Source organism: Notolepis coatsorum (genome assembly GCF_963971535.1).
Source record: "Notolepis coatsorum genome assembly, chromosome: 5".
NCBI lineage: Eukaryota > Metazoa > Chordata > Actinopteri > Aulopiformes > Paralepididae > Notolepis > Notolepis coatsorum.
In genome coordinates, this window is record NC_140169.1 from 99,071,445 (window position 1) to 99,143,533 (window position 72,089).

Consider the following 72,089-nt stretch of genomic DNA (forward strand, 5'->3'; position numbering starts at 1 on the left):
CTTGGTGACTAGCTGTCAACCTTTTATTATTTTCCTCTTGCAATGCTGATAGTTTCTGAGCTCCTGAAACATGAGCTGTAGAGGACATTTTCCTGTCACTCTGACTCTGAAGGCTGCGCTGTGCGCTGCTGTGTATGTGGACTGAACCATGCAATGAAAGAAGAGAGGGGTGCTCATATTGTCAAACAAAGTAACAAGCACCTGTTTGTTTCTTTTGTGACGTTTTTCTTTAATACAGGCAATTATACTTTTGAGTCAACTACATTAACTTACTTTAGGATAATAATAAAACCATATTAATAAAAAGATAATAATAGTGTTCTCTGGGCCCCCCAGTGCTGGGCCCTTGGAATCATCCTAAGCTACCCCCCCCCCCCCCAGCTACGCCCCTGGGTGGTGTACTCTACTAATGGAGCGCTTCCAAACTGAGGGGTACATTACAGTATCTTGGAGTATAATTAGTCAACATGTGTTGAAGCAATAATAAATTATAATTGTTTTTCATAATTTGAAAGGCACGGCAAGAGGTTTGCCCACAGGACCAGGGAGTCGAGGTGTCTGCTCCAAGGACTGCTACAACCTGTTTACAGGGTGCCTCGGACTTCAAGGATTACTACCAGTATCCCACAACACCTCCAGGTTGCCATGGACCGCAGTGCTGAACAAAAAAAGCTGGTGGACTTCATCATCACAGCACATCGGACTAAAGAACACCTAAAGGCAGCGTTGCGTTGTTATTATGGGCTGAGCCGCCACGCAGGATAATGACGCCGCGCGCACGCGCGCACGCACACGCACGCGCGGCCCCGCGCGCATGCGCATATGTTCCCTCGCGCACAATAATACACTTTGTTTGTATAGCCTTTCATACAGAAACTGCAGCTCAAAGTGCTTCACAACAGAATTAAGACAGGCATAAAATGAGCACATAAAGTGCAGACATATAAAATCAGTTTTTCACATTAGGATCTAACATCCCAACAGGCAACCTTGTTTATGGTTTGATTCAGTTTTAATATAAATAATAAAAATAAAGAGAAGATTAATTAATTATCTACTCAGTCCCGAAGTTTGTGATGTAGATATGGAATGTCCCGGGTTGCTGCTGTTTGCAGAGTGTGTTGTTGTCCGGGGGTGAGTGGTGGTGGGTGGGGGGTTGAATCAAAACAGTTGTCAATTCGGAATTGACGGCTGTTTTGATTTGGCCCTTCGTTCGCCGTCGTTCACCTTTGGACGGCGGTGCACTCTGTGGGCAGCGGCAACTTGGGACGTTCCACATTTACATCACAAAGAGTCCCAGACTGGTTGAAGACACCAGCCTATAGCGGCTATTGTTATGATAATGCGAGGTAGCGCCGCAGGTAAACACAACGATCCGAGCCGAGCGCAGCGCGTTCTCGCGAGCGTGTGCATGTGCGTGCACGCGCTTCTGCTCAAATCTTTAATACTCAGTGAGGTACCACTGAGTGGTACCCCGTGCCATGAACAACGCATGCCTGCCTAAAGGTACAGTATGTTGGCACCTGTTGCCAAATCTGTGTTTACCAAGCCTATCTGACTGTCTACAATGATTTGATCTTGGACGATTCTCTCACCTTGCTTTTCTGTACTCTCAGGCCGTCGTAAGTGGCAGAGAACCGTCAAACTGGTTGCAGAAGTACATCCAGAGGTCACCAAGCAAGAAGCGGTCATGGTCAACGTGAAAGGAAGAAGCAGCGCTGAACTCGGCTGCAAGGGTCCTCACGCACACCAAACCCTGGCAGCACATCACCCCCACCCTGCAAAAACTCCACTGGCTCCCCATCAACTACCGAATCCCCTACAGGAGCCTCCTCCTCCGCAATCATTCGTTTTTTTTTTTGTTTTTTTATTCGCCCTCAAGGGACTAAACACGTTTCGCAATTATGCCACAAAAATGTGGAACGCCCTACCCAAAGCTGTAAAGGAATGTGAATCCCTACCCACATTCAAAACCGCTCTTAAAGAGCACCTACGGGGAGGCTGCAATTCGAAACTGGCCACTGTAAATGTCCAAACCCCCCACCCCCTCCTAATAGACAGTCTCCTCCCCACCGCATTATTCTCTCCCCACTGTATGTGTATTTCTCTCCCACCCACCCCCTCCAAATCTACAGTCTCCTCACCACCGTATGTATATTTCTCTCCCACCCACCCCCTCCTAATGTACAGTCCCCTCCCCATCATATGTGTATATACTCTGTCAGGATCTATGGGTAACAGTACTGTATATTTGAATACCGTATATGTCACATGTATCGGTACTAAATACCTGTATGTCCCTATGTCGATATTAATTGAAAATGGGGGACCCTGATGTAAACAAGACAAACGTCTTTCTCTGGTCTGCATCCCCTTAACAATTGTGTGTATTGAGCCGTACTCTATTGTACCCATTCTGCAATCTGTTAAAATAAAGTTTTCATTCACACTCAAATCTGTGTTCATTTTTTATTTTGCATACTAATGTTCTGTGTCTTGAGTCGTACTTGTATTGAAAAACTGATTTTATATGTCTGAGGAGAAGACTGGTACTCATCATCTTCGTCTCCACAAAGTACTGGGGGGTCTACTGTATGTGAGACATATTTCCTTTAGAGTGAAAGAAAAATTACATGTGAACAAGTATGTTGTGTGCCAGGTTAATGTACTCTACTATTTTTGTATCACAAACAGTGCTGTATATGTACAGTTTATTCCCCCTCAAATGTATATACTCTATTATTACTATATATACTCTACTATTTTTGTATCACAAACAGTGCTGTATATTTGTAGACCTCTTCCAATGTACAGTTTATTCCCCCTCAAATGTATATACTCTATTGTTACGTGTGGGGCGGCGTGGCTCAGGGGTAGAGCGGAGCATCCAATGATCGAAGGGTTGGTGGTTCGAATCCCGCTCAAGCCCATGTCCATCCCATTGCCGTTGTGTCCTTGGGCAAGACACTTAACCTACTTGCCTCGTATGAATGTGTATGCATGTGAATGAATGTTGGTGGTGGGGAGGGGCCGTAGGCGATGATTATTCGCCACGCTTCCGTGAGTCTGCCTCAGGGCAGCTCTGGCTGCAATTGTAGCTTACCACCACCGGTATGAGTGTGTATGAACGAATAATGGACTCTGTGAAGCGCTCTGAGTCAGAGAAGAGCGCTATATAAATCCAATCCATTATTATTATTATTATTATTACTATATATATATACTCTACTATTTTTGTATCTCAAACAGTGCTGTATATTTGTAGATCTGGTATGTCATAAATGTCTAGATGTAACATTACTGTCTATCTGTATGTCATGTTATGATGAATTGAAAATGGGGGACCCTGATGTAAACAAGACGAAAGTTGTGTATGTCGTAAACGAGAGAGAGAGAGAGAGCGAGCGAGAGAGCCCCCCCCCCCCCCCCCCCCCCTCATCCGCATGCGCAGTAGTGCAAAGACTTGTCCATGCCACGAAGCCCCGCCTCAAACCCGTCCACGCCACGAAGCCCCGCCCAGACGTTGGGCTCTGTGGCTCTGCAGATATACCCTACTCGACTCTGGACTGATGGACTAAGAACCCCCCCCCCACCCCCTCTCTCTTACTCTGCCCCCACAGACTCTGGACTAAGAACCCCCCCCCCCCCACTGACACACACACCATCACACAGACTTTACTTTACTAACTCACTGCCACTTTACTGCCATTATTTTATTTTACTGCCATTATTTATATTTACTATGTACCACTGCTGCTAGAAGATTTGCACTAAGTTCTCGTTTACCTCTATATTTATTTCACATTTTTAGCTACTGTTTATATTGTATACAGTCCTGTATATTGTGTGTGTACATTGTGTCCTATATGTTACTTTATGTTTATAGTGTCCTATATGTTACTTTATGTTTATATTAGATATTTTTATATAAACCGTGGGAAGGGGGAACATAAATCTGTATGTCTTGCACATTATGGGAAATGACAATAAAGTTGACTTTTTTTTTTAACTTTTTGACTTTGATATACACACACATTTGTATGTATACACTGCATAATCCTTTGTACACATCTGTGGATACTACTATTTGTACATATCCCTTACCTATTCTTACTAGTTACGCTGCTGGCCAGTATGACTTACTACCATAACTGTACATATTATACACTACAACTCTGTACTAATTATATATATTAATCACCTATGGATCGTATATTACTATTGCACAGAACGCCGTTTGACCGCGGTTGCCCAGCACTGCACCACTGGTCCCAACCGTAAAGGACATAACTGATCCAGAGAGAGAGAGAGAGATTACCCCTTCAAAAAGAGCAGTTCAAATGTCCTGGATCGTTCGCGAACCCAACCCATCCTGTGCTGCAGACCCGGAAGCACAATCAGTGGCTTTGTTTTGTTTCAGCAGCGGCTCGGAGGAGTTGTTGTTGTCGTCGGGACCCGGAGAGGAGGAGGACACGGTACATGGGTAGCTCTGATGAACCGGGGATGGAAGATGACCGGACGACAGGTTCTGTTCTAGGTGTTTCGGAGAACGACGCGACCGGACCGTTTGTCCTCAAGCCGCAGGTTGACACTCGTGAAGTTGAGACGCAGATTGTCTCTGATTTAAGATCCGATGACGTCAGAAGAGACACTGAACTACAGAGAGGAGACGAGTTGTCCGCGGAGGAGGAGGAGGAGACAGATGCCGAGTGGAGGAGAACCAGTGCTGTGGAGATTTTGAGGAGAAATTTCGGGACAATTCCGAGAAAGTCTCCCTCTCATAATAATAATAATATTTATATAGTGCAGTACGACACAGAGGACAGGGAGGAGGATGAGGAGGACAGGAGTGAAGACAGTTGGACGGACTGTAGTGACTGTGAAAAGGACAACCGAGACACCCCGGCGAGCAGAGGAGGAACGTGGCTGGAAAAGTGCCGCTTTTTAAATCGGAGACTAGCGACGAGGGCGGCTTCTTGTCTACATGAAGTTGACATCGACGCGGAGCCCAGTGGGTTCCGTTCTGACAGAAGGACTTCAGACGAACAACAACGCATGTATTGCACGGTGTACTGCACCGCCGACGACAAGTACACGGTGGTACAAGTACACGATGCGGAAATCACTGCGGACCACTGTGAGACACCATCTCATTCTGACGATGCAAATCTGGTATGTTATAGATGTAGCAGTACTGTCTATCTGTATGTCATGTTATGATGAATTGAAAATGGGGGACCCTGATGTAAACAAGACGAAAGTCTTTCTCTGGTCTGCATCCCCTTAACAATTGTATGTATTGAGCTGTACTGTACTGTACCCATTCTGCAATCTGTTAATAAAGCTTTCAATCAATCAATCAATCAATCAATCAATCAATCAATCAATCAATCAATGCACAGAAAGAGGCGGATGTGGACACGACGGGGGACCACCGGGACACGGGTTCGAGTCACGAACAGCCGTACACCCTGGAGGACTTGGTGGACCCCTGGGGTCTGCTCGGGCTGTCCGGGAGGAGGGGGGGTGGAGACCGGGCGGTGCTGCTGGGCTGTCGGGTCTGCCTGGAGGACAAAGCCATCGCACCGCTCAGCTGCTGCTGGAAGGCCGTGTGCGACGAGTGCCTGAAACATTATGTCAGCTCTCAGGTAGGTGCGTGTGGGTGAGAGCAGGGACAATCCTCGGAGGAACACGATCAGACATATTGCTGCTGGGCTTTGACGCCAAATAAAGATCTTTATTTTCAGGTTCAGTTGATTATTAAGAGGGTGACTGACTTCCAATATGTTATTCATTAGACTGTCCCTAACTGACTGACCGACTGACTGACTGACTGACTCACCATTGTTAACACACACACACATACACACACACACACACACACACACACACACACACACACACACACACACACACACACACACACACACACACAATAAGGCCATTACAGGCTGTGTGTCAGTGTGTGTGTGTCTGGGTGTAACACCAGTACACCACATGACCTTGCTATTATTCTCTTCTTTCTCACCTGTTGTCATCTACACACACCAATGTTATCATGTGTCAGGGTGAAACACAAGTAAAACAACTTCCTCTGGTTCTGTGAGGGGGAGGCAGTGTTTCCCACAGGATTTTCAGAGACTATGGAGGGTGAACCTCCGACCCTCTAGGGGGGTCCGGTGGCATGCCCCCCCCGGAACATTTTTTTTTTGTACATTTTAAAGTTAAATGCATCAATCTGGTGCACTTTGAGAGCAAAAACCCTGGGAGGGGAAGAGAGACCCTGTTCAGCCATGATAACAGGCTAAAATAACATGCACAGATAGATAAATTAGATATTGCTGTAGTCTCTTATTAACACAATAGATAGGGTAAACGTCCCTTTTAAGCCCACCAAAATCAGTTTGCATAAATATTTTATATATACTGCCACAATTGAATTAAGAAAATTATAGATGAAATGAAACATTATTCTCTAATTTGAAGTTTTGATAATTAATTAATACCACTTTTTAAAGTTTTTATTATTCAATTCAAGGAAATATGTCCAAAGTCTGGCATGGGCTTAATGGGTACCGAATGTACCCTTTAACACTTTGACTGCCCAAGTGTAATTTCTTATTAGTCCCTTGAATGCCCACATCCACTCCAATGTTAACGTTAATATCGCCTAATCTATGTTTTAAATTATGGCTATGTGTCTAATCTGCCCGTCGCTTATCAAAGACTCATTTTCCAGTCAACATTGTCGTGGCAGATTGTTTTTTTATCGCTTCATTTCGCTAGCATTTTGAAAATCACTCGATTTCACGGAGAAAACAACTCATTCCATGATAATCGCCTTTTACTGGAATATTCTAGAACGTTGTCATTGTTCGGCCATGTCATGAATCGTTTTCAAATAAACGCTAGATTATCGATAGTATATGTTTACACACGTACGCTCTTGCGGCGAGCCGAAAATCGAGTCTCCTATTTCCTGACGGCGCGCACAGTCAAACAGCGATAACACACAATCACATAAAAGCTTATATCTCTGTGAAAACGAGTCTGATTATCCTAATACTGATAACATAGATTCCTTACCTGAGATCAGATGGTATCCAAATGGTTTATTCCAATTCCCGATCGCCATTCAAAAAAATCGCTCATTTGATTGATCCATCGTGTATACAGTAAAACACATATTCCCCGCGGCTCCGAGGCTCCAGAGTGAAGCTGGTAGACCCTGGTTACATGAGTGAGAAGTAAAATGTGGAGTGCAGGTTTTTTTCCCCCATTCATTGTGTCCCATAGAATGTTCGGATCTACCGCCCCGTTGTCATTTTCTTCCTTATATCTGGCTATCTCCTCCTTGATCTGACTCACCACCCCCTTGTTATTTAATATTCCTACATTTAGTCTCCAGATCGTGTTCCTCCGTCTCCCTTCTAGATCTACTGTCAGATATATGGCACTGTGATCCGATATGTCCGCTACTCCTATTCTGCTCTCCCGTACCCTGTAACTGTCCCCCGTCGTCATCAAAAAGTAGTCTATTCTCGCATATGTCACGTGCGGGTGTGAGTAATGTGTGTATTCCCTGTCCATGGCGTGCATCCCCCTCCAAACATCTGTAATTCCCATTTCCGTCATCTGAATATTCATATATCTACTGATTGGTGCCCGTCCTTTTCTAGTACTCGTGGTGTCTAGGTCGTGATTCAGTACTACATTAAAATCTCCCGCGCATATCAATATCCCTTCTAGTTCCATCACTATCATATCAAAAATGGTCTCATATAAATCCCTCTCACTCTCTGGGGGTGCATAAACATTCACTAACGTAACCATTTGGCCCTCCATTTTCCCCTTCACCAGAACAAACCTTCCCTCCTTGTCTCTTACTTCCTTGATCAATTCAAATTTGACTGTTTTTGATTAACGTGATTACTCCTCTCCTCAGGTTCCGTTTAAAGGAACTATAGTATGCATTTTCATATCCAAATCTCTTCAGTTTCTCATGATCCTGTGCTACCAAATGTGTCTCCTGCAGAAAAATCACTTCCATCTCACTTTTTTTACATTTCAACTAGGGCTGGGCGATATGGAAAAAAATCATATCGCGATAACGATATGATAATTTTATTTTATTTCTCGATATCGATAATTATCGAATTGTTATAAGTATACTTTTTTTTTTTAACAACAGATATATGTTTATTTTGCAGCAATTCTTTGTCATTGCCGCCATCTTTAGTGTTACATCCCCTCACACTCCAGTTCTCAGGCTGCAGCTGGTTTAAAAGCTAAAGTAAACCGGCTCTGAAGTCCTCTTGTTCCTTCCTCAATTCCTCCCGTAACTTCCCAATATCATTTCTTATCGTGTCCGAGTTCAGTTTCATGTTCGCCTGCATCGTGTCCGAGTTCAATTTCATGGTCGCCAATATCCCGGCCTGCATGAGCACGGCCCATCCTGGCATTTCCTTGTCTGTCTCAGCCGAGACTCCCCCTTCCTCCGCCTGCTCCTTCTCGGTCTCGCCTCGGGGGTTCTGCTCCATCGAACTCTCCTCTTCCTGTGAGTTCTCCATTTCTCTTTCTTTCATATTTGTTTTCTCCTCCTTCCTTCTCGTTTGCATCTTCATACCGGAAGCCTATACATATATTTTTTAAATGTAACAATACAAACGTTATCTATTCAAATCTGTAATCTCTTGCCTCTCAATAGCTATTTTCATTTAGTCTCCACTCTTATCCTATAGCCTGTAAATGGTATTTGAAATAGGCGTGACCAGCCTATTTGCTGTGTTGTCAACACAGAAAAAGCTAAACTTACAACATGTCTTCATTGGAGTGTAGCCAAAAAAATCAAAACTATGGTGGAAATTACTCTTCAATACTTAATCTATCAATATGCGTTGTCATTCTGTCTGTATATATATCCTATGGCGTACTTCTGGCATTTGAAATCGTCCAAAATCTCTGGTCCAGCCAAGATTTCTGAAGACTGACAATTTGCTGGTTCAGTACTAATGTTCCATGGATAGTAAATTACTCAATTTCATGATGTACAATTAAACAATAACATTTATTAGATTGTTAGGCTAAATGAAATGTGATTGGCCTAATTCATTTCACTTTCATTTATTTTTCAACTGTTCTGATTTCCGGACGCTTAACTCCTGATGGTCCCACATGAAGCGTTTGTACCACTTCCGGCCGGGTCTTCCATCCTTGAATGGTGTTTCAAGCCTCTTGTATTTACAAATTCTTGAATGAGATCAAGCAAGTCAGTACGTGTGAAGCCCCAGCCCCACTGGCAAAGGATATGACGGGATGAGGAATGACAAAGCATATAGTCATCTGCTCTGAAAAGTAAAGATTAACACATTAGGCTATTGCTAATGTTAGGATAGGATATATGGGCCTATCCAGAATGAATGGGCCGATGCACCATCACTGAATATGGGTATGAATTATTTTAATTCTGGATCTGAATTTATCAGGTGAAGACAAAATTAGAAGGGAAAAGGGTTCAAATGTCACAAGGGAGAACATCCCCATTGAGACACAGTCAACTGGGCTTAAAGGGAACAGGTGGGCTTAAAACGAACACCAGTGATTTAATGGACAAAAGACTGAATATTTCATTTTATATACATGACATGTAAAAAAACAATTATATGAGATAAACTTATATACCGGTGCACTAACATAACATGGAAATTAAAATGTATCATGCAGATAAGTAATTAACACTTTGGGTGCCATGGGTTAAATTCATTATCAACCGTAGGTTGCCGGCTCTATTTGTCTATAGAGAAAGTCCCCTTCTTTGCAGGGCTATAACTTTTTAAATTCTATTGCTACATTGCCATTATTAGGGCCCATTCAAAGTCCTATATGTATTGTTCATTGTGTAGCAACGTTAAACTTTTTCATTCACATATTCATAGTAAAGTATGGTCTAATGTATAAGTATGTTTTCATCTCTTTCTGCAGCTTTCTCCAGAACGTGATCTATAGCCCCAAATACATTATATTGATGATGCAATACAGTTTTATGGCAATCAGCGCGATATAAATAATTCCAACTAGACGTACTTCTAGAAGTTACTACACGTCATCTGATGTTGACCGGATGGGCTAGGGGGCGTTTATAATTCCGTGGGCAGCGTTATACCAATCATCTAATGTGGGTCAAATGTTGATAATAGCAGTTAGTATCGAAGACGGTAATTTTACATGCTAAAACTCACCCCAGTCTCCGCGCGGCGTTGGGCGATCATCGTAGAGTAGAAATGTTACCATTATGGGATGTCGATTTACCCGGTCCATCTCCAGCTTGTATAATGGTATATACGTCCAAATCATGTTGTTTATCGAGTTATTGGCAATCGATCGCTATGTAGTGTGTCGAGATCGAGTCCCGGGACCTATAGCGAGTGCCCGGAAGTAATATGGCAGACCAGCACAACCTCTACGGCACTTCCTGTTAAGCGATTGCGCCGATCGGCCACCAGATGGCGCTCCTGAACCGCCAGAGAGCTCAGTGGGTCCTCCTGGTGGATCTCAGGCCAGCGGAGGGGAAATATGAATCCGATCCCAGATTTTTGAAATATTGATATTAAAGACGCTCGGCAACTTGAGCATGGCCGGGAATGACGCTTTTAAGCGTTTTCCGGCAGTCAAAGTGTTAATTAACTATGCCCAATTACATCCACCAACATATTTTTTGCTAGTGTCCCATTTAAGCCCACCTGATCAAAATGTTAATTTACAAAAAGATTAAGATAAATATGCACATTTATTGACTATTGAACTGTATAATAATATAAACTACATACAACAATTAAAACTATGCATGCGTATCATGCTTTATGCCATTGCAATTAACCATACTATGCAGCTACTGTATGCTAGTACCATGTGGTCAGTTAGATAGCATGCTAAAACTAATATTTTGATTAAAAAATAAACAATATTAATACTTCAACTTCAAGTAATATTCTAACATATGTCTTGTTCAAAACATCAATCTCTTAATTTTTTATTACAGATGAGTACTTACCAAAAACAGGAGTCGAAATATGTAGAAAAAGGGTTCTCTTGAGGATCATCCCAGGACCCAGATTTTTATGCAACTTCTTCACAGCTCAGCTGGTACATAACTTCAATAACTCAAGGTCAGTTAATCTGATTGGTTTACAAAAAAAACTGGCATGTAGGTAAGAAGCAGCTTCATTGGAAGGAATATTACACCGCACAAAATTATGATGCAGTTTCTTTCAATTTGACGCAGAAGTTGCAAGTGGGCTTATATGGTACTGTACGTGGGCTTAATAGGGACATTTACCCTAATGTTAGCTAGGTGACACATTGACACGTAGCCAACCAACTACCTTAAGTTAATATTCACTGGGCTACATGTATACATCCCTGTAATGTTGGCATTAGCTAGTAGTAGTTTAGGTTATATCAACGCTTAGGGCTGCACGATTTTGGGAAATAATCAAATTGCGATTTTTCGGACAGATATTGCGATTGCGATTAAATTAGCGATTATAATAAAAAAAAAAAATAAGCAGCCCCACAGAGGTTTATTGTAAAATGTGGCTTGCATCTGGCCTACGCGGTGGGTCTTTTCGGGACACCGAGCCTGAAAATGTTTCTTTTTACCTGGGAATCGATACCGGTACCCAACGGTACCTTTTTTTCTGTACTTTACTCTCCCTCTCTGAAGTCTAAACTTCACAACACACAATCTAAACCCCCTTACCTCCCTCTCCCAAACCGATCTTGTATCTCAATGGGACTTCCTGGTTAAACAAATGAAAAAAAAAAAAAAAGCGTTTTTCTTTTTTTGCGATTTGATAATTGCATCATTCCAAATCGCGATTTCGATTAAAAATCTATTAATCGTGCAGCCCTACCAGTGCCGGCAACGTTCACTAGGCTACATAATGTAATACATAAGATCACAACGATTGTACAATATTAGTTTGTACTTCACCTCTTGTCCTGGGCCCTATTCCCCATACCTGGTTCAACTAAGTCGATCAAAAGTCCCATTATCCAGATTCAATTAACCTGATGTTTGAATCCGCGCTTTTCCTGTTCCTCGAAGGTGGATTCAGTCTCGTTCATTTGAACCAGACTTGAGACTCAGGATAATTGCGCGCGGCCGCCTCAGCTGAAAAGACAGCAGGTGTCGATCGCAGAAATCCTGATTTTCTAACGGCATTGATTGATTGATTGATTTAAAACTTTATTAACAGATTACAGAATGGGTACAATACAGTACGGCTCAATAGCCTCGCCGACAAGTTAAATGCATATCTATAGGTTCATTTTAAGTCCCTCATTACCCCAATAAATCAGATTATATTTCTTTAAATGTGCCTGCTGGCACTAGGCTTAATGGAATGAATAATCAAATGAGATCTTGCTAGCGAAAATAATTTGTTCAACTATTTCAGAATAAGGATAAAAACAAGCCCAAATAGTATATCTAATTGATATGAATTATATTATGAGGATATCTGTAGGCCTACTGTATGTGCTTATGTATTATGTACTATATAAATATTATACATGGTTCCCAAAGAGAGGCTTGGAGGGAGGCTTGCAGTTACACTATTAATCAGGTTTTAATCTGTTCATCCATACATGCATTGAATTGATTAACCTTCAGTTTATACCAGTAACACCTCATGTTCATCATCAGATAACAGTGCTTGAAATGCATTTTCTCAAATTCATTCATCAAAACGTCAAAGGCTCATTCAATTTATCAAGTCAGTCACGTCATCAAATCCATCAAACAGCGCATCTCCTCGTATATTTTAAACCCAGTTACAATATCACAATAACGTGTGACACTGTCACAGTGACAGTGATATAATTAAACACTCCACAGATTCAGATTCCTCATAATTCATATCCACAATCCGCGCATAGACGCTTCAGCTTGAATGAAACACAATCCGGGCGCTCCGTTAAGCAAATACACAGCAAAGAATATGAAACTAATCAGAGCCAAATGCCCGATAGGTTTCATTCATTAAAAATATCCCTGCAGGATTCACATTTGCAATGATCTGTTTAGTCCGTTATTAAAATAACTGTGTGTCACGAGCACCGTATCCGTATAAATATGACGTGCATAATAGGACAACGTAAATTCATAGGCTGAATATGATTTATTATAAGCGTTACTGCAGACCTATTATTTTACATTTCAAACGAAGCACAAAAACATAATTCAGAATGGTATAATGGGATCTAGACTGTGAGAAATATTTCAGGAAGGGAGCTGGCATTTCTTTGCGAGGGTGTGGCCATGCAGGTTATCCAGCTAACTGAACTAAACCCTGCCCTCGACCAGGTTCAAACTTTCTGATCTGTTACCATGGCGATTTAGAAAATCCGACGTCGGGGAACGGAAATGTCTGGCTTAAGTCAAGCTATGCTGAAAATTATCCGGCTAACTCAGTTAGCCAGGTACGGGGAACGGGGCCCTGGATTTGCTGACAAAGATCAACCTTTCCTGTTTAAGAAAAGGATACAAATTGAATTGGCTTACATGCCTGTCCGTCATCCTCCCCAGGTGCGAGTGGGCAGGGCCGATATCATGTGTCCAATCCCGGAGTGCCGTGGCTTCCTGGAGGAGGGAGTTGTAGTGTCCCACCTGGCCAATGAGGAGGTGGGAAAGTACCACTACTTCTTGGAACTCAGCCAGTTGGATGCCAGCATCAAGCCCTGCCCTCACTGCAGCCTGTTCACTTCTCTGAAGACAAACAACAACCAGCGCACAGAACACAAGTACAAGGTAATAACAGCCTGATATGAGGAATATTAAATACCTGGTATGGTACAATAAAATGTAATGTAAAATGGAGGGAGTTACAGTAATCTAGGTGGGATGTGACCAGGGAGTGAACAAGAGTAGTGGTGCTGGTAGGTGTAAGTGAGGGGCGGAGATGATTGATGTTGCGTAGGTGGAAGTAAGCAGACAGTGTGATGTTATTAATGTGAAATTTGAATGACCGGGCATAACAGAAAATATTGTTTGGTTCCTGTTGGTTGTCAGTTAAGGCCATGGGTAGGTAGGGAATTTATTTTATTTTATATTTTATTAAATTTTTTCCCACAGCGACTAGGGATAGGGAATTTCTTTATTTAACACATCCACCGCCATCAACGTTGTACGACGGGTTTCAAGGTCATGCGAATTCCGCCAAATCACGGCGTATGACGTTATTGACATCATATTTAATTTTTTCGCCATTGCATTCATAACTCCGCCACCCATCCTCTGCTGATATAGTGGGAGCCTGCACAACAGTGCAACGCTTCAATATCGCCGCCTGGTGGATGATCGGGCGAGTTACAACCAGAAATCAGAAATGGATCTTGTGATCTCTGTGCATCTGGAAAATGCGTCCGGCACTCGCATAATGTTGCGGGACTACAGACCAGCGTTTCCGTTAGCCGGTAATTACCGGTATTTGACCGGCAAAATATGTTGAAGTCCGAATATTTAAATCTCTCCGGTCATAATGTCTGGTGAAAATAATTTCTCTAAGCACAATTTTATTATTTGAATTGTATTAAAATAGGCTAAAATTAAATAGCCTATGCGATGAACGAAACAATCATTACATTTTGTTTCATTGTTGCTTCACTCTGATAAAGCGTGGATGGCGCCGCTCGGATGTGAATCTTTTTTTCTTTCTTTTTTTGAGCCCGTCTGGCCACCATAACGACAAACGGGTATACGAGCGAGAGAGAGAGATGGCCAAACAAGCTAAGCTTAACAAATATTTCATGAAACCAAGCACAAGCAGGTCTAATAATAATGACAACGAAGATGAGTCTTCTGAACTTGAAGTCACAGAGACCGCTGATGCTGTGGTGAAAGAAAACGGAAACAGAAATGTCGAGCGTTCAGGCCCGAGTGGAAAGTTTAATTCTCCTGGCTGAGGTGCGACATTTTCCAGTTCACTGATCCAGCCGGGGTTACCACAGTTCATTCTGGAACCTCAGATCCCCGCTGATCATGGAGTTCTACAGTATCGCGTTGGATCCATACACGTATCGATTTTTTCGAATGGTGATCAGGAATTGGAATATACCAGTTGGATATCATCTGATGTCAGGTAAGGACTCTATGTTATCAGTGTTAGGATAATCAGAGTAAGTTTGATGAAGTTATAAACTGTTTTGTGAAATGTCTTCTTTCGGTTTCACTGTAAAAGTCCGAGAGGAAATGAACGGAGCGATTATCCGTGCGCGGCCCGAATGTGCTTGCGTGCATGTATAATATTGATCATCTAGCGTTTATTTGAAAACGATTCATAAAAAGGCCGACGAATATCAACGTTGTGGAATATTCCACTAAAAGACGATTTTCATAGAATGCTCCAGAATGAGCTGTTTTTTATCTGAAAACGGGGGCTTTTCTAACTGCTCTGAAACGGAAACGACGCGATAAACAGCCTTGACAGCACTGACTGGAAATAGTCTTTGATAATGCGATGGGCAGATTAGACACATAGCCATAATTTAAAACATAGATTAGGCGATATTAACATTAACATTGGCGCCGATGGTGGCATTCAGCCGGTAAAAAGGAAAACCAGGCTGACCGGAATTTCTCGAATATGTCCGGGGATAGAAATCTTGCAGGACACCCAGACCGGCACGAATATGTTCTAACGGAAACGCTGCTACAGACACACACTGGCGTGCATGGATCGCTGCCATAACTCAATAATCGATATGATTTGGGCGTTTATTGCACCATACAAACCGGAAATGGATCTAGTCGATCTGCGTCAAATAAGTGGGATCTTTTTCCTCCAGTCTCATCGACGAACGGTAAGAGGACAGTAACGTTATTTTCAAGGTGATTGTACATTTCTTTATTTACAAACCATCTGATCAATAAATCAACCCATACTACATAAAGCATTTACTGACGATCACGGAATTATAAACGACCCCCCCCGTTCATCTGTGCATGATGAGTCATAACGTTTAGGATCGTGTACAGTTGAAATTTTTTATATATCGTGTATCGCCAATAAACGGCAGTTGATCATCTATATATGCCTATTACTCATGTTCTAGGAATTACTGCAGAAAACGATAAAAACATACTTATATTCTAGACGGTATTTTTGGAAGAATATATGAATGAAAAAGTATAACGTTCCCACATCCTGAACGATAGATAATCGATGTTGAATGGGCCATAGTAATGTCAATTTAGCAATACAATTTAAAAAGTTATAGCCTTGCAAAGAAGGGGAACTTCTCCATAGACAAATAGAGCTGGCAGAGGATGGTATAAGGATGTACATAAGCGTGGCAGAGAAAGGGTTAATATCCATAATACTAAAAGTTTGACTAGGATTTTTATAAAACGTTATTGAAAAAAACCTTTTTAAATTTTTTTTCTTTTTTTTTACTCATAAAATAAATTGGGTCGCACCTAAATCGGCAGGGTCGGTCGGCAACCGGAACCAAACCATTATTTTTTTTAGGCCCAGTGTGCTATCGAGGATGACACCCAGACTCTTAACCTGAGGGGAAGGGGAGACTGTAGAGTTGTCAATGGTAAGGGGGAAACTGTCGGATTTGGCTATAGTAGATTTGAAACCAATGGAGTACCTTGGTTTTATCACTGTTTAGTTTTAGCTAGTTGACTGAACCATAAATTGATTTCATGTAAACATTCAGTAAGGGAAGTGGGGGGAGGGCAGAGTCAGGTTTAGTGGGAAAATAGAGCTGGGTGTCATCCACGTAGCAGTGAAACTGCAGACCAAAAATGAATGAAAAGTAAACATTAAAAAAAGGTACTAGTGTATACACTATCGGTCATAATACACATTGCGCCAGAATTCGTGCAGGTTTAGTAGTTAAGAGACAGACAGTCGAGTTCTGCCACTGTTAGTTCTCCAGCTGCTGGCAGCAGTCCATGCCCCTGGTAGTGGAGCCTGATACTAGCACGAAGGACTGGCCGGTAGGGATGGGTACCTTTCACATTTGAACCGATACGGTTCCGGTACCTGTGAATCGATACCGGTACCCAACGGTACCTTTTTTCTGTACTTTAGTCTAAAAAAATGTATTTACCTACCTCAGTCGTAAAAAAAAATCCAAACTTCAAATAACTACAATTTTGACCGTTTTCGGCTTGCCATTGCCCCGACTGCTTTGTTGTTGAATCAAGTCAAATCCTAGGTAAGCATATATTGTGCGTGTGAACGTTGACATGAAAAGAAAAAAGATTAAAAAAAATAAAAATAATAAAAATAAGAAATTCGGTATCTCACTTGAATCGATACTCGGTAGTACCGACGTGTTTCGGTTCGGTACCTCAAAAGTACAGAATTCGGTACCCATCCCTACTGGCCGGCTTGTGGTGTTTAGTAGAAAAAGGATTGTGGAAGCAGTTTTCCTATCAGTGTCCTATCAGGATTATGGGGATATCATTTATAGAAATGCTGCTCCTTCCACTCTTAAGCCCCTGGACACGGTCTATCATTCTGCCCACAGATGTATTACTGGTGATAGCTATGACACTTACCATTGTATCCTGTATGATAAGGTGGGTTGGTCTTCTCTATCAGAGAGGTGTAGTGTTGTCAAAAATATCGAAATATCGATACTGAATATTTAAAACGGGTTCGATACTCATTTCCCGAAATACCGATACTTTCTGCAGTATCGATACCAGCTGGCTTGCTCCCGCAAGTTGTTGACAGACAGACACGCTGCTGTCCTCCTCCTCCTCAGAGACCAACAGACACAAGCTGCTGCAGCCTCCTCCCCCTCACAGACGCGTCAGACCTGTCTTCAGTTTGTAAACAAAGCTATTAGCTAACGTTAGCTAGTCCGTTAGCTCCGTCCGTTAGCTCCGTTAGCTTATGCTAGCTAGCTGGCCACCTTTATAATTATTTCATGGAAACGGAGTAACGTTAAGTCGAGATCATACTAACTACACTAGTACACGTATGAACTCGACATAACGTTACCCCGTTTCGGGAAAAGCTAAAGATGCCACGATGCCCATTTGCAAGCGTTGTTACAGAGCAGTGCCAACGATACAGCCATTAGCTAACGTTAGCTTATGCTAGCTAGCTGACCACCTTTATAATTACTTCATGGAAACCGAGTAACGTTAAGTCGAGTTCATACTAACTACACTAGTACACGTATGAACTCGACATAACGTTACCCCGTTTCCATGAAGTGTTTAAGTAGCAGCAATCTTGTTGAAAATGTTAAGTTAATAAATGCTCTGAGTCCGAGCATAGCTCCCGGAGAAATCTCTCTCTCTCTCTCTCTCTCTCTCTCTCTCTCTCTCTCTCTCTCTCTCTCTCTCTCTCTCTCCGTCATGAAAATTGTTGTTGTTGTAACCAAATAAAAAGCAGCAGCACTATTGCATAACTGAGTCATGTTTGCTATGTATTTCTTTCTTTAGGGGTTTGGTTCACAGTTTTAGCATGATGTTTTATAGATGGCTAGGTTAAACAGGTTTTTGTTTTTAAGAGGGGTTTGATTTAGATTAGATAATTTAGTTATTTTTAAATGTGTGATCTAAAGATAAACAAAGGGTTTTAAAAGTGTTATATTTATCTTCTCTTATAGTACCAGAGAGAAGCTGAGGAGAATCAACCAGCAACAAAAGCAAAATTTGTTTAAAAAAATATATATTATTATTCTTTTTTCTTTTCTTTTTAGTATCGAAATGGTATCGAAGTATCGATACTTTTCAAGGTATCGTATCGAAGTCGAAATTCCAGTATTGTGACAACACGAGAGAGGTGTAATGATCACTGGTATTTGTTTATCTATAAGGTCACTCATCGGAAATACAATACCTTAACACATTCGGCGCCAGACCCGAGATATCCCGGGTTAACTCGCCATGCGTTGGGCGCCTAGACCAGAGATTTCTCGGGTTTAGGTTGTTTATTCCTTTATTCTATATTTGTATTCATTATTCAACCACGGACCTCTGTGTTACAAAGGGAATGAGTCTGAGGTCGCCAAACGGCAATACCGGCCGCATCCCGCTAGACGGTGGTATCGAGCACCCTTTGTACCCTTGTATCTTCCCCTGTGGGATGGCCAAACGTCTCCGGTTTCATGTTTCCTTGTCGGGCGAGGGCAGCCGTTCTGCCGGTTCCATCGAAGCGTGTCAAAAAACCCTGATCCATATGTTGTGGTGGATTATGCCGTGGGCCAAATGGACATTGGATGTACCAGATGGAGATCAAACAATTGGAATATTATATTTGGAATACTCCCGATCTCACAGGTAAGAATGATCTAACGTCAATTTTAGCTTGATCCTGCAATGCTTTTACACCGATCGGGCTGATAAGTGTTTTTAGTGTTCAATGCGAATGCCGTTACTGACAATCAAATAATCAGAAACGACCCCCCCCCCCTCTTTGATGCATTCATGATGGGACATAATACCTATGATATAGATTTGATTTCGGGATAATAGCGTATACAGGCAAGAAATGGCAATGTCTATAGTGGAATTGACGTATACGGCTTTAACTCAGCATTTCATGAATTACCCTAGACCGCTCTAAAACCATACTTATATTCACCACGGTATAACACAGGAACGTATGGGTGGAAAAATCTATTCTTTTTTACATATTGAACGATAGATAGGTGATGTCAAATGGGCCATAGTATTTTATCCATAGCTATAATATAGAATATAGTTATTGTAGCTAAGGGGCTACACAACCCGGACTGTATTAAAAGATTGTTTAGATTAAACCACTACTAAAGAATATTACTTGCCAGACAGTACAGTTAGATAAATATGGCAGACACTCAATTGACGGCACGGGGACAAGGATACCAAGTTTACAGTATTTTAATCGTCATATCAATATACAACTGAATTATCACGTTTCTCTTTTAATAGTAGAATGTCAGAGTATCAAAGTCAGTGGTAACGAATATTTCCTAGGTTAAGAATACTCGACCGGAGCTCTGCAGGGAGTGAGAAGAGGTGATACGGGGCAAAGCAAGGGGGTAGCTGGAGACGATGATTTCCCTCTGGAGTTGTAAGCTCCGGAGGAATTGAAGAATGGTCGGATAATCCTGTCGTCACTGAAGAAAAGGGGTCTCGTACGGAACCGGTCCTTGTAATCCTAGTGCCCGATGGCAGGGTTAATAGCTCTTAATCCAAAAGCCCGATGGCATAGATGGTAGCTAGCTAGCTTCGTTTGTACTGGAAGCTAGCCCGAGGACGGTCTTCAGGGAGTAGTTAGATCCAAACGCAGATGGTTTTAACTATACGTTTCTCCACGTTACTTCGCTTACACAAGTCACTATACTGCGCCAATAATGGCTCTACAATATTATAGTCGTATCTAAGTAGCTACTAGCTATCCGTAACGATACACCGCTGGTAGGTCTGTGTACAACTGTACCGAACGTATTACGATCTCGCTCTGCTGCTTCTCCTGTTCTGATACTGCCGACTCGTTACTTCCACTGCTGTTAGGTTACTGCTCCACTGTTCACTCTCTCTGCCGACTGCTTGCGCCATCTACAATATATATACTCAGACTGATTTCTAGGGCGCAGCCGATTTACCTGTCCAGAATCAATGCGCCTGCTATGGGCAAGTCTGAACTTGCCCGGACATGTCTTGAACTCTGTCTGGGGGGCTCGTCTAGTGGCGCCTCCAATGTCAAGGGCGGGACCCAATGAGGCGAGCGAAGAATACTATGGTGCAAACGGATGGCGTTGGATATATATCTTATATATATAAACAATATACAAGTTATACAAAATAATAAACGCAGACTTTCAGTATTAATCTGGACCTTCAGAACAGTTATAGCTCTACAAACAAGGTGACTCAGTCCTAACGTTTAAAGCGCGGCCTAGCTACAGCGGGCTCTAACTAATAGCTGGCACCAAATGAGTTAATGAAGATACAATTATTTCATTCAACAGATTTCTGAAATGGTAATAGATAAATTAGAGATAATCAACATGTAACACAAACTGCATTCCCTAGAAATAATAACCATGTTTTGCACCAGTTATTTTTTAAACACATTTGTTTATTAAATGTTTTTAGAGTTCAAATGTATTAGAGTTAGATTACAAAATTATATTTGTATATATACAATAACCCCCCCCCCCCCATTTCCCTTCACATCTCATCTCTTCTCTCTGGTAGATCCAGTGTATTAAATGCCAGTTTGTGTGGTGTTTTAAATGCCATGCGCCCTGGCACGACGGACTCCGGTGTCGGGAGTACAGGAGAGGAGACCAGCTGCTCAGACACTGGGCTAGTGCTGTAGAACACGGGCAGAGGAATGCACAGAAGTGTCCTCGATGCAAGGTACAGTCTGATATAGATAGATAGATAGATAGATAGATAGTAAGTAGGGAAGGGGAAAAATATATACAGAAATAAATTCACAATATCGGATATCGTATCGAATTTTATATATCGATACGGTGACGGCAAATATATTTTTATAAATATATAAAATATAATGATAATTTATTGCAATAAAAATGATTGGAATAAGGTGACTGATAACAGACTGAAAATGTTATCTTATTAGAAACGGATGATTTCCGTAAATCCTATTTAAAATAAGAAATCAGGGATTTTATTTTTAGGCCATATCGCCCAGCCCTAATTGCAATATATCACAATATTACAATATTGTGACTCTAGTATAGTGATAATTACGTATCGTGGGGCCTCTGGTGATTCCCACCCCTAGCAGATAGATAGACAGACAGACAGACAGACAGACAGACAGACAGACAGACAGACAGACAGACAGACAGACAGACAGACAACAAGAGAAATACGGGAAAGAGGGATGGGTGGATGGATGGATGGATGGGGGAATAGATTAATAGAAGGTTTCTCTCTCCTCTAGATCCATATCCAGCGTACTGAGGGATGTGACCACATGACTTGTACTCAGTGTAACACCAACTTCTGTTACCGCTGTGGAGAACGCTACCACCACCTGAGGTTACATTCATTCATCTCTCTTTCGTTCTTTCTTTCTTTCTCTCTTTTGTTCTTTCTTTCTTTCTCTCTTTCTTTCTTTCTTTCTTTCTTTCTTTCTTTCTTTCTTTCTTTCTTTCTTTCTTTCTTTCTTTCTTTCTTTCTCTCGTTCTTTCTTTCTCTCGTTCTTTCTTTCTTTCTTTCTTTAAATACAATGCGTTTCACACAAGAGCTGTAAACAAATACTGTTGCTCAGTTGCGTCACACAAAATCAGTTATATTATCATACTGGCCAATCGCATCTCGCTCTTCGCCATAATGAGATATCTCTTATCTCCTAGCACCTACTGTGCTCACGAACAAACAATTGCACTCACATGCACGTGACCAGGCCACGCCCCCGCGTCCTACTATATGACGCCGGACATGGTCACACTCTACTATCCTCTTTTTTTGTTCCCAACATGGACGCTGCAGTGCACTCCATGAACTAGTTGTTATGAAATGCAGAGAGAAATTACACAATGTTGGGGTTTCGCCGGAGATTCGCCAGCCCCTGGAATCTTCTCGGCACATCCTAACATCGCATCGGGCCTGGCCTGGGGTTTCCTCGTCTCGTGACAGCGGATCGAGGGACGTCGCGCGGCGGCTAGCTGTCGGGCTAGGTCGCGCACAGGTAGGGCCTGCGCTGCCAGGCATCAATGCTAGCGTTTGTGATACTGCCTGTTTTCCCGTGAGACAACTGAGTTGTGTATTGGCGCAAGGGGCAGGATATCTGGGGAAACGTTGTCGTCATGACTCTGAGTTGGATGTTTTCCCAGCTATCCTGGAGCGAGCGGCTAATGCTAATGCTACGATGCTGGGTCACTGTTCCTTTGTTCCCCGCCGTGGGCTGTCACCTCTTTTCCCTCCTCTTAACCGGTTCATTGCTGAAGGTCAATCGGTATCTAATGTGGGGGGTTTTGCTGAGGCTTATTTACCCCTTGTATGGGTGAATGGGCTGACAACAGGGCGCAAGGCAGGTGTGCCCTGGTTTGAGAGCCAGGTAGCATCGATCCTTTGCCCTGGCATGGTTGAACGGTGTCCCACCCAGAAGCTGACGACTGAGGGCGAGTCGGCCCGGCAGGTGGCGGTATGGGCTGATGAAGTTTATACCGCCACAGGATTGAATTTAGCAGCGACCAGTGTCATTGCTCAGTTGACTGTTTTTCTGTCCACAAGGTTATCCTATAACCTAGTTATATGAATACTGGCTGAGCGTCTCGCTCTTAGCGCCCTGATGTCCCTTGGTTGGGTTTTCAGTGTTGGAAACTTTTTCTGAGTAAGGTAGAGTGTGACCATGTCCGGCGTCATATAGTAGGACGCGGGGGCGTGGCCTGGTCACGTGCATGTGAGTGCAATTGTTTGTTCGTGAGCACAGTAGGTGCTAGGAGATAAGAGATATCTCATTATGGCGAAGAGCGAGACGCTCAGCCAGTATTCATATAACTAGGTTATAGGATAAACTTTCGTTATATCACCTGTGGTAGCAAGCTAGCTAGCTGACGCTACGTTAGCTATCCAACCAGGGAGAGAGAAACGGAATAAATGGAAACGTGTTTGACACCGCCAGGAGCTAAGACAAAAGCTGACGCATCCATGACATGCGTTCCAGGTAACGTTAACATCACTCACGTTACAAAGCCAAAAGAAAGACTGTATGATGAGGCTACACCTCTCCTTTGGCTTCACGTCTACTGAGGTCGGTGCAATTCTGCCTTCAAAATAAAAGTGTGAGCGTTATAATATATTTTCTTTTTGGTTATCTTACTATAAAACCCAAGTGCAAATCAGAACACTGTTCGAATTAAAAGAGACCAGTAGAGAAAATACAAAATAGATGGTGTGGTATTTTTTTAAACACTTTCCTGAATACACTAATACATTTTGGCATTTTGAAAGTTCTCTAAATGTGTGTGTGTGCAATGTGCATGTTCACGTTAGATAAATCGGTGACCAGTGACCTGGAAGGACTCGAATGGGATTATTTATTTATTTATTTATTTATTTATTTATTTATTTATTTATTTATTTATTTATTTATTTATTTTATTTATTTATTCAATTACTGTTCCTTCCTTTCTTCCCTCACAGGTTTTTTGGGGACCACACGTCCAACCTCAGTATATTTGGGTGCAGGTATCGCTATCTGCCAGACAGACCGCATCTACGTCGGCTGGTTCGAGGGTCTGTCTGTGGTAAGTGTGTCTGTATGTCTGTGTTGAGTGTCTGTCTGTCTATGTTGAGTCTCTGAATAACAATAGACAATTAGAATTAGGGCTGAGCCCAAACATTCGAACGTTCGGATCATTGACAGCAGATACAGCGAATGGAATGGCAGATGGCACTTCTGCAGAATGACAGGGAGAGACAGAGCGAAAGACAAAAATGTCAAGCATAACCTGAACTTGAAGATGGACAGTGGAAAAAGAGGAAGGGATGGAGCAGAGAGGGAGAGAGAGAACAATACATACTGCTGACTGCTTGTATTTCACAGAACAGTCAGATGGAAATTACTGGAAATGAAATGTTTCAACAGTGGAAAAAAGAGGAAGGGTGGAGCAGAGAGAGAAAAAAAGAAAGGCCCTTGCAGGAGATACATACTCCTGACTGCTTGTATTTCACAGAACAGTCAGATGGAAATTACTTGAAATTAAATGTTTCAACAGTTCAACAGTGGAAACAAATTTGATTTCACAACATGTCATTATGTAGAATTAGCATCTATTTATTGAATTAATGATTAAATTTGCATTCTCTTTCACTGTCTCTGTCTTTCTGTCATGTCTGTCTCGCTTGTCTTTCTGTCTGTCTATCTGTCTCTCTGTCTCTAGTCAGTAAGGTCCTGATAGCTCCGGTGGTCATAGTGTTGGTGGTGGTATTTGGAGCACTATCACTGGTCATAGGTAAACACACACACACACACACACATACACACACACACACACACGCACACACACACGCACACATATATACACAATAGATGGCAAAACAGAAGTAGGCTCAGACAACTCAAGATTCAAGATTATTTATTGTCATGTGCATAGTTAACCCCTTAACACTTTGATTGCCCAACCCGAGTTTTCTCGGGTTTACCCCCCGCGGGTTGAATGCCCAACCAGAGAATATTCGTTTTTCTCTCTTTTTTTTCTTTTTTATTAGCAATCTGAAATCATATTGCATCAAGCGAGCCTACCGTTGGATATCCAGTCACCCCAGGCTCTCGGATGTGAAAAAAGCGCCCCCTATCGTCTCCCAGATGGTAAATCACCCTTTTGGATTGGACTCAATGAAAGTGAATGGGAGAAAGGATTTCTGACTCCACATTTTACTTCTCACTGATGTAACCGGGGTCTACCAGAGTTCATTCTGGAGCCGCTGAGCCACGGGATTATGTGTTCTCCTTCCGTTATACACGGTTGATCAATACAATTATCGATTTTTTCTAATGGTGATCAGGAATTGGAATATACCATTTGGATCTGATGTCAGGTAAGGAATCCATGTTATCAGTCTTAGGATAATCAGACTCGTTTTCACGGAGATATAAGCTTTTATGTGATTATGTGATATGGCTAGGGCTGGGCGATATGGCCTAAATATGATATCACGATATTTTCTGACCTTTCGGCGATACACGATACACATCACGATGTTTTTCTTTTTTACCCCAAACAATTCATTATGAGGCTTACCAAGACAGTATTTGAGTTTGCAAGCTAACATTAAAGACAAAATAAAATACCCATGCATTTAGCATTTTTATATTAGATTTAGATTATTAGATTATATATTGCATATGAGATATTATATGATTTAGATATGAAATATGATGAATTGAAAATGGGGGACCCTGATGTAAACAAGACTAAAGTCTTTCTCTGGTCTGCATCCCCTTAACAATTGTATGTATTGAGCTGTACTGTACCCATTCTGCAATATGTTAAAGTTTTAAATCAATCAATCAATAAATAGCATTTTAGCATTTTTATGAAACTACTGTATATATGTATGTCTCTAAATGTTTTGATGAATTGAAAATGGAGGACCCTTATGTAAAAAAGCCGAAAGTCTTTTTCTGGTCTTCATCCTCCTGTACTGTATTGTACCCATTCTGCAACCTTTTAATACAGTTTTCATTCATTCATTCTGACGGAAACATAATCATTTTGATTGACAGTCGAGTCTGCCAATGACGTCACACCGCTTGCACCCGCCCTGCTGTTCTTAGCACCAATCGGCAAGCGTTATTAGTTTTTGACTTCCTGAATGTCCCGTGTGCTGAACATCAACAAAGCTACTAACGTTAGCTCCCCGCGGCCGTCGAGTAGGAGACCAGTGCTTCACAGGATGACTAAATGAGGCATAATGATTTTACTACAACGAATGTTATAATAAAAGCCTTTCCATACATCTGTCTGATTGAAAACTTTATTAACAGACCGCGGAATGGGCATATCTCAGCACAGGCTGAGATATGAACGAGTAACGTGTGGACAGATTGACGCGACACAATCCTCTTGGGCAAAACATCACGATATCCACGATACGTTGAAAAAGTGTATCGTTAATGAACTGTACCCGATATTTATATAATATCGTCATATCGCCCAGCCCTAGATATGGCTGATTGACTGTAAAAGCCATCAGGAAATAAGAGCAGCGATTATCAGCGCGCGGCACGAGCGTGCGTGCACACACATATACTATCGATCATCTAGCATTTATTTGAAAACGATTCATAAATAGGCCGACAAATGACAACGTTCTGGAATATTCCAGTAAAAGACGATTATCATAGAATGGGTTGCTTTTTCCGCGAAACCGAGTGATTTTCAAAATGCTATCAAAAGGAAATGAAGCGATAAAAAAACAATCTGCCTTGACAATGTTGACTGGAAAATTAGTCTTTGATAAGCGACGGGCAGATTAGACACATTAGGTTAGATTAGGCCATAATTTAAAACATAGATTAGGCGATATTAAGTTAACATTGGAGCGGATTTGGGCATTCAAGGGACTAATACGGAATTAACCTCTGGCGCTCAAAGTGTTAAGCCTGATCGGTCCAGTACCGAAAGCAAGCATAATTTCAAGCACAAAAAATATAGATTTTCAACAAATGGCCGTTGTTCCCCTTTATACCCACTGAGTATGAAGATTAACGGTTCTCAAGATATGTGACAGACACGCATGCAGACAGAAATTCCTTCCTTTATAGTTAGATTAACTGAATTGTCCAATACACAATGTAAATTCTGTCATTGGATGGATTAACTCTGCCCATATCTCTCTCTCTCTCTCTCTCTCTCTCTCTCTCTCTCTCTCTCTCTCTCTCTCTCTCTCTCTCTCTCTCTCTCTCTCTCTCTCTCTCTCTCTCTCTCTCTCTCTCTATCTATAGGAGTGCTTGTGTTTCCAGTCTACTATGTATGCAGGACCAGGAGGAAACAGCGAACTCAGGGAACTGGACGATGGATCTGACAGACCACACCCACATGGTTCTGAAGACCACGGCCACCTTCCACCTAGACCACACCCACATGGTTCTGAAGACCACGGCCACCTTCCACCTAGACCACACCCACATGGTTCTGAAGACCACGCCTATCGACGCCTAGACTTGGCTATAGGCTGAGATAGTTGGAATACATCCAATGAGATTAGGACGACACAGTGACTTCATGTAGTGGAATTAAAGTTTTCAAAATGAAAACGAATGAAAAATGTACATGAGTTGAACCGTTCACCTCAAGGTAACCGGGTCTCATGTAACTAGCCGTGGTCCCATGTAACTATGGTTATAAATCATACTGGCTTTTGCGTCTCGCTCCAGCCTTATTGGGATATATCATCTTTCGTGCACATATTGTGCGCGTGTTGAAAACTTTCACATGCACCCGCATCTGCTCGTGGCCACGCCTGCTCCCATGTTTCCATAAAACACAGGGTGTGGTCTGTGACAGTGGACGGGTGAACTTCGCACGACAGTCAGTTGTCGCACTGAGTCGTGCTAAGGTAGGGTCGGCGACGGCATTCTCTAGTGTTAATACTGTCACTGCCGCCCGCTGTCCCGTGAGATGGACGGGCGGTGTGTGTGCAGCGCGGGGGGCTGTATACTCAGGTAAATGTGCACAACGTGTAACGTTATTGAGTGCTTTTCCCAGTATCATGGCGCGCGCCACTAATGCTAATGCTGTTGCTTTTGGGGCTCCACTCCCGTGTGTCGGGGAAATGTCGAGGCTGTGCTCGGGGTTTCCTCCACTTAACCATTACGTTGCTGAGGGACAGTCGGTGTCTAACGTTAAGGGTTTAGCCGAGGCTTATTTACCTTTTACACAGGTAGACGGCCTAATGGCGGGGCTTAGGACCGGTGTGCCACGCTTAGAGAAGCAGTTGGTGTCTGTCCTCTGCCCAAACATGGTAGAGTGGCGCCCCGCCCGGAAGCCGACGCCAAGGGGTGAGTCGGCCCGGCAGGTGGCTGAATGGGCTGATGAAGCTTATATCGCAGCAGTACGGAATTTAACAGCAACTAATAACATTGCTCAGTTGGCTGCTTTTCTGTCGAAAATCGTGTTGGGTGATGGGGTCTTGGAGATGGCCGACGTCAAGACCCTCGCTCTGGGTTTTGAGTTTATACAGCTTTTGACTCAGCCGCAAGCTATAACCGCAGGGAGAGTGAAGACGCTGTCGACCCTCGTTCACAGACGCCTGTGGTTAAGAGCAGTCTCCCCTCTCCGTAGATGGGCTTTTTGGTTTGTCAGCGGAGGCGCGGGTGGCCTATAGCCAGGGCCCCACGCCGCCCCACACCTCACAGCCAGGGGTGAGAGCATGGTCTCGTCAGCGGCTGCTGCGAGACCCCCGACCGGTGGCCATGTGTCCCCCACCCGAGACAACCTGTACACAGGATGACAGGCTCTCACGGTGCCGACAGACCCCGGCGGCCGAGGGATCGGCTGAATTAGATGGACGTGCCTCTTTTCAAGGAGTAACCGTCGCCATCTCGCTGTGTTTAGCACGCTCTCCGTTCACTCCCCCCCCGTTACGTTTACGGGACACAGGGCTCTGTTCTGTCCCCTCTGGCGTCGCGTCAGGCCCCGTTTTTGCAGTGAAGCGTAGGCGGCCCGACATATCGCTTCTCATGAAGACAGGGGCTGATACCCAGCAGCTAGCTAGGCCTGGGTCTGTCTATGAGAATGTTGTACTGTCAGGAAAGGTAGAGAGGCTCCCTCACCACACGCTCGGCGTGTGCGCTTGGTGAGCCTGGTGTTGTATGCAACGACGGAGCAGGTTCCCTGTCTCAAAAAAATATATATAATAATAATGTCGTCAGAGTGGGAACCCTTGGCCCGTGGGGTCACAGCGCGGGTTCCCCCAGCCCCGCCCTCGCCAGGCCGGGTATTACGCTTGTGCCTCCCCCCGTTCGGACTACCAGTCCTAGCAGCGGCAGTGTGTCAGGCACGTGTAATTTGGGTGATAGTAATATCACTATAGGGCTACGGTGTGTGGGGGGTTTTCACCCTAGACAGAGTGAGGGCCATGCATCATGCATGTCCAGCCGTAGAGCAGGCCGTCCCCAGCAAGCTAATCGCTTAGCTAAAACGGGTCAATGCTCAGCGGGGGAGCCAACTGTCGTTGCCCCTGTTTCAGACCGCCCTTTTCTGTCGGGGTCCCCCCCTTGGGTGCAATTGCCTCGTTGGTGGAGTCAGGGTGCGGAATCCCAACCCCACGAGATACCTTGCTTGCGCTATCGGCGAAGCCAGGGTTTGCAATGCGCAGCGGGAGGGACCGGGCCACCTATCTACGATTCTTGTGTGGCTACAGAAGTGCCGGTCGGTGTGGATGGAGAGAACGTTGAGAGTGGGGCTTGAGTTTGCACCTTGTGTTTTCTGGTAGGGATGCACGATAATTATCGAATCGGGCCGATATCAGCAATTATGACGTCATCCCGATAAACTCGATAACGTTATTGATAGCTCCGATAACATATAATACATTTTTTGGTTAAAAGAAATCCGGTGTGGGTGGATTTGGATGAAGGGCGCTTGTTTTTATTATAGCCTCCTCCCGTTTTGCCAGTACTGTGGTAAAACTGATAGCGTGTGGTTTAGGAACAGGGAGTTTTTCACAAATCGAGTGCTCCCTTTCTTGGCTGTGACGTAGTCACGTTACATTCGGAGACAGACAGTCGATCTGCCAATTACGTCCCACGGCTTGCACCCACCTCTTCTTCTTACCACCAATCAGAAGCCCTCGTTCGTTTATTTACCTCCGGATTGTCAGCCATTACTCTACTCGGAGCTAACGTTATCTCCCCGCCAGCCACATTGACAAGTACCAGCGCTTATACATTACTGGCAAATGTCTTGTTGCACTTGTGGCAACGAGCATTGTCAGCATCGACTTTAGTAAAATAGACCCAGACTTTTGAACATTTCGTTCTCTCCGCCATTATGAGAGCAGAGCTGTCTGTACTGAGTCGGCAGCGCTGTGTGTGTGTGAGTGTGTGTGTGTGTGTGTGTGTGTGTGTGTGTGTGTGTGAGTGAGTGTGTGTGTGTGGGAGGGAGCCCGCTCGCAGGCAGAGACAGAGGCAGGAGAGATAATAGACAACGGCCAACAAGATTAGTTTGCGACGTTTAAATTCCTCAAAAAAAACCTCCATAATTTCTCGAGTACCGATAGCAGTACCGATGACGTCGGAGCTTATAAATACTAAAAAAAAAAAAAAAAATTGATAAAAAATATATATATATATATATACAGTTAAAAAAAATATTATAATACAATAAATATCGGTTATCGGTATCGGCTAGAGGAGCATACAGATATTGGTATCGGTGTCAAAAAATCAATATCGTGCATCCCTATTTTCTGGTTTGATACAGACTCTATTGTCAGAGTCCACGGCAGGGACAGCCCTGGCCGACGAGATTCAATCTCTGTTGGGGAAGCAGGCCGTTGAAGACGTCGCAGGCTTCGCGTCTTCTTATTGGCCGAGAGATGTATCCGTGAGTTACGGGACCTGCACTGCAGGCCACTGACATTATAAATGGGAGGTAACGCGGTGCAGTCGAGGCTGTTGTCCTTTTGCTCTGCTTTCTTTTAACAGTTGTGTATATTGGGCTGTTATGCCCATTCTCCAATCTGTTAAATAAACCTTTTTCAATTGTTTCACTCACCTTGAGGTCTCTCTGGGATAAGCTTGACGTCTTCCCCTCTCACATAAAGAGCGGAATTGACGCAGTTTATTCCCAGGCTCGTTATGTAGAAACCCATGTTTCTGTCTTTCGGGACCAGCTCCCTGCTGGTCATCCCAGACAGCGGGGAGAGACGTTGTGGGGCTTTTTCTTGTTAGAAACTCGCCGTCACCATTCTCTGGTTTTTCATGAGCATACGCGCTGTTCATAAGTCAGCGTTTGGTCTTACGAGGCCGGTATCAGCGCTGGCCCAGGGTGCTTTTCAATGATTGAATCCACCTTCGGGACCGGCGCGCCCTGGTTTGTCCAAAAACATAGAGGGGGAGAGGGGCGGCGACGTGACAAGGGTGCGGGACTCGTCCTGGGCGCGCCGGACCGGATCAGTTTAACCCGTTGCTCCCCGGGTCGCAGATACATTCTGATTACCCCGAAGGGTCCTGAGCTTTTCCGGGGGGAAAATGCCAGGGCGGGCCGAACGTCACAGGGTTGATATTGTGAATGTTGTGTGTCATATAAATGCCACTATGGGTTGTAGACTCCATTCTTTTCACCCCTCCCTCCCTGCTCGACCGGGGGGATGGGAGGGTGCTGTCGAGGGGCTGCTTGTTGTCAGTCAGCTCCTCTATGCATCCCTGTGTAGTTCTCGGTCCTCCAGGCCCAGATCGGGCCTTGCCCTCGTTACCTGTTGGCCTGGGTTAACCCTTTTTTGAGCCTGAAACACCTTGAACTGCATTGTATATCCTGTGTATACGCGCAGTTGTGTTTTAGGGTTCTTTAATGGGTTAAGGGAGCAACCCCTTTCTGTTGGGATGGTTGTCTCCCCGGTGTGCCGATAGCAGAGTCAACTCTGGTAGAGCCCGGGTTTGACCCCGGCTCCCCGAGAGTATGCCCCCGCATGTTTATGACGTCTGCCAATTGTGTCAAACTCTTTCTCTGAAACCCCGACCCCGCAGGATTAATAAATTGGCAGGGTCAGGGTTTGTGGCGGAGTCAGTTCACTGGCGGAGTGTGCTATACAGAGGGAGCATATTAAAAACTATAAGCAGCACTAAAAATAGATAAAAAAAAAAAAAAGAAGAAAAAAGGGTAAACATAGGCAGCAATACAAATTAAAATAGATCAGAGTACTTAAAAAATATTTAAAAGCAAAGGACACAGTAACAAAACGATACAACAATAACACAGTGAGACAATAAGATCATAAAATCAACAAGCTACATGGTGTCGAAAGCCAGAGAGGAAAGGTGGGTTTTAAGGAGGCCTTTGAAACGGGGCAGTGATGAGGCCTGCCTAATCTGCTGTGGCAGCTCGTTCCACATTTTGGGGGCGACAACGGAGAAGGCACGGTTCCCCCTGAGCTTACGCCTAGTTGTAGGCACTACTAGGAGCAGCTGGTCAGCTGACCTGAGAGAGCGAGAAGGTGTATAGACCTGCAACAGCTCAGAGAGGTAGGGTGGGGCAAGGTCATGAAGAGCTTTAAAAGCAAATAAAATAATTTTAAAATGAATCCTAAAGTGCACGGGGAGCCAGTGGAGTGAGGATAAAATCGGTGAGATGTGGTCATATTTACGGGTGCCAGTTAAAAGCTGTGCAGCGGCGTTCTGCACCATTTGAAGGCAGGATCCACTCACCCCTATATAAAGTGCATTACAGTAATCCAGCCTAGTCGTCACAAATGCATGGATTACTGCTTCAAAATGCTGCGCCTGTAGGATGGGCTTAATTTTGGCCAGCTGCCTCAACTGGAAAAAGCTCGATTTGACCACGGCCTTGATCTGGCTGTCAAATTTAAGGTCTGGGTCGATTTTTACACCTAAGTTCTTTACTATTGGTTTGACATGTTGTGCCAGCGAACCCAGATCTAGCAGTGAGGTCACAGAGGGGCCACCAAAAACCACCACCAGGACCTCCTTACAGAGCCTCCTCCGGGAGTTTTCAGAGCCTCTTCCTCAGGGGTTCTTTGCGGCGGTGTAGAGGGTGGTGTCACCAGTGAACACCTGGAGAGGTCTCAATGCCGCTGCCTCGTTGACCTCGCCAGGCCCCTTTTCTGAGGGTCCTGGCCCCCGGACTCTGCGGTAAGTCCGCCTTGTGTGGCCTGGGGCTTGGACCTCCTCTGCGCCCCGCTGCTACGACAACTGGTTAGCAGCGCGACTCTCAGGCCTACTCCGGCCTTTGTGCCGAGGGATGTCCGGGGCACTTGCCGCTCCAGGGATATTGTGCTGCAGGCGTTTCACCCTCCCCCTCACGCAGGTGAGTTGGAGGCGAGCCTTCACCTGTTGTGTCCTGTCTGTGCGCTGATGGTGTGCCTTAGGTGCACGCAGGACGTCAGGGCTCTCACGCAGGTAAGGCGCTGTCCAAGCAACGCCTGTCACATTGGTTATACGAGGGCATTGCCCTCTGCTACACTTTGGCCAGATGGGTTCCCCCTGCAGGCGTCGGGGCACACTCCACTTGTGGAGTGGCAGCCTCTGCTGCCCTGCTGGGGGGGGGGGGGCCTCAGTGGAGGACATCTGCGCTGCGGCCTCCTGTGTTTTAATGACGCCACATGCATGCGCGCTCCCGGGCACGTGCGCGCGCTGCCGCGCATGCACATAAATGTTCCCTCGCATACACACAGACTATGCCTAATTGCCTCTACGAAACGGAATGTAACACATTTCATTCACAAGTTTTGTGTGAATGTATCTGAGAACGTATTTGAACACACCTGACGACCTGCACTATTGTTATGCAAAGTAGCCAGGTGGGTACTTAGCGAGTTGGCGCATCAGTCGAGTGCAGCACATTCCTGTGTGCACGCCCTGCATGCAACTATGGTAACCGTTGGTCCCATGTAGCCTAGCTGCCAGTGTTGGGAAAGTTCACTTTCTACATGAACTAGTTCAGTTCACAGTTCAAAATGTTTGGTCAAAATGATTGCCACAACCCATATAGAACCACAGACAGCAATCAGAATACTGGCATTTCCATCACACTGAATATTTATCAGTGTTTCCCCTACCATTGCCTTCAAGGGGCGGCCTGCGTCCCTCTCCATATAAGTCTCTCTCTCCACACGTGCACGCGTGTGTGTGTGTTGCGCGCGCCCGTCCCAAATCTGCCACTTTTGAACGAAGTTATACTGTGATAGAGCACCGAGAATGAACGTGTTCACAATTACGTTAATCTAACGGAAATACAGTACGTTCAGTTCACGTTCGCCCAAAATATGAACGAGTTCAGGTACATCCCCGTCGCTGACAGGAAGTTGACCTCAGGGACACACTGCCAAAAAGCCACCAGGTCACATGTACTGCCGACAGGGAGGAGCTTCTCAGCGTGGGTGTGGCCTGAGCTGGTAAAATCATTGGTACTACTTGATCCTCCCCTCTCACAAGAGCAAAGGCCAATCAGAGAGCAGATGTCTTGTGATGTCAAATGAGTGTTTCAGTTGAGTCTCAGGATGCGGCTACATTGATCTGTTGTGTCTGTCTGTCTATGTTGGTTTTTAATAAATTTTCAATGTGGACAATCGGTTTGTTGGACAGGTTTGACACTGTGTCCGTCTCTGCCAGATTTGTTTGGGAGAGGGTGAACACTTGGAACTGACGGATAAGTTACCTTCCCCAAAAGCTGTTGTTTCTGCAAAGGCAAGGTTATGTAAGGTTCTAATATATATTTTTTAATAATAATCGAAATTAGAAAAAATAAATACAACAAACACACACAACAAAAAGAGGGGGGGAGGGTGCAAGGGCAACACTCAAAACCTGCAACAACAATCAACCTCAATCACAGGGAAATACAATCATACCATTTACATCTCAACGTGACATCATGGTTTCCATAAGGAACTTGCAGTGACCATCCAGGCCCTTATCTAGTCTTTTATTAGGCAGGACAGTGGTCATCCAGGCCCTTATCTAGTCTTTTATTAGGCAGGACAGTGACCATCCAGGCCCTTATCTAGTCTTTTATTAGGCAGGACAGTGGTCATCTAGGCCCTTATCTAGGCTTTTATTAGGCAGGCTGCCCGTTCCATGTTCAACAAGTCCAGGGCCCTCATTCATCAACGTGGACTTTGACCTTGACCTACTTCCACACGTAAGCACGGAATTTAGAACTAGCGCACGCACAGGGAAGTCGGCATTCATCACACGTGCGTAAGCAGGCTCTACGCACACCTGTCATGATGAATCCCACCTTGGCCCTGCGCCGCAGCTCGTGCACGCTTTCACGTATTTGCATACCAAAACCGCCCCGACCAACCAAATATGGTCAGGCCCTCCCCTTCAAATACCATGAGGGAATCCCTGTGCGTGGAATGTTGGAGGATGGCAAAGCGAACGAAAAAGAGAAACTACACAGACACCGAGGTGGAGGTCCTCGTAACGGAGGTGGATAAATAAAAGGCGGATTTGTAAACGGTGATGTCAGATATCAACGGCTCCCTAAGACCATTGCTGCAATTCTGCCTGGACAGCTCAAAATACTAATAAAGACCGTTCGTTGACCACTGTTTGGCGTTGGTTGTGTTGTGTGTCATTATAACCGTGCTGTACAATATGAATGCCTTTATTAGTTGTGTTCGATTGGCTATATGATTTTTAGAGGCATCTATTTTGTTGTCGGCTAATAAAGACCGCGCTGGAATATGACTGCCTTTTCCCGTGTTGTTTGATTAATACCCACGGATTAAAGTTCTCCTCAATTCTATTCCAAATCGCGATGGATCTCCCGTCAATTTTCTACCTGCTGCATGATTTCTAGAGGCATACTACTACAATCTATTTTGATGTCAGTATTGGGTAGCCTATATAAACAATATAATACGAGAGCATATACAAGAACAATGAATCTCACTGCATGTATGATGTATCCTGCCTTTCAATACATGAACTTGAATTCCATCATATAGTCTGTCCACTATCTGCATGGTGTCATTGCAATGCGTTTTCTATTCTTTCTTGTACAGTAAAAAGGGGGAAGAACACTATATTCATATGACTTATTCTGCTTACAGCTTCGAAATTCCACTTGTTTCGTTTAACGTAAAGCCTTTTAAATATAATCAAAACGTTCCCGTGTTTCGGCGGTCTGTGCGCAAAATAATAACGAGTTGAGCTTTATGATTTATGATGAATTGAAAATGGGGGACCCTGATGTAAACGGGACGAAAGTTGGTCTGCATCCCCAATTAACAATTGTATGTACTGAGCTGTACTGTACTGTACCCATTCTGCAATCTGTTAATAAACTTTTCAATCAATCAATCAAGCTACGCGGAGCGCAGTCAGTCAGTAGCCTACACCCCGTATATTCCGATAACGCTATATAAACCATGAATGAATGAGAACTTTATTAACAGATTGCAGAATGGGTACAGTACAGTACAGCTCAATACATACAATTGTTAAGGGGATGCAGACCAGAGAAAGACTTTCGTCTTGTTTACATCAGGGTCCCCCATTTTCAATTCATCGTAACATATATGACATGCTGCATTCATTCTGAGAGAAATATCTATTATTCCAAATGCTATTTATAGGGTTTTGACCATAATTACACTACTGTTGCTATTTTACAATGAACTATAATGAACTACGGTTCATAGAACATCCAGTGTTATTATGCACAGAAGCTCATTTCCTTGTTGTAATAATATATTCTACCACTGGGCGCGAGGTACGCCAGGTCCGAAATGTGCGTAGATGTAAGCACGAAGTCAAGTTCAAGTTGAAGTTGATGAATCCCACTCTTTGCTTAGAAATGATCGTACGCACGGGTTACGCACAGATCTGTGCGTAGAACACGTTGATGCATGAGGGCCCTGGTATTCCTCCAGCCAAGAATCCCCAGAGAAGCAGGCTGGTTTACACTCCTTCCATTTTATAATAATTCATATTTTAGTAGATAAACAAACCAATGGCCAGAGTCGGTTAACAGTGACTCCAAATAGGGTGCATGTTTAAAAATACTGAAAGAGCTGATCCCACTCTGAGCATGAGGCGGGTACAGCCCCCTCATTACATCTTTTATTTATAACAGACAATAGTTGTGCATATGTTAAAAAGGAGGAGTCCAAAAAGCCCAACACATTTCTAAGTTGCTGGAATGGTAAGATGTCATCGCTAAAGATCTGTCTGACTCACTGTTGTAATACCATGCCTTTTATTACTGAACGTGTTTCCTCCAGCTGAAAGGATGGCGCTACACCAGATGGGACACGATGGAAGAGAAAGACCCTTTATATTACATCTCCTGTGCAGCTGCTTCACAATAGAGCATGAAAACTTAATAATGTTATCTAGTAGAGGTGGTGGCTTTGGACAATACCACAATGGTGCCAAGGATATGTTCTTATTTAGATATATGATCTTCTCCAGCCACTCCCAGCTGCCTACCAGAGAGTCAGGTGTACAGGTCCAAGTCAATGGATACTTTGCATTGTACAAGAGTATGGAGAAAGCAGCACATTAACCCGTTCACTACCAACGGTTTAATCCTTTCACTGCCACATGACAAAGGGTTAACCCTTTCACTACCACACTACAGACGGTTAACCCTTTCACTACCACACTACAGACCGTAGTATGCTTAACATGATTAATGTATGGTACGAGGTAAAGAAATGTATGAAAATAACCAACTCCATGTCGCAATTCAGCCCAATTTGGGGAAAACATCTCATTCAAACCAGGCAAACTGGATGCTGGATTCAAACTATGGACAAAAGAAGGAATAAGTAAAATATCTGACCTTTACAAAGAGGGAGTCTTGATGTCTTTTGAGGAACTATCAATAAAATACAGCATCCCAAGGAAGCACTTTTTTTTTAAATACTTGCAATTGAGAAGTTTTATTTCCTCTATGCAAAACCACTCACTGGTAGTTCCTACACTTTCATCTTTAGAAAAGATTATCATCAAGAACTGCAATAGCAAAGGCTTGATATCAATGTTCTATAACTGGCTTGTATCTGGTTCAGAGGAGACGTCAATACCTAGACTGGAGGCGGGACTTGGGAGGAGATCTCAAATGAGGACTGGAACAGAGCGTGCGAGGAGGCTCGGACACAAACAGCCAACACTAGCTTAAAACTACTTCAATACAAATGGCTGATGCGGACTTATATAACCCCTGTCAAACTGAATAAATACAACAGCAATACACCAGACAGTTGCTTTAAATGTACAGAGGCTCGGCGGGCGGCTACGTGGTGTAGTGGGCAAGGCGCTCGCCACGAATGACGGAGACGCTGGGCTTGCCTGTTCGAGCCCAGCGCTCCACATTGCTTTCAGTTTAGCTGGTCGTTCATACTAATACACATTGGCCGTATTAGGGGGTGGGAAACTGATGGGTGGGGATCGGGCGTTGTGGACAGCGACTCCTACAGGTCGGTTGGTGCGCCTGCGCAGTAGAATCAGGAAGTGTCGGGGGCAGCGTGAGCCTCCCACGCGTTACTCCTCGCCACAGAGAGATCGAGCTGCGCAGGTGAAAAGATGCGACTGCTGTTACCTCAAGTACCGGAGGGGACTTGTGCTATGTATGACTTAGTCCACATTGCAGCCGGCTTGTGGGAGGCAAGAAACAGCGTTCGTGACAGGGGAGGGTTGAATTGGATGATACGAAATTGGGATGGGAGTAAATATGGAAAAATGGGAGAAAAAGTGGATAAAAAAAATGTACAGAGGCTCGGGGAACTTTTATACACTATTTGGGAATGTGACAAAATCCAGAAGTTCTGGGGGGAGGTGGTGAATAAAATCAAAGATGTCTTGTCAGTGAATATCCCATTAGACTCCAAAATTATATTTCTACACCTATATCCAGTAAATCTCAACCTGAGAACCAAACAATACAAATGTATTGACTTTGCTATACTGCAGGCAAAAAGAACAATAGCTTTCAATTTAAAGAAATTTGACACACCCATAATTGGTGCTTGGATTAAGAACATGGCACAATGCATGTCAATGGAGAGAATAACATATCCTCAGGAACAAAATAGGATGAGTCTCCCCACTCTCTCCCGTGGTCAGTTGACCCCGGGGAAGAGCGGAGGCACGTCATTGAAGGTGTTGTAAAGATGTCATTTTTTTCTTTTTTCTATTTTCTTTTCTTTTTTACTTATTTTGATCTATGTACAAGTTATCTTACTGGAGGTACCATTGTATGTATTATTTCTATATGATAACAGTAAAAGTGGACTTAAAGATTCTAAGAGAGAGATAAGGGGAGGGGGGTATGTGGGTATACTTGTGGAGAAAAGGAACTAAAAATAATTGATGGCAATGAAAACCTGACATGTGTACTGTAAAACCAATACACATTGTAAAAAAGTGCATGATCCATGAGAAACGATCTTAAAGAATTAATAAAATATTGTGCATTTTTATATGGAGAAGTGATGAGAGAAAATGTATTGGGGAAATAAAAATGCAACAAAACCGGAGGGGAGGGGGGAGAAAAGTGCACTGACCGTTGCCATGACAACCTGCGTAACTAGGTTCTTTGTTTTCATTAGCAACAAGACCAGCTGGAGTGTGTTTCAATTTCGTGAGCGTTAGCTGGCTAAAAACGAACATTTGAATATATTATTACACGTAACCGTTTCTTTATTCACACAATGGACTCTAATTCGTTATACTATTCTTTGGATCTTGTTTCTGGTAACGGCCATACTTTGAACGATGAGCAAAGAGTGGCTCTGGACGCTTCCTTGATACTTCTGAAGAAAAACTTCAAATTCAACCGGGTCATGTTTTGGGGCAAAATTCTGGGCTTGACGGGAGATTATTTCATTGCACAGGGGAGGGGAGAGGATGAGCTAACCGGCAAAGGTTACCTGTATAGGTAAGCTATCATTATTGTGTTCTCGCTATAGCTAACGTTAGCTGTCTCCCCGTCAAATCATGTGCATGTTGATTGATTGAAAACTTTATTAACAGATTGCAGAATGGGTACAATAAAGTACAGCTCAATACACACAATTGTTAAGGGGATGCAGACCAGAGAAATACTTTCGTCTTGTTTACATCAGGGTCCCCCATTTTCAATTCATCATAACATAATAAATATGACATACACTACAGATAGACAGTAGGCCTACTGCTACAGCTACATTTATGACATACCAGATCTACAAATTGTGATACAAAAAGAGTATATACAATGTATATATAATGCTGGGTGTATGTTTGTGTAGGTGCGTTCCTCATATCAACTCTGATTGCACGCGCGCTCCCGGCGCGTGCGCATAAATGTTCCCTCGCTTAAGCACAGACCAGGGCACAGACTAAAGACGATGCCTAATTGCCTCTACGAATGGAATGTAACACATTTCATTCACAAGTTCTGTGCAGTGGTGCAGTCGTAATATGGGAACTGCCGAACTGGTAACACGCCACGCACGCCGGTACGTGCATGCGCACAGAACATTTTTTTTTTTTTTTTTTTTGAAATAGCGAAGCTGAAAAAGGTAGCAGGAACATTAGAACAGAGAACATTAGAACATATACAATTAGTCAACTGAATGCTTTGTATCTTGTTTGCTAATTCAGGTTAAAAACAGCCGATTTAACCAGCATATTAAGAGAGCAAGACTGTCTATCTGGTGTATGTTATGATGAATTGAAAATGGGGGACCCTGATGTAAACAAGACGAAAGTCTTGGTCTGCATCCCCTTAACAATTGTATGCATGTATTGAGCTGTACTGTACTGTACCCGGGCGTTGGAGGTCGTGCAGGTATAGCGAAACTAAGTTTGCTTTGGATAAGCTGATTCTGAAGCTGCAACTTTCTTCTCTTGGGGAGCGGCGGTGGCATCGTTGGTTCAGGTTGCGTTGCAGGTAGGAACATGATACTGTTGTCAAATGATCTGTTTATATCGGTTTGTATTTGCGGGCGGGGGCGTGGTTGAAGACGCGCTTTTGTTATGGGTGGCCGGGTGTACTCAAATGATCTGTTTATATCTGTTTGTATTTGCGGGCGGGGGCGTGGTTGAAGACGCGCTTTTGTTATGGGTGGCCACTGGCCGGGTACTTAGCGCACAACGAATGGATAGAGCGCATCTTTGTGCGCGTGTACTTGATCATCTAGTAACACGGCGTGTAACCGCGTGTGACCACGACTGCACCACTGGTTCTGTGTGAATGTATCTGAGAACGTATTTAACACACCTGACCGTGACGACCGGCGCTATTGATATGCAAAGTAGCCCAGGTGCAGTGGTGGTCCCACGGGGTACCACGGCGTCCTAGCAGTTTTCTGAGCAGAAGTACGCGCAGTCGCGCACTGATGTGTACACGCAGTCGCGCACGGATGTGGAGGAAACTGTCCTTCTATAAACTGTAAGTTACATTGTTAATTTAGTTACTTGTCTAGTTTAAGTTAATTCAATTAAAGAAATTATAACTACAATAATTACATTTAAAACATTGTTTGTTTTTCAACCATATCTGTTGACAATATAATTTCTTTATATATTGAAGGCTACATCCTGCTACCTTTTTCAGCTTCTCTATTTCAAGGCAATATTTACAAAAACTAAACTAAAACTAGTAATTTCCTATACAAACATGTTCCCTACTATTTATGCATAATAATCATCTGTTCTGTGCGACCGCGAGGGAACATGTATGCGCGTGCGCAGGAGCGTCGTCCAGGCAGTTCTGATATTACGACTGCATCCCTGCCCAGGTGGGTACTTATTGCGAGTTGGCGAGTGCAGCGCATTCCTGTGTGCACGGCTGCACGCGCGTGCCGTGCACATCCGTGCATGTGTGTGCACGCGCTTCTGCTCAAATCTTTGGGTGCACCGTCACGGAGTGCAACAACCCCGTCCCATGAAGAACGCATCCCTGACTGTGTCCCTCTAGTGCCGACTGTGTGGCCTGGCACCTGCTGCCCCCTGTGACGGAGGCTCTGATCCAGGCGGTGTGGAGAGCAGCGAGAGGGCGCTTCTCTGGGGACCCCGCACACTACTACGAGAGGCGGGGAGGAGAGGGGGGCGACCCGCTGGAAGTGGACATGTTAGGGGTTGAAGTAAGTTAAGGGCTGATCAATTGAAAATGGGGAGGGGGACCCTGATGTAAACAAGACGAAAGTCTTTCTCTGGTCTGCATCCCCATAACAATTGTGTGTATTGAGCCGTACTGTATTGTACCCATTCTGCAATCTGTTAATAAAGTTTTCAATCAATCAATCAATGCATGCTAGTGAGTGTGATCCATGTTGTGTAAATGTGTGACACAGGTCACACTGACTGGGGTAACCACCAGGCATTCGCCAGTCAAGAGAGGGTGAAAGAGATATTTATAGGCAGAAATGTAAAATGTCAGGCAGCAGGCAATTGACATTATTTTCTTTCTCAACAATAATAACCTTCCCAGCAAATTGCGGATTGGGTCCTGAGATTGAAGCTGAGCTGCATAAATGTTATTTCAGTGGTGTTTTATTATGTAGGCTACTGTAGTCTGGGGAAGCTGTTGGTGACTGTACAGTGGAGATTCTTATTAAAACCTTTCAGCTCAGTACCCAGATTGAGTAAATGTAGTTTTCTGCAACTCTGACTAATTAAAACATCATTAGTACTCTTGTCATTATGGGTACCCAAAAGAGCAAACAGTTTTGGGTCTTTCTGGGCCATAGTTTTAAAACAGTGGTTCTTAATCTTAATTTTTGTGTCAAGGACCCCTGCATTGATACACACCAGGCCTGCAGACCCCCATTTGACAAGATCTTGTCTCAGGGATACCATCTGGGAAGCTTTTAGTTAGATGTGATTTTGTCTTCAAAATTATGAATGAATAATTCATTAATTAATTCGAAATTATGATTTTGTCCATAATTACATAACTGTCTATACTGTAGGTGGGGAGATGTAATAATAATAATAAATGTTATTTGTATACCACCTTTCACACAAGAATTACAGCCCAAAGTGCTTCACAGCAGTAAATTAGATATACAATTAGCATAAAATAGACGGAATAAAAGCAATGCATGTAATAACAATATACTGTACAGTATATGAGTGAAGCCTATGATATTCTCAGAAGGTTAACCCGTTCACTACCACACTACAGAAGGTTAACCCTTTCACTACCGAACTACAGAAGATGAACCCTTTCACTACCACACTACAGACGGTTAACTGTCTGTAGTGTGGTAGTGAAAGGGTTAACCTTCTGTAGTGTGGTCGTGAAGACACTGCTGTACAGTCACGATTGATACGAACAAAGCTGTCTCCTGGTAGGAGACCAAGGTCATCGAGGAGAGGAGGTTGGCAGTGACCGTTCACCAGATTGACAAGGAAGCGTCGGTGGTGCCGCGCGGGGCGTTCATCAAGAGGCCAGGTGGCCGGGTCCAGACCAACCCCAGCTTTCGCGGTACGTTCACTATTCCGTCAACCGTATAATGGAACCCAACCAGAGCATGACATAAGAGCAAACTGGGGGAAATATCACATAGCAATTTTGTCAAATATTTCAGTTGTGATGGAGCTTGTCATGTATGTTATTTGTTTGTTTTCTATCTAGTTTTATGTGTATAATGCCCTTTGATGTGGTTTCACCAATGAGGGTTGAACACCTATTATGTTACATTAGGCTGCTTGTATCCTGTTCAAGTTTCAAGTTTCTTTATTACTTGTCATACAAAAGTACAGAATACTTTTATATAAAATGCTTCTTTCTGTTTTGCTCCAGAGATTGTGCTAGATAAAAATAGATAAGTATAAAATAAGTATAATAAGTATAAAATAGAAGTCAAGTACGTAGACAAAAGTGTTCAATATATACATATATACAATATACAATGCAGAGTAGAAAAGTAACTGAGTTACAATACAATATACAGTACAATGCAGAAATGGGATGAGGTACAATTTAGGTACAATTTACAGTAAGGTGTAATGAGGTATGAGTTGTAGTGCAAATTCTTTACCAATACATATAAAGTGTGTTAAGTGGGTAAAGTGGGTGCTGCAGTGAGTTGTTTGTTTAAAGTGAGTGTGTGGATGTGTGTGCTGTGAGTGTATTTGATGGTTGTTACATAGTGTTATTGTCATTTAGCACACACTGTATCCTGTAGTGTGGGCTCTGTGTGTCCTGTAGTGTGGGCTCTGTGTGTCCTGTAGTGTGGGCTCTCTGTAGTGTGGGCTCTGTGTGTCCTGTAGTGTGGGCTCTGTGTGTCCTGTAGTGTGGGCTCTGTGTGTCCTGTAGTGTGGGCTCTGTGTGTCCTGTAGTGTGGGCTCTGTGTCCTGTAGTGTGGGCTCTGTGTGTCCTGTAGTGTGGGCTCTGTGTGTCCTGTAGTGTGGGCTCTGTGTGTCCTGTAGTGTGGGCTCTGTGTGTCCTGTAGTGTGGGCTCTGTGTGTCCTGTAGTGTGGGCTCTGTGTGTCCTGTAGTGTGGGCTCTGTGTGTCCTGTAGTGTGGGCTCTGTGTGTCCTGTAGTGTGGGCTCTGTGTGTCCTGTAGTGTGGGCTCTGTGTCCTGTAGTGTGGGCTCTGTGTGTCCTGTAGTGTGGGCTCTGTGTGTCCTGTAGTGTGGGCTCTGTGTGTCCTGTAGTGTGGGCTCTCTGTAGTGTGGGCTCTGTGTGTCCTGTAGTGTGGGCTCTGTGTGTCCTGTAGTGTGGGCTCTGTGTGTCCTGTAGTGTGGGCTCTGTGTGTCCTGTAGTGTGGGCTCTGTGTGTCCTGTAGTGTGGGCTCTGTGTGTCCTGTAGTGTGGGCTCTGTGTGTCCTGTAGTGTGGGCTCTGTGTGTCCTGTAGTGTGGGCTCTGTGTCCTGTAGTGTGGGCTCTGTGTGTCCTGTAGTGTGGGCTCTGTGTGTCCTGTAGTGTGGGCTCTGTGTGTCCTGTAGTGTGGGCTCTGTGTGTCCTGTAGTGTGGGCTCTGTGTGTCCTGTAGTGTGGGCTCTCTGTAGTGTGGGCTCTCTGTAGTGTGGGCTCTGTGTGTCCTGTAGTGTGGGCTCTGTGTGTCCTGTAGTGTGGGCTCTGTGTGTCCTGTAGTGTGGGCTCTGTGTGTCCTGTAGTGTGGGCTCTCTGTAGTGTGGGCTCTGTGTGTCCTGTAGTGTGGGCTCTGTGTGTCCTGTAGTGTGGGCTCTGTGTGTCCTGTAGTGTGGGCTCTGTGTATTGTGGGCTCTGTGTCCTGTAGTGTGGGCTCTGTGTCCTGTAGTGTGGGCTCTGTGTGTCCTGTAGTGTGGGCTCTGTGTGTCCTGTAGTGTGGGCTCTGTGTGTCCTGTAGTGTGGGCTCTCTGTATTGTGGGCTCTGTGTGTCCTGTAGTGTGGGCTCTGTGTGTCCTGTAGTGTGGGCTCTCTGTAGTGTGGGCTCTGTGTGTCCTGTAGTGTGGGCTCTGTGTGTCCTGTAGTGTGGGCTCTGTGTGTCCTGTAGTGTGGGCTCTCTGTAGTGTGGGCTCTGTGTCCTGTAGTGTGGGCTCTCTGTATTGTGGGCTCTGTGTCCTGTAGTGTGGGCTCTCTGTATTGTGGGCTCTGTGTGTCCTGTAGTGTGGGCTCTGTGTGTCCTGTAGTGTGGGCTCTCTGTATTGTGGGCTCTGTGTCCTGTAGTGTGGGCTCTGTGTGTCCTGTAGTGTGGGCTCTCTGTAGTGTGGGCTCTGTGTGTCCTGTAGTGTGGGCTCTGTGTGTCCTGTAGTGTGGGCTCTGTGTGTCCTGTAGTGTGGGCTCTCTGTAGTGTGGGCTCTGTGTGTCCTGTAGTGTGGGCTCTGTGTGTCCTGTAGTGTGGGCTCTGTGTGTCCTGTAGTGTGGGCTCTGTGTGTCCTGTAGTGTGGGCTCTGTGTGTCCTGTAGTGTGGGCTCTCTGTATTGTGGGCTCTGTGTCCTGTAGTGTGGGCTCTGTGTGTCCTGTAGTGTGGGCTCTGTGTGTCCTGTAGTGTGGGCTCTGTGTGTCCTGTAGTGTGGGCTCTGTGTGTCCTGTAGTGTGGGCTCTGTGTGTCCTGTAGTGTGGGCTCTCTGTAGTGTGGGCTCTGTGTGTCCTGTAGTGTGGGCCCTGTGTGTCCTGTAGTGTGGGCTCTGTGTGTCCTGTAGTGTGGGCTCTGTGTGTCCTGTAGTGTGGGCTCTCTGTAGTGTGGGCTCTGTGTGTCCTGTAGTGTGGGCTCTGTGTGTCCTGTAGTGTGGGCTCTGTGTGTCCTGTAGTGTGGGCTCTCTGTAGTGTGGGCTCTGTGTGTCCTGTAGTGTGGGCTCTGTGTGTCCTGTAGTGTGGGCTCTGTGTGTCCTGTAGTGTGGCCTCTGGGCTTCTCATTCTCACTTCTCATTCCATGACTGGGTGGTAGCCGTGTAACGGTACACAAAAACCACGGTACGGTACGTACCTCGGTTTTGAAGTCAAGGTTCGGTACGGGTTTCGGTACAGTGGGGGAAAGTTTTGGCTTTCCATGTTCCACTCAGGGGTGATGTAGTATGCAGTAACTAATTGTACTTGTAGGGCTGTCAACGAATATTCATATTGAAATTAATAATAGTTATATTAGATTGTAAAAAAAAAAAAGAAAAAAAAAACCCGGTGGGCGGTCGTTAGCGGTTAACATACCGTTTTATTCGTTCGGTACACTACACAGCCTTTCGGTACGGTACGGTACGGTACACACTGAAACGGTTCGGTACGGATACGTGTACCTTTACACCCCTACTGGGTGGGCTATACAAATTAAAGACATGCTCATATTGCATCCTTGGTGGCATAGATATTTTAGTTTGGTTTATTTTTTTGCACAGTATAAAAACAACAACACAATAAGGACAACTGTAAAGTACAAAAGATATACAGTGCAGGAAGAGGCAGAAAAGCCCAGAAGGCTTATAAGAAACCTCCACCTATAATAATAAACACAATTATATTACATATAGCAAGTTGGAAAACAAGATCAATATAAGGACCTTGTTGGAGTATGTGAGAGTAAGAAGTAAGGATGTGTGTGTGTATGCGCATGTGTGAGAGTGAGTGTGTGTGTAAGACTTACAGTACACTGATTACAATACGCAAGTTACAATACACTGTTACAATATAATAAGCAAATGTTCCTTCAAACCTTTTTTGTACGTTTTTTAAGATGTTGGATGGATATTGCATTCTTTCATGTTCCAATAATATGTGATAAGATATTCCTTTATTGATCCCCTTGGGGAAATTCCCCCATAATTCAATTGATAATTCAAACAGTTGTATTATTGCTAGACACTGAGAACTCGACAAAGCTCTATGGTCCGTCATCCACTGTTTGTTATATATTGGCAGGTTCTGAATAATATGTCTGTTTTCATACACTAAGTCATATCATTCTTGACATTAGTGTTTAATTCCTCTGGGGGTATGTGTGCATGAACGTGTATATATGTCTTTCCTCAGGCCTTTCCCATTCTGAGGCAGCAAGGCTCAACAACTTCTTCCACTTCACTGAACCAGAGAACCTGAAGAAGAAAGCCCTCCTGGAGATGGCTGACTGGGACCCGTCTATTGACTTCCTGGAGCCGCTGAGTGAAGACAACCCCAAAGGTCCACTACACCACGTCCTACTGTATATCAAGTACCACATCTATACACTTCAGCCAGCGGTAGCCACCATCTATCCACACAGCACACTGGGTCCAAGCTGTTCCATTGAATAGGTCTATAGCAGCTATAGAATAAAATCAAATTTATTTGTACGGCCCGACAACACACGTTAATGTCCCCATGGGCCGGACACGTCTTCTTTAAGGCCCGACAACACACGTTAATGTCCCCATGGGCCGGACACGTCTTCTTTAAGGCCCGACAACACACGTTAATGTCCCCATGGGCCGGACACGTCTTCTTTAAGGCCCGACAACACACGTTAATGTCCCCATGGGCCGGACACGTCTTCTTTAAGGCCCGACAACACACGTTAATGTCCCCATGGGCCGGACACGTCTTCTTTAAGGCCCGACAACACACGTTAATGTCCCCATGGGCCGGACACGTCTTCTTTAAGGCCCGACAACACACGTTAATGTCCCCATGGGCCGGACACGTCTTTTTTAAGGCCCGACGACACGCGTTAATGTCCCCATGGGCCAGACACGTCTTTTTTAAGGCCTGACGACACGCGTTAATGTCCCCATGGGCCAGACACGTCTTTTTTAACCTGTTAATCTGTAGACCGTTTTTCGCCTAAAGGTACATGCCTAAGTAAATGGAAGATTGCTCCACTTCTGCAAGGCAATTTGCATGTTCTTGGTATCTAGGAACATCTAGGGACCTGGGGGTATTTCCAGTGTCAGAAATATTGTGTCTGTTACTAGGCTGAGTAAATTGTAATGAATAAATTAATTATGATTTATGATTTTGATGATGATGATAAAAAATTGAAAACATTTTCTGAAAAATGCTCACTGAGCTCATTCGCCACCTTATTGAGATCATGTGTACAAAAAATCTAAGCAAATGAACCACGGGAAGATTATTAAACAGAAGGATTTGTAGATACAGTAATTAATGATAATCGACTTTAATTATAAATTCATATTTGACCTTGACCTTGACCTTATTATGGCCAAATCATACATCTATGGATAGGGAAAATGCTCCTCTTTCCAATGGCAGGGCTGAATCTGGATTTAGTCATTTCTTGTGGTTTTTAACGATAATTAGCATTTTCTGATAAATTTGTATTTCTGATCAATCGTATAAAACATCGGTAAAAATGAAAATATACACTTTGACTACTGTTTTTGATAGGGTTATGGTCTTTACTCTTGGCTAAATTTTTTTTTAAACATTGACCTCTTAACATCCAAGGGCCCACATGTGGACGATTCTTTGCCGACCTCTAGTGGCTCGGGTGTGCATTTCTTTTAATACAATATATAGATAGAATTAAAGCCCTATTTGTTGCCTGTCGATTGCCCTTTCAGGTGACAAAATCCGTTCAGCGGTTCTCGAGTTACATGCCGATATGTGAGGCGTGCCCCAAAGTACGCAAAAGTACACATTACCACCCACGACTCCCGGGGCTCTAGCTCTGTCAATCATTTGGCGATCTCGAAAATCTTTGCACAGGGTTGTAGCCAATGAGTGTGGCTTTCCAATGATACCCCATGATATGATAATTGGGGATCTAATACGGTCTCTATTGATCGATTTATGATAAAGAAAAGCAGGGTCCCCCTATAGGGGGACCTTAAGGCTTAACAGGGAGTCAAGAAGAAACATCACAATAAATCAAGAACAAAACAAAAAACACCATGAAATCCAAAATAAAATGTAAAATAAATAAATGCAACCCTCCCCGACATACCCCACACAAAGCTAAGGAAAAACTCACTAAAACCTAGCAATAGGAAAGAAGCACCATAGCCATAGGCAATGTGGAGGGGAGAAACCTTAGAAGGGCCGTTCAAGGGGGGGATCTCCCTTCTTAGATGTTGGTGATAGTAGTGTTGCTATAAAACAGGCGAAACAGTTGGTAAGTATGTACATATACATGTAATGAAACACAAATATGTACATGCAATAGCAACTGGGGTACATCAGAACACTTTGAAAGATGACAGAAGATCTCTGTGTCTTTTATGTTACGGTCGCTCAATAGAGTTTCTCAGATAACACCAGGGGTGTAAAAAGTACCCAGAAAGTATACTTAAGTGAAAGTATGGGTACCGTCTCAAAATCGTACTCAAGTAAGAGTCAGAGTATCTGGCTAAAAACACACTTGAGTAAAAGTGAAAACGTTTCTACTTTTAAATGTACTTATTAAGTACTAAAAAGTAAAAGTCAACACTTTTTTTCATTCCGGGGCAATGAAATGTTCCGTTTCGTCCTCTTCATCACTCGTACTATCGTTTGTGGCCATTTTCTGTAGCTTGTCACTCTTGTATTCTTCTGATAGCAGGTGTTTAATCAAAGATCCCCGCTTTCTAGTCTTGCACAAGGACCAATCAACATGGGTATGGGCAGGTTAATTTTCCATTTTTAAGTGCAGCCGCAGGATTAATAACGTTAACGTTAGTTCGGCCAGAGAAACAAAATACTAATTAAAATAGTTGGACCTGTGAGATTTGTACTTTGTAGGTCTGCATTTAAATGTAAGGAGTAAAAAGTATGTTTTTTTTTCTCTGAAATGTAATTGAGTATACAAGTACAAGTATACAAGGGTGGTCAGGTGGCGTAACGGAGATTGCGTTCGTCACCAAACCCCGGAGCGGCTAGATTCGCCTGTTCGAATCCAGCTCACAGCTCCGGGGTTGTCACCAGCTTGGCTGGCCGTTCACACTAATACAATTGGCAGTATTAGAGGGTGGTGGGAGAAGCTGGCGGGGTGGGTCCGGGTCGTTGTAAACAGCGACTCCTACAGTTCGGTCGGGGCGCCTGCTAAGCGCGGATAGGACTTGAGTGGGATAGTGTGATCCTTCCACACGCTACGCCCTCTCAATGAGAATCCGCGCTGCCAGGTGAAAAGAAGCGGTTGATTGGTTGGACGTGTGTCGGAGGAAGCACGTGATAGCCTCCACTCTCCCAGACCGACTGTGGGGGGTTATGTGCGCAGCGACCGGGAAGGGGAATGGGAATTGGCATAACGACTAACATTGGGATGGGAGAAAATCGGAGGAAAATGGAGGGGGAAACAGATAAAAAAAACAAAAAAAAAAACAAGTACAAGTATACAAACCTAATAATACTCGAGTTAAGTACAAATCCCCCAAAACAGTACTTAAGTATTGTAATGAAGTACAATTACTCAAGTACTTTACACCCCAACACTAGTGACTATGGCTGGGTGAGGGAGAGGACCTTGTTCTTGACGCACTTCAACAAGTAGAGGTCCAGGCGGTATTCACTGTTGGGTGAGGTTCTCCTTTTAATGAAGATAACCAGCTTACAGCAAAGTTACTTTGTTGAATAATACTGATAAACGTATATTGCAAACAAAACACGTGGTCATTTGATGGCTGGCCTGGCTCCCTTGTGTGCAAGAGGTAAAAAACATGAAATCTCCCCATCACCCATTCATCACTACTACTAGACCTGTTGCACTTGTGCCCATATATAGATTTCACCTACCAAATTAATCTAAACGGCCACCCAGTGGTAAACTTGATAGAGTCTACGCATTTATAAACAGACATAATTAATAGCTCCTACACTCATTTTTTTTTTAAAGTTGACTGGGGTGGCTACCACACTACCAAAGGGTCAACCCTTTCACTGCGACAATACAGAAGATTAATCCTTTCACTGCCACGCGACACTGGTGGTGTAGTGGTTAACACTGTCGCCTCACAGCAAGAAGGTCCAGGGTTCGATTCCCGCTTGGGGACCAGGTTTCCATGATGCCAGGTACCCAGGTGTGGTATCTCCCAGGCCTTTCTGTGTGGAGTTTGCATGTTCTCCCCGTGCTCGCAAGGGTTTCCCCCCCGATAAGATAAACTCAATGGAAAAACATGCACAACAACAGATCGCTAACGCTGTGGCATCCTTGACGAAGACGGACAGGAGCACTTGGATTGGTCCCCGGGGCGCGGCTCACGTTGACGCTCTATCTGCTCCCGGCTGCCCATGGGGGGAAGGACGACGGGATGGGTTAGGCGCAGAGACTCTATTGCATCGGCGACTGAGGAAAGACAATGCATGTGTGTGTGTGTGTGTATCCCGGTGTGTGTGTGCCGCTTCAATTACATGTCCAGTTTGTTGTATGCCGATTAAAGACCCCTTTAAAGAGGTCCTGCATTATTATTATTATTATATTATATTATATACCCTTTCACGACCACACTACAGAAGGTTAACCCTTTCACTACCATACTACAGACGGTTAACCGTGCGTGCGTGCAGGGTCCTGGAGCAGGAGGGGGGCAGCAGGGTGTGTGTTCATGTCTCTATACTGTGTGTGTGTGTGTGTGTGTGTGTGTGTGTGTGTGTGTGTGTGTGTGTGTGTAGGGTCCTGGAGCATGCAGCAGGAGCAGGGCAGCAGGGTGTGTGTGCTCCGCAGTATGCTCTGGTTGGGCCTCAGCTTCTATCACGTGCCGGAGACCCTGCAGCACGGCTACCTCTACGTCGGCGAGGGACTCCAGAATATCCACCTTCCCTTCATGATATAGAAGGTGCAGGAGGAGAAGGTTATTGTTTTTTATTTATGTATTCACACGGTGGGCCATTTTGAGGCTCAGGTTGGGATCCCTTTCCCAACCTGTATGTTTTTGTATAGTATTATACATTACATAATATACATATTATCCATTATATTTTATACTATTATTATTTGTATTTTTTGCACAATCAAGGGGGGAATGGCCACTTTAATTTCACTACATGTCTCGTGCATGTACGGTATGTGACATCTCTTGAATCATGAACCTTTCCCACGAAACCCCAACCCGAGTGTGACAAAAGAGCAAACTGGCCACCGTGTGAATATGGTCAATTGCTTTATTATTATTTTTTTTATTTCATAAACAAATCTAATAAAGATTATTTGCATTGCAGTTGTTAGATTTTGTCTTTCAGATTATCCTTAATAGGATTTGAAGGGTTTTAGGAGTGATATCTATCAGGCACAACAGTAAGTAGAAAGAAGTGTTATGTCACAAATCTTCGGGTTTTGCATACTGCATAGAATAGCCCTGTATAATCTTTTGAGACCTCATCAAATTACCACATTGGAAAGAGATTATTGAGTTTTGAGATAAGATTAATCATGGTTTAAACATTCTTTAAACGTATTATTGGTACTAGGTCTGGAATGCTCTTTGAATACGCTTCTAATAACTCATTCTTAGTGATGTTTCTTGAACACATACATTTTTATTCCTTGTACATATAGTAACTCACCAACAGCCTTGTTTATGCAGCTTTAAAAAAAAAAGAAAAAAAAGAAATTATGTATTTGTCAGTCTTATGACACTAAAATAAGACTAGTCACCAAATGCAAAGCACAGAGTTCAGTAGCTAGATTACTGATTACTGATAACATTAGCGGCACGGTGGTGTAGTGGTTAACACTGTCGCCTCACAGCAAGAAGGTCCAGGGTTCGATTCCCGCTTGGGGACCAGGTTTCCATGATGCCAGGTACCCAGGTGGGGTATCTCCCGGGCCTTTCTGTGTGGAGTTTGCATGTTCTCCCCGTGCTCGCAAGGGTTTCCCCCCCGATAAGATAAACCCAATGGAAAAACATGCACAACAACAGATCGCTAACGCTGTGGTGTCCTTGACGAAGACGGACAGGAGCACTTGGATTGGTCCCCGGGGCGCGGCTCACGTTGACGCCCTATCTGCTCCCGGCTGCCCATGGGGGGAAGGACGACGGGATGGGTCAAGCGCAGAGACTCAATCGCATCAGCGACTGAGGAAAGACAATGCATGTGTGTGTGTGTGTATCCTGGTGTGTGTGCATGTCCAGTTCGTTGCATGCCGAATAAAGACCCCCCTAAAGAGGTCCTGCATTATTATATTTATATTATTATATATTAGAGACACCACTGGTCTATAGAAATAAATGCATTAGAACAAGAAAGTATAGTAGACAGACATAGCAATGGCAACGCTAGTTAGCTTAGCCTGTTCAGCAGCTAACGTTATCCCATCGCTCGTGGCAATTATATTGCATGTCATTGATCTACTGGTCGACCACGGCCGACTGGTTGGGCACCACTGGTCTAATAGAAATAAATGCATTTGAACAAGAAACCAATGTATAGACATAGCAATGGCAAACAAAATTGCCAGGCCTAATGCGAGCCAGGGAAGTGCTGTGCGTTGTAACGTGGCTTCATGTTTTCATCCACATGCTTGTTTTTGGTTGAGGTGTGAACTCTCAAATTGCCCATAAATATCGTTTTTGTGGGTATTGTCCAGTTGTTGCTGTGTGGTTTTATCTGCCCAAAATTCAAGCAAGCATGAAAGCATTACAGTAACGACGTTGTGTGTGTCACGTCCCCCGCTCCCACTGGCCCGCACCCGAGACCACCTATTTCATCGGTCCAGGTTCAGCGCCCCCGGGGACGAATCAGCGGGGGGCGGGGACGGGGGGGGAGCGTTCTCACTCAGACAGACACACCCTTTTCTGGTTCGACCCGCCGCTGATTCGACCCCGAATGGTGAGTGAGAAAGGCCCCTTAGTTGCTTAAACAATGTTGAATGATGTAATTGATGGGTCATGAGTCATTGTGGAACAAATGTGGAACAGATTTTTTTTTAACCTACTTTTGATTGATTGATTGATTGAAAACTGTATTAACAGATTGCAGAATGGGTACAGTACAGTACAGCTCAATACATACAATTGTTAAGGGGATGCAGACCAGAGAAAGACTTTCGCCTTGTTTACATCAGGGTCCCCCATTTTCAATTCATCATAACATATACATGACGTACAGATAGACAGTACTGCTACATCTATACATTTATGACATACCATACATACTTTCTATAGAAGCAGCTGGGAGGTGCGCTGTTTTAAGTGAGCGTGGACTATTGAATTGATTGATTGATTGATTACTAATTGTATTACTGTACGCCTTGTTTGTGGCCCGTTTAGGCCCTCTTTCGAAGTTGGTTAAGGTTAGAGTTTGTCTTTAGAGCAGGGCGATAGACCACCAGCCCTGATTCCAAACTCTAACCTTAACCAAATTCGAAAGAGGGCCTAAACTTAATCAGTTGGAAACAAGGTGGACAGTAATAAAATTAGCAATCAATCAATCAATCAATTCAATAACCCACGCTCACTTAAAACGGCGCACCTCCCAGCTGCTTCTATAGAAAGTAGGTTTAAAGGGAGAAAAAAAAACTCTTATAGGGCAAAGAACCCCCCCCCCCCCCCCCTATATAGGGCAAAGAAAACTTTTTTTCCCTATAGGGCAAAGAGAACTTTTTTTTATTTGTTTTACCTACTTTCTATAGAATTCTATTTATACATATGTACTGGGAATGCCCCCCTGTTAAGATATTCTGGGAAGAAGTAACCACGCAATTATCAGAATTTTCTTTCTGACCATACCTGTACTGCCTTCCGTATTATTGTTGAATGGTGTTTCTCAGTTAGCAGCCTCTAAAGCAGCTAAAGAGACTAATTTTGTCCGGTCTTACGGCTGCTAAAAAGCTGATAGCATCACGCTGGATTCAACCGGATAAAATGTGCCTGAAGGTATGGGTTCTTACTTATCTCGATGTGATTTATCTAGAGATATCTACAGCAAGAATTTTAGGTGTCAATGAAGCCAGCATTGCAATCTGGTTAGAAGTGGTGGAGAGAATAAAGGTTAGCATATGAATTGTAATCCTTGGTTAGAAACGAAATAATGGATGGATTATCCAACGGGGGTCCTAAGGGGGGGGGGGGGGGGGGGGGAGAAGAGCGAGCAAGAGCATATGTATGTATTGTATTGTATTGCAAGTATTATGTATATATCTCGTAAACTACATTTATATTGATTCAAATACTGGAATGTATAATCCTGTGATTTATTGTGGATATTTACTGTTAATGCTTGTGTGTCTAGTTTTATGTCATGTCAAAAAAATAATAAAAAAAATGTGTTCACAAAAAAAAGAAAGTAGGTTAAAAACTAAAGAAAAGTTGGATGTGTTAGTTTGTTGGATGTCTAGGTGAAAGACAGTTGGATGTCTTAGTTTGTTGGATGCCTAGTTGAAAGACAGTTGGATGTGTTAGTTTGTTGGATGTCCTACTGAGAACAGTTGGATGCACTTCCGAGCTGCTTTCACATGGAGTGTAAAGGCCAAATGAGTGTTTTTGTTATAGATTATTATTATTATTATTAGTATTATTATTATCATTATTGTTATTATTATTTCCAATAGAAGGATATGATTTATGGGAATGTTATGATTATCTGTGTAACCAGTTGGGTGGACTCTGTTGTACTGTGGGTGGATCACCTGCACCTGTCAGGTGGATCAGCCACAGCGCGGCGGAGATCATTAAATGGGTGATAGGAATCAGCTGTGGGGCTGTAGCCACGGGGAAAGCATATAATTTTCTGACCGCTTTAGGACGCTTAGGATCGTTTAGAACATTTTAGATAGTCTCTGAACCATTATAGGAAATAGGATCGCTTTGATCACCTCTCCCATGTAACCCATACATTTTCTAAATAAATCGGATATCACGTTGGTATCTGATAACGGAACTCAAGGTGTGGAGACGATTATTTGGATGGAGCGCGTACGGAATCACTCCCCGACTACCATTGGAAGCGGACCCAGGCAGAGGCTGCTACATGGAGGCAACTTCTCTTTTTCTTTTGTGGGAACTACTTTTTCTGGCAGATGTTTTTTTCAATAAATCTTCAATTAATGTGTGTTTATTGTATAGCAATAAGGTTGGATGAATGTGCCAGTTGTATAAAAGCATTACACCACTTGTAGTTTCAAGTTCAAGTTTCTTTAATAGTTGTCATACAGAAGTACAGAATACTTTTATACAAAATGCTTCTTTCTGTTACGCTCCAGAGACTAGACAAAAGATAAGTATGAAATAAAATAGTATAGCATGTAAAAATAGAAGTCACGTACGTAGACACAGTGTTCAGTATATACATATGTACAATGTTCGATGCAGAATAGAAGTAACAGAAGTAATAGAAGTAGCACCTCAAAGGCACTAAAAAACAAATTACAAACATCTCAAAACAAGCTAGTCAGACTACTACTTGACCTGACTCCTAGAACCCACCTCACCCCTGCCCACTTTGACAACCTAGGATGGCTTAGAGTAGACGACAGAGTACAGCAACTTGCAATGGGCCTGGTCTACAAGATACACTACGCGACCAAGGTACCCATGTACATGTCAAAATACTTCCCAAAGGTCAGTGAATACCACGATCACAACACCAGAGGGAGCTCCACAAATCATGTAAAACCCAGATTCGGCTCAAACAAGGGACTAAACACGTTTCGCAATTATGCCACATCAATGTGGAACGCCCTGCCTAAAGCTGTAAAGGAATGTGAATCACTACCCACCTTCAAAAACACTCAAAAAACACCTACGTGAGACTGCAATTCGAAACTGGCCCCTACAAATGTCCTAACCTAGTTGTACAGTAAATGACCAAGTAAGGCTTTGTCAATATTCCAATGTACAGTGTAAAATGTGTGTGTGTTCCCTTCCCAACCCCCCCCCCCCACCTCCAATGTACAGCCCTCACCCAACCCACCCAACCCCACCCCACCCAACCAACCTCCTCCAATGTACAGTTTCTATGCCAAATGTATATACACTCCTTTTCTGGACACTTTTGTATCACAAACAGTACTGTATTTGCAAATCTGATATGTCATAAGTGTATAGATGTAGCAGTACTGTCTAGTGTCTATCTGTATGTCATGTATGTCATATATGTTATGATGAATTGAAAATGGGGGACCCTGATGTAAACAAGACGAAAGTCTTTCTCTGGTCTGCATCCCCTTAACAATTGTATGTATTGAGCTGTACTGTACTGTACCCATTCTGCAATCTGTTAATAAACTTTTCAATCAATCAATCAAACCATACAATATACTATGCAATATACTAATATACAATATACTATATAGTGCAAAGCAGAAATGGGATGAGGTACAATTTAGGTACAATTTACAGTAAGGTTGTACTGAGGTATGGGTTGTAGTGCAAATCCTTTACCAATAAATATAAAGTGTGTTTAGGTGTTCTAAAGTGTGGAGAGTGAGTGCTGCAGTGTGTTGTTTGTTTAAAGTGAGTGTGTGCGTGTGGATGTGTGTGTTGTGAGTGCATTTGATGGTTGTTGCATAGTGTTATTGTTCGTTTAGCAACCCGATGGCCTGGGGATAGAAGCTTCTTCTGAGTCTTTCTGTGCTTGCCATGAGACTCCGGTATCGCTTGCTTGACCGCAGCAGTTCAAAGAGGCAGTTGTTTGGGTGGCTGGAGTCCTTGATAATTCTCTTAGCCTTACCCCTGCACCGCTTGTTGTAAATGTTCTGGAGAGTGGGAAGCCCCCCTCCAATCGTGCGTTCGGCTGAACGTGCCACTCTCTGTAGTCTTGTGCGGTGCTATTCCCAAACCAGGAGGTGATATTGCCAGTCAGGATGCTCTCTATTGTACATGAGTAGAAGTTCTTAAGGATCTTCTGACTGACTTGGAACTTCCTTAGGCGCCTGAGGAAGTAGAGGCGTTGTCACAACACTGTCAATGTGTGTGGTCCATGTCAAGTCCTCGGATATGTGGGCTCCGAGGTACTTAAAACTGTTCACTCTCTCAACCGGTGCCCCGTCGATGCTGAGGGGGCTGTAGTCCCTGACCCCCGACCTCCTAAAGTCCACAATCATCTCCTTTGTTTTGCTGACGTTCAGGGAGAGGCTGTTCTCCTGGCACCATCCCGCCAGGACCTTGACCTCTTCCAGGTAGGCCCTCTCGTCGTTTGCAGAGATCAGGCCCACCACTACTGTGTCGTCAGCAAATTTGATGATTGTGTTGTTGTTCCGCTGAGCCACACAGTCATGTGTGTACAGGGAGTAGAGGAGGGGACTCAGAACACAGCCCTGGGGGGCCCCTATGTTGAGGGTGATGGATGAGGAGGTGCAGTTGCCTGCTCTCACCACCTGGGGTCTGCCCGTCAGGAAGTCCAAGACCCACTGGCAGAGGTCATAGTTCAAGCCCAGGTCCCTGAGCTTGGCTATGAGTTTGGAGGGGACTATGGTATTGAATGCTGAGCTGTAGTCGATGAATAGCATTCTCACATAGTTCCCCTGCCTCTTGTCCAGGTGTGATGCTGCTGTGTGCAGCACATGGGTTATGGCGTCCTCCGTGGACCTGTTGGGGCGGTATGCAAATTGCAGGGGGTCCAGGTTGATGGGGAGGGAGGAGCAGATGTAGCCCTTTACTAGCTTCTCAAAGCACTTCATGGCTATGGAGGTGAGAGCTACAGGGCGGTAGTCATTGAGGCAAGCAGGCTTGGATTGAGGCTGCGCCTCGGGCCTAACGGCCACCCCTAGGCATGGTCTAATTGTCACAACCCACTCCTGCGCGTGATGTAATGCTTAAATAGTGATGTCTATTAGTGATGCAGCATGCTGTCATAATGCTAATAGTGATGTCTATTAGTGATGCAGCATGCTGTCATAATGCTAATAGTGATGTATATTAGTGATGCACCATGCTGTCATAATGCTAATAGTGATGTATATTAGTGATGCACCATGCTGTCATAATGCTAATAGTGATGTCTATTAGTGATGCAGCATGCTGTCATAATGCTAATAGTTACGTCTATTAGTGATGCAGCATTCTGTCATAATGCTAATAGTGATGTCTATTAGTGATGCAGCATGCTGTCATAATGCTAATAGTGGTGCAGAATTGTTTCAGTCACCAACGTCATGTCTCTGTAATTTATGTACAGAGTGTTGAGCCTTGTGTTAACTCACTGTATTCCTCTTGATAATGTAATGTCACTGTAATGTCGCAGTGAAAAGGGTTAACCGTTTGGGTAGTGCGGCAGTGAAAAGGGTTAAACGCTTCCTATACACGTTTGTTATTTTAGCATAATGACTATTTGCCTGTGTCGCGTATTATGCTCTCCTCCTCCTCTCGTGTAAAGTGCTTGGTCATGGTGGCGTTCTGGCGGGGGTTATATTATAGCCTATACTGCGCTATACTACTGTAGTGTCTGTCATATGCGCCAAAACGTTACAAGCGTGACTGAAGCCTGTGCACGACTGAGGCCTATAGCTACTGACAGGTTTGCGCAGAGACACTGGTCATACAGACTGACAGAACATGGTGTTGCTGGCACACGTACACACTGCAAGAAAAAAAGCTGCAAGAAAACGGTAAATGTCTGGCATCAATGGTTGCCAAATACTATACTGTCAAATTACAGTAAAAAAAAATATCAAATACATTTACAGATTACAACCTTTATTTAATGGTTAATATTTTGATAAAGGGTCATTTAGTGTATTTTTATGGCATTTACACTTAAAGTACACAGTAAATTTCGCAGAGTAAATTTGACTCAAACTGAGTACATTTGACTGCAAAATGTACTGTGTAGAAAAACAAAAGTAATCTGTAAAATAATACAGTGAATTTCATGTGAAAAAACATTTGTTTTTTACAGTGCAGGCTATGCCAAAAATGTGTCAGTATATGGCTGGTCCAAAACTACTTTATTTAGCCCACACAGACATACGCCTATTTACATTGCCCACGGCTGCAGAAACCAGCACGTAGGACATAAGCCTACAACAACAAATTGTTCTGGATTTTTATTTTTTATTTTTGTATACATATATCTGCATTATATGACTCTGATAATAATGGGTCTAGATCTTTTTTCTTAAACAAATCCATTTTTTTTTGTTGAAAACTACAAAGGTGAATAATACTGTTTTTTTGTGCTATTTCCTTTTAGAATACTGTTTGAGTCTTAATTTTGTTAAGAATATAGGACAGCATGTATATAAGCATTATGCTTCAGTCTGTACCTTTTCAGTCACTGTAAAATCAAATGATTGTGCATATTATTGTATTGTGTGAGATGATGACTGAATAAACTACTACTACTAGTCTACTACCACTACTACTAATTAGCACGAAACGGTGTAGACCCGAGCCATTGATTGAAAACTTTATTAACAGATTGCAGAATGGGTACAATACAGTACAGCTCAATACACACAATTGTAAATCAACTCCCTTCTCTTTGGTCTCCCCCACAAACTCCTCCATAAGCTCCAACTGGTCCAGAACGCTGCTGCCCGTATAATAACCAGAACCCCTGTCATCAGTCACATAACCCTGTCCTACGCCAACTACACTGGCTTCCCATTAAACACAGCATAGACTACAAGATCCTCCTCCATACATTCAAGGCCATCCACAACCTCGTCCCTCCATACCTGTCCGACCTCCTCCACATCAACATTCCCACCGGGTCCCTCATGTCTGCCTCCTCCATCAACCTGACCGTCCCCCCAGCCCGTTTGTCCACCATGGGGTCAAGAGCCTTCAGCTGCTCTGCCCCCCGCCTTTGGAACTCCCTCCCCCACGACATCAGGAACATTGACTCCATCATCCCATTCAAAACCCACCTGTTTAGGCAGGTGTATGTCTGATTTTATTTTATTTTTTAAATGTATTGTGATTGTTAATGAACTGTTTTTTTTTAATTGTTGTACGGCGACCTTGAGTTGAGTGTCTTGAAAGGCGCCTTATAAATAAAATGCATTATTATTATTATTATTATTATTATTATTATTATTATTATTATTATTATTATTATTATTATTATTATTATTATTATTATTATTATTATTATAATTGTTAAAGGGTATGCAGACCAGAGAAAGACTTTTGTCTTGTTTACATCAGGGTCCCCCATTTTCAATTCATCGTAACATATATGACATACATGACATACAGATCATAGACAGTACCGTTACATCTAGACATTTATTATGATGACTGAATAAACTACTACTACCACTAATTAGCACGAAAAACCAGAGCCAGGTCAGTGAATACCACGATCACAACACCAGAGGGAGCTCCACAAATCATGTTAAACCCAGATTCGGCTCAAACAAGGGACTAAACACGTTTTGCAATTATGCCACATCAATGTACAGTAAATGACCAAGTATGGCTTTGCCAGTATTCCTACAGTGTCCCCCACCAACCCCCCCCCCCCCCCCCCACCCCCAATGTACAGTCCCCCCCCCCAATCCCCACCCCACCTACCCAACCTCCTCCAATGTACAGTTTCTACGTCAAATGTATATACACTCTTTTCTGGACACTTTTTGTATCACAAACAGTACTGTATTTGCAAATCTGGTATGTCATAAATGTATAGATGTAGCAGTACTGTCTATCTGTATGTCGTGTGTGTCATATGATGAATTGAAAATGGGGGACCCTGATGTAAACAAGACGAAAGTCTTTCTCTGGTCTGCATCCCCTTAACAATTGTATGTATTGAGCTGTACTGTACCCGGGCCATTCTGCAATCTGTTAATAAACTTTTCAATCAATCAATCAAACCAGATGTCAGTGACTGAGTGATTTGATGACATATATAGTTCATCTTCTATGGTGGATGAGTGACCACAATTTGTCATACATGGCCTTATATTATTATTATTATTATTATTATTATTATTATTATTATTATTATTATTATTATTATTATTATATATACATATAACGGTATAGACATACCCGGAACTGCAGCCACGTCGTCACGTGACATACCCGGAACTACAGCCACGTCGTCAAGCAAGCTGAGATTCAGGAAGCATTCGGTTCAACACAGTGTCCTGCTATTTTCCATAGCAGTAGTGATGGCGAGATGAAGCTTCATGAAGCATTGAGGCTTTCCATCCAATAGTACCACACATGTGTCGAAGCTTCATGGTGCATTTGCTCTACTATGCCATCAAGTGGACAATAAATGTAGAACAGGCAGAGTGATGATGATGCCAATAAACAAATAATAATGTGTCTGTTTTTCTAACAGAATGATGGCAGGGACAGAGGAGAAAGTGCTTGTGTTACTACAACATTCTATAATTTAATATAGTGTGTTTTTCTAACAGAATGATGGCAGGGACAAGTGCTTGCTTGATTCATTTTTATTCAGAAAAAGCAACTCAAAATCGACATGCCATCCTGCATTTGGATCATACAGATGTGATCAGATTAGGCACAGCAAGTTAGACATTACAGCAAGTTTATATTTAACGGAGATGATATCATATGGTCACCTTTTTTGCGTTGTGTTTAACTTTCTTCGATGCCCCGAGGGAGTTTAGAACCCGGGTCTGCCGTGACACGGGCGACAGGTGACAGCACAGACCGCTACACCAAGGTGAATTCACTCTTCATGACGTGTAAAGTGTGTCTTTTTAAGTGGAGTGAGTTTAACTCGCAGTACCGCTACTCGCCAGTCACTTCACAACGCTTGAAGTCCATCGTGACTGACAGTGCCTCGCGCTACCATCTGTTATATATATGTTGGGATTATTAGGATACACATTTATTTGTCTTTCCCAGTACTCCACAGGATTCTCCAACGCAAAGAAACTCGTAATGAATTCCTATGTCGACACTTGTGTTGCGGGGATGTTCCGGGGAACATAGGGATGATCCCGTGTTGGAGACGCGTTGGGAACCAACCCCGAAGCCATTTCCTGAATCAGTGACGCGGAGTGAGGCTACGGGGGCGGTACCCCCCGGACCGAGGCTTCGGACGTCATCAGTACGTCACCTGATACGCGCTTCGATACAGGCTCCACATAAAAAAAGCTGGATTGCTCGACACAAGCTCCGAAGCCTCGCTTCAAACGTCACATCACTAATCATTTATCATTTACCGTTTAGCCATGGAAAGGTGAGTGTCCACTAGGGCTGAGCCCAAACGTTCGAACATTCGTTCGTTATGTTGGCATTCGAATTCTAAATCAACATTCGAATTCTTTATTAAAAAATTTTTTTTTATTATTTTTAAATATTTTTTTCTATTCATTCTGTTTAAACCAATGGGGCTTTTCTTCACAGTTGCAGCTAAATATTAGGCTACACTAATATTATAGTATTAAAAGAAACTGATGAGTTATATTCATTAGAAAGTTGATTTAATAGAGGCGGTTAGGTGGCCGAGCGGAGATTGCGTTCGTCACCAACCCCGGAGCTGTTCGAATCCAGCTCACAGCTCCGGGGTTGTCACCAGCTTGGCTGGCCGTCTGCACTAATACAATTGGCTGTATTAGAGGGTGGGAGAAGCTGGCGGGGTGGGTCCGGGTTGTTGTAAACAGCGACTCCTACAGTTCGGTCGGGGCGCCTGCTAAGCGCGGATAGGACTTGAGGGGGATAGTGTGATCCTCCCACACGCTACGCCCTCTCGATGAGAATCCGCGCTGCCAGGTGAAAAGAAGCGGTGATTGGCTGGACGTGTGTCGGAGGAAGCACGTGGTAGCCTCCACTCTACCAGATGATCTGACTGTGTAAGTGCGCAGCGACCAGGAAGGGACTGGGAATTGGCATACGACTAACATTGGGATGGGAGAAAATCGGAGGAAAATGGAGGAAAAAAATAAATAAAAAAAAAATAAAGTTGATTTAATTGATTTAGTTGGGCTGGGGTTTCTCCCTGCGCTGGGTCTGAGGCTGGAAAGTTGATTTAATAAAAGTAACAGATTAATCACTTTATTCAAATTGAGGATTTAGTTTGAGGATATACATTTTTTTTTAAATAAAAAATTATACTTTTTTTTTATTATTAAAAACCAAGGTTCGAACTAAGTTCGAAGTCATTTAATCAACCCTGACAAAGTTCGAATCCCAAAAACAGGCTTCGGGGACAGCCTTACCAAACATTATTTATATTATTCAAATGGTACTCAACATGTTCCGTTGTGATGTCACAGTATGATGTCATAATAGGACATTCTAGAACATTTGTGATGTCACAGTATGATGCCATGTTGTGATGTCACAGTATGATGTCATAATAGAACATTCTAGAACATTTGTGTTCTATTCAACAATTCTCTCAGAAGATATCATTTATCATTTACCATTTAGCCATGGAAAGGTGAGTGTCCACTAGGGCTGAGCCCAAACGTTCGAACCTTCGTTCGTTACGTTGGCATCCAAATTCTAAATCAACATTCGATTTTTTTATATAAAAAAAACGTATCTTTATTTTATTTTTTTATTCTGTTTAAACCAATGGGGTTTTTCTTCACAGTTGCAGATAAAGATTAGGCTACACTAATATTATAGTATTAAAAGAAACTGATGAGTTATATTCATTAGAAAGTTGATTTAATTGATTTAGTTGGGCTGGGGCTTCTCCCTGCGCTGGGTCTGAGGCTGGAAAGTTGATTTAATAAAAGAAAAATACTAATTTAATCAGATTAATCACTTTATTCAAATTGAGGATTTAGTTTGAGGATATACATTTTTTTTTAAATAAAAAATTATAATTTATTTTTTATTATTAAAAACGAAGGTTCGAACTAATTTCGAAGTCATTTAATCAACCCTGACAAAGTTCAAATCCCAAAAACAGGCTTCGGGGACAGCCTTACCAAACATTATTTATATTATTTAAATGGTACTCAACATGTTCCGTTGTGATGTCACAGTATGATGTCATAATAGAACATTCTAGAACATTTGTGATGGCACAGTATGATGCCATGTTGTGATGTCACAGTATGATGTCATAATAGAACATTCTAGAACATTTGTGTTCTATTCAACAATTCTCTCAGAAGATATCATTTATCATTTACCATTTAGCCATGGAAAGGTGAGTGTCCACTAGGGCTGAGCCCAAACGTTCGAACCTTCGTTCGTTACGTTGGCATCCAAATTCTAAATCAACATTCGATTTTTTTATTAAAAAAAAACTGTTATCTTTATTTAATTTTTTTATTCTGTTTAAACCAATGGGGTTTTTCTTCACAGTTGCAGATAAAGATTAGGCTACACTAATATTATAGTATTAAAAGAAACTGATGAGTTATATTCATTAGAAAGTTCATTTAATTGATTTAGTTGGGCTGGGGCTTCTCCTGGGCTGGGGGGGCTGGAAAGTTGATTTAATAAAAGGAAAAACAAATTTAATCAGATTAATCACTATTCAAATTGAGGATTTAGTTTGAGGATAAAAAAATAAAAAAGTATTAAAAATATAATTTTTTACATTTATTTTAATTTAATTTTTTTAATTAAAAACGAAGGTTCGAACGTCCATTCGAAAAACCCTGACGAAGTTCGAATCCCAAAAACAGGCTTCGGGGACAGCCTTACCAAACATTATTTATATGGAACTCAAACATGTTCCGTTGTGATGTCACAGTATGATGTCATAATAGAACATTCTAGAACATTTGCGATGTCACAGTATGATGTCATGTTGTGATGTCACAGTATGATGTCATAACTTCAAACCCCAGAAAAGCTTTGTGGCGAAACTTCAAAAGCCCCCCACATCGGGCGGCTACGTGGTGCAGTGGGCAAGGCGTTCACCACAAATACTGGAGACGCTGGGTTCGCCTGTTCGAGCCCAGCGCTCCACATTGCTTTCAGTTTAGCTGGTCGTCCGTACTAATACACATTGGCAGTATTAGGGGGTGGGAAACTGATGGGTGGGGATCGGGTGTTGTGGACAGCGACTCCCACAGGTCGGTTGGTGCGCCTGCGCAGTAGAATCAGGAAGCGATGGGGGCGGCGCCCTTCCAAAGCGCAGACCCCTGATGCTGAAAGATCGCGCTGCGCAGGTGATAAGATGCGACTGCTGTTACCTCGAGTATCGGAGGGGACTCGTGCAATGTATGACTTAGTCCACATTGCAGCCGGCTTGTTGGAGGCAAGAAACAGCGTTCGAGACTGGGGAGGGTTGAATTGGATGATACGAAATTGGGATGGGAGAAAAATAGAAAATGGGAGAAAAAGTGGATAAAAAAAAAAAGCCCCCACATCGGCGACACAGCACCCAGCCCAAGGCACCCGGTAACTGTTATAGCTGATCTTTTCAAATTATTTTTAAAGTTTTACATTTTTACGCTGGTGTTTAATTTTCTGTGAATATTGTGTGTATTATGTACTGTTTACATTTTGTACAATCGTCGTTTCTGTAAATGAGGGAAACCTCAGAAGCTTACGATTTTAAATAAAGGTTTACTTTAAATTTTAAATAAAATAATAAGTGACCTTTGACCTAATAGAAACTTAGAACCTTGGAACAGGTAGGATTCCATTCCAAAGTGACATCATGAAAGCAGGGCTGTATATAAAAGACCAACACAAGTCATTTATTTCAGACTGACCTCTTGTGTTTGCTTCTTTCCCATCAGATCATCCAGTAAGAGAAGGGTGACCCCAAAAGCAGACCCGCAGAAGACCCAACTCAAGGCACCCACTGAAGAGGCAGAAAACAGCACAAAAGGAACAGGAGAATCTACCATGGCCTCCACGAAGCGTGTACGCTGTATAAAGTGGTTGCAGCTCATGCCTCCACTTCGACAACGTCAAACCCCAGAAAAGCTTTGTGGCGAAACTTCAAAAGCCCCCACATTGGAGACACAGCACCCAGCCCAAGGCACCCGGTAACTGTTTTAGCTGATCTTTTAAAATTATTTTTAAAGTTTAAAATGTTTAATTTTCTGAGTATTGCTTGTATTATGTACCGTTTACATTTTGTACAATCGTCGTTTCTGTAAATGAGGGAAACCTCAGAAGCTTACGATTTTAAATAAAGGTTGAAATTAAATATTAAAAATAAAATAATAAAACAAATCTCTTACATCAGTGACCTTTGACCTAATAGAACCTTAGAACCTTGGAACTGGTAGGATTCAATTCCAAAGTGACATCATGAAAGCAGGGCTGTATATAAAAGACCAACACAAGTCATTTATTTCAGACTGACCTCTTGTGTTTGCTTCTTTCCCATCAGATCATCCAGTAAGAGAAGGGTGACCCCAAAAGCAGACCCACAGAAGACCCAACTCGAGGCACCCACTGAAGAGGCAGCAAACAGCATGGACTCCAATGCATTTTGGCTACCACATCTTAATTTGGTAGGGGTTAACGATAACGATTCGATTCGATTACAATTATTCGATGCAATTCGATTCGATAAATAAATTTAAATCAGTTAAAGGAAAACTCAAAATGTTTGGGAAATTAGCTTATTTAACATCTTCCCTGGAGTTAGACAAGAAGATACATACCTTTTTCGTCTCTGCATGCATTGGGCTTAGGGAACGCCTGGATCGTTAGCCTAGCTTAGCTTCATCACTGGAAGTGGGGCAGACATCTAGCCTAGTTCACTACAGTCAGGAAATATATTCCAAATACAATCAAAATACAACTCCCAAACGTTCCTATAAACATGTTGTGACCTGTGTATTTACCACGTCTCCCAGTCACAAGTCACACGAGTCACACAATTCACACAAGTCTCCCAGTCACACAAGTCTCCCAGTCACACAAGTCTCCCAGTCACACAAGTCTCCCAGTCACACAAGTCACACGAGTCTCCCAGTCACACAAGTCTCCAAGTCACACAAGTCTCCCAGTCACACAAGTCTCCCAGTCACACAAGTCTCCCAGTCACACAAGTCTCCCAGTCACACAAGTCTTCAAGTCACACAAGTCTCCCAGTCACACAAGTCTCCAAGTCACACAAGTCTCCCAGTCACACAAGTCTCCAAGTCACACAAGTCACACGAGTCTCCCAGTCACACAAGTCTCCAAGTCACACAAGTCTCCCAGTCACACAAGTCTCCCAGTCACACAAGTCACACGAGTCTCCCAGTCACACAAGTCTCCCAGTCATACAATTCTCCCAGTCACACAAGTCACACGAGTCTCCCAGTCACACAAGTCTCCAAGTCACACAAGTCTCCCAGTCACACAAGTCTCCAAGTCACACAAGTCTCCCAGTCACACAAGTCTCCCAGTCACACAAGTCTCCAAGTCGCACAAGTCAAACAAGTCTCCCAGTCACACGAGTCTCCCAGTCACATGAGTCTCCCAGTCACACGAGTCTCCCAGTCACACGAGTCTCCGTCACACAAGTCTCCAAGTCTATAGTGAGTACCTTGATCACGGCATTATACCCTATATATCCATTAATAAGACCTCAGACATCCTACAAAACAACTACGTGGTGAGGCAGTGGGCAGAGAGAGTTGCGATATCTCAGATTCCTCAATAAGGGGATCGTGGAATCGGAATGGATCTTACCCAGGATAATACCTGCCGTGAAGGTACAGATGTTGTTGACATTGGCCCATGACAGGATACCAGATGAAATATGACATGGTCAATGGTGAATGGAAAACTATCAACCATCAGAGTACCATGATATTCAAAAACAGGACACTTGATGATGAATGTAACAGTCTGATATCATTATATTGTAATAAAGAAACATCAACACAATGGTATTTGTCTGTATTTTATTCTGCCAAGAAATCAAGTCTACGCCTTACGTTCCTTCTCATAGTTCTATTAACAACCGGAATAGCAGGTGGGAACCAATCTTCAATATCAGTCGAATCGTCATCGTCGATATACACCACGCCCATAGCAGTAGAGGTTGTAGGTGTCATCACAGCAACAGGCAGTACATCTACATGAGAACGGAAAGAAGGACAACACGACGTACTCAGTCCCATTTCCACGTTGTAGGTTGTAGGGCTTCACAGTACCACAGATTAGACGGGGAGGTACATACATACATATGCTTTCCTATATGGCCAATTATGCTTCTTGTATCCATGACTCTTCTTCATGGATTTCCCTCTGTACTGGCTATCGGTGTCAGACCCAGAGTCATCACGATACGAACAGTCCTTAGGTACAGGCACGCGGGAAGTGAGTCAGACTTGGGGGTGCGGCGGTCGGAGTCAGAGATAAATAATAATAATAACGTCATATTAAATGCATGCGCGAAGCGCATCATTCGTGATTTTCCATTCATTTGAAAGATCAATATTTTACACTACAACAGACAAACTTGAACACCAACATGTGGACCGTTCACACGAAATGCAGCAGTTTTTTCTCTAATCAGAAGATGATTTATTGTCGATTTAGACGCAAGCGGCAACAACTAGCGTTTGGACTTTCATTTCGCACACCGCACAGGATGTGTGTGTGTGTGTGTGTGTGTGTGTCACTGACTGTCACAACAACAATCCCCGCAGGAGCGATAATAAACACACATTACCTATTCCGAAGATGGTAGAACACCGATGGTGGTCTTGCGTTCAGGAGTGGTGGAAATAAACTCCTTCATGACAACATGAATGTCCAGTGAGTCCAGAATATCCTGATGCATATGCAGCAAGTCCAGGTTATTATTATTAAAGAAATCAGATATTCATTCTGAGACACAAGTAAACACACACTCCACTTCAGTCAGTCCTCCCTCTGCAATTCGTTCCCGCATACAACATCGCCGACAGATATATTCCTTTACTGCGAATTGTCCCAAAAACTATTCCAGGCCGCTATTTCTTTTACCAACGGATTTCCAGTTCCGCGTTGGTTCATGCGTCGGCTACACGCTTGCGGCTTCTTTAATAACACTGCATTATCGAGACAGCGCCCCTATGAGGATCTCGCAATGAATTCCAAGAGTAGGGTAAATCTGCAGTGTCGCTTGCTCTGTGACATTGAGTAGCCTCGGTATTACAATGGAATAAAGGCCAAAACAAACTTGCAGTTGCAGTTACACTCCCCGCCAGCAGGGGGTGCTGCAGCCCCCGCCGCACCCCCCCTTCCCGCGTCCTTGCTTAGGTACATCGTATTTTATCCTGACCTTTTCGATCCGTTGAACCTCCGCCATGTCGGTGGATTCATCCAGGTGTGTGACGGTCACTTGTTCTGCCAATATTCCCAGGGCAGCCTCTACGGTCTTCTTGCCACAGAAGAACCTCGTCTGTGTCCACTTGAAATGGGAAGGTGGAAGATGTGAGATGAGATTGATGAGAAAGGAACGTAATAATCCTGGTCAGAACAATGGGGCAGACTGTATAGAGGATACTTTGTGGGACATGACCTTGAGAACATTTGAAACTGTTTGGGGAGAGATTTCACACAGACACAACCAGGAATGAGGAAGATATGGATAGTGCACCATTGTATCTCTTTGTTCCTGGATTGTAGCCAGCTCTTCATAACAACTCATCAACAATAGTCTTCCGGGATTCTGAAATCGGGGAGGAGATAGCGGGTGGAGCAAATGAATGAATGTGGATGAGAGCCGTGATGTAAGTGATTGCAGCTACGGCTGTGGGGGTGCTGGAGACATGATCAAATAGACTTGTATGGGCCTGAATCTCCTGAACACCCATTCCTAATCGATCAGAACTAAATCGGCAGAGAAAAAGCCCATTTTTAAGCACCTATTCCCCATGCACATGCGCAGATTGCCCACGGATTGTGACACCACGCACACCCGCCCTGGACTGTTCCATCAGAGGGGGGAGCTTCGGTGGTAGTGTGAGTGGCTACAGACCACTGCACTTAAAGGCCATATGGTATATTGACTTGAGCAGACTGTTAGATCAACCCTGAAACTGAAAATATCTGTTATAATAGTTAATTCAAAATAATGAACTGTAGCATTACATGGACTCTCAGGGTAAGACTGTTTACTCAACTGTATTAGAGAAGAACAGTTGCAGGTCATAAAAGCCCCCACGCTAACAGATGTAATCAGGGAAGAACCAAGACTATGTAAATATAAGTCACACCCCACAGAGGGGACGGTCACTCACTCTACTAGCCGAGACAGCAGCTTGTCTAACAGAGATTAGAGGTCACAGAAAATATAATTACATTATACTAGATTAGAATGAAAAACAATATTGGAATAATAATAAGATCATAGTAACCTATTAGAAAGTAACTAGCAAAGAAGATTTGAATACCATTTTAGGAATGTCAAAACTTGTTAATAGTAATAAAGCTATTTCCTTTAAATCATAGTTGTAATACAAAGTGTCAGTTTGGTAAATAAAGGTTGGTGATGTCTTCTATGATGTTTGGTATCAGCCTAGAAGCAATGACTGTACTGGGGTGATATTAGAGATCTATAGATCATTGCATGAACCATGTACATTAGAAGATCAAAATAGTACACGAAGGAATGTTAAAGTGTTGGATTCATTCAGAGGAGACACAGGCCACCGACCCCCTGGACTGAGAAGAGCACAGCCCAAAGGAGGGGGCCACCGACACCAACCCCCATTGTGCAAGGACAGACAGCCTCCCAGAGGACAAAGCTGATTGGAACAAAACTCCTTATTTAGAGATAATTGTGATTGGTTAAAAGGCAGTCTAAAAATGATGTAATTTAACCTATAAATATTGGAGCAGTAAAGATA

General features: G+C 43.4%; 2 protein-coding genes across 3 annotated transcripts; both read left to right on the forward strand.

Moving 5' to 3' along the window:
* The first annotated feature begins 4,478 nt into the window (after window positions 1-4,478).
* rnf217 (ring finger protein 217) lies at window positions 4,479-32,336 on the forward strand. Of its 2 annotated transcripts, XM_084315028.1 has the most exons (8): window positions 4,479-5,172; window positions 5,403-5,648; window positions 13,589-13,810; window positions 21,218-21,382; window positions 21,939-22,036; window positions 24,146-24,249; window positions 24,886-24,957; window positions 27,453-32,336. In XM_084315028.1, exons 1-8 carry the CDS (start codon window positions 4,480-4,482, stop codon window positions 27,530-27,532), a joined length of 1,680 nt encoding a protein of 559 aa, XP_084171154.1. In that variant the 5' UTR covers window position 4,479; the 3' UTR covers window positions 27,533-32,336. The 2 variants fall into 2 exon arrangements, with proteins under 2 accessions (XP_084171154.1, XP_084171155.1); XM_084315029.1 differs by lacking the exon at window positions 13,589-13,810.
* A 7,517-nt stretch (window positions 32,337-39,853) lies between these two features.
* LOC311229065 (radial spoke head protein 9 homolog) lies at window positions 39,854-53,495 on the forward strand (the record flags this gene model as incomplete). Its single annotated transcript, XM_084315076.1, has 6 exons — window positions 39,854-40,080; window positions 42,106-42,271; window positions 43,485-43,617; window positions 47,579-47,725; window positions 52,130-52,293; window positions 53,407-53,495. The coding sequence occupies 5 exons, from the start codon at window positions 39,854-39,856 to the stop codon at window positions 52,288-52,290; spliced, it is 834 nt and encodes a 277-aa protein (XP_084171202.1). The 3' UTR covers window positions 52,291-52,293; window positions 53,407-53,495.
* Between the last annotated feature and the right edge of the window lie 18,594 nt (window positions 53,496-72,089).

Excerpts from the sequence above, each read along its gene's own strand:
- rnf217 (XM_084315028.1), top strand. The coding sequence starts at position 4,480 with ATGGGTAGCTCTGATGAACCGGGGATGGAAGATGACCGGACGACAGGT. Across the intron at positions 5,649-13,588 it reads AACATTATGTCAGCTCTCAG|GTGCGAGTGGGCAGGGCCGA; the intron begins GTAGGTGCGTGT and ends CATCCTCCCCAG. Across the intron at positions 21,383-21,938 it reads AGAAGTGTCCTCGATGCAAG|ATCCATATCCAGCGTACTGA; the intron begins GTACAGTCTGAT and ends TCTCTCCTCTAG.